General features: G+C 39.8%; 1 protein-coding gene across 1 annotated transcript; it reads right to left on the minus strand.

The window, feature by feature from the left end:
* Positions 1 to 315: 315 nt before the first annotated feature.
* Hadh (hydroxyacyl-CoA dehydrogenase) lies at positions 316 to 48319 on the minus strand. The gene is made up of 8 exons (XM_076865155.2): positions 48079 to 48319; positions 24707 to 24835; positions 21113 to 21270; positions 16902 to 17028; positions 13706 to 13795; positions 8465 to 8537; positions 2597 to 2713; positions 316 to 1175 (listed from the first exon to the last, which is right to left on the minus strand). The coding sequence occupies exons 1-8, from the start codon at positions 48208 to 48210 to the stop codon at positions 1057 to 1059; spliced, it is 945 nt and encodes a 314-aa protein (XP_076721270.1). The 5' UTR covers positions 48211 to 48319; the 3' UTR covers positions 316 to 1056.
* Between the last annotated feature and the right edge of the window lie 23770 nt (positions 48320 to 72089).

Below are 72089 nucleotides of genomic sequence, written 5' to 3' on the forward strand. Positions count from 1 at the left end.
GATGTCTTTCCAAGTCCTAAATTCTATCATGGAAGATACTTTCTCAAGCCAATGATTAAAAGAAGCTTAAGTTACATTACTTCACTTTGTTGGCAAAGAAGAAACAGATGTTCCTTAAAAAATCATTCTCTGTGCCCTTATTACTACTTTATTGGTAAGAAATGTGAAAGGGACAGCCTCGGGCAGGCTTTACACAAATGCCTTCTGCCATTCCCTCACCATTGCTGCCACTTTATAAAATAACAATTGGCCAGAGAAGATAAGACACAGCTTTTGACTGGATCGTCAACCTTTACTTTTATAATAACTTAAGCATTTATAATTTTAAATTACATGTTTATTTCCAAATTTTCACAGATTAATAGATTGCATTTTATTAGAAGACAATTTACAGGAGTTTGCAGGACTGATTTCTTATTTTAAAAAAAAAGAGAGAGTAATGATTAGGATTTGATGATTAGGATTTGTAGATATGAATGACCATGAAAAGACGTCTTCCTGGAAACCAAACATACACAGATATTCCCACCAATCCAGCAACAGTGTGAATAAAGAGCTGAATAAAGACATAACATCTTAGGTCACACCCAGATGCAGGATAAGGCTCAAAGCTGCAGGCAGCAAAATATTCTCAGAAAGGGAAGATGCAGGCACCACGGACTGCTGTCCCTCACAGATGCACAGTGTGTGTTGCTGGCTCCTCATAGGAGTGCACAGCAACATGAAGCCAGCAGCTCACTCTGGGAGGAAGGGCCTCTCCTTTCTGAGTGACTCAATCAATGTATTACATAAGAAACATTTGCTCCAAGGCACTGAGGGTGTAAAGTTTTTTAGAAAATACATAGAAATGAACAGACTAAAAAAAGAAGTTAATTATCAATGGAAGAATCTACCATTACTGTGACTAATGAAATAATTACCTCAGATTATAATCGAAATGCACATCGAACAGACTGCACAGTGAGGGACTGCCTGACCAAAGCGCATCCCCATGGCTCTTGGGGCTGGTTAGAGCACACTCACGAAACTTCTTCCTGAAGCCAGAGAAGCTGTGCATCATTTGTATTTGTAATATCCTTCTCCGGTCTTCTTGCCCAGCTTCTTCTCTGCTACCAGCTTATTTAGTGATGTGCTGGGCTGAAATAGTGGGTTCTTCGCATCCATTTCATGCCACCCTATTAAAAAGAGAGACAAAGTGCTCCATATTCCCAAGGCACTTCTGGAAGTACAACTTGGGGAAAAGGGCCTTACTCTGATGTGGGAAAGCTCCTGGGGCATGTTGCCCACTCAGACCACCATGGCAGAGGCATGAGGCACTGAGGCATATGCTGGTGGTGTAGCCACATCAGCCCCAAAACAGGCATGCTGCCACCCACCTGTGCCACTCGAAGCCCAGCCCTGTTATGGCCCTTCTGGGTATCCAATCAATTCCTGGAAATCACTAAGTTCAAAGGTCCAAGAAAACTAATAAAACCTGTTAATTTGCTGGTTGGACTCCTAAGTAGCACAGTTGACTTTTAGAAAACATGTTAAAAATCTGAATTCCTATTACTTGCTACTACTGAATTTTGCTCCTCATAAAATTCAAGTTTCTTGCTTAAATTATAACCCCCCTCCTCCCCAATGCATATAACTTTTGTGAAATATGGAGTAGAGAATTACTTTCAACTTCCATAGTTCATTTTTTAAAAAAAATCTCATTGTTAGACCAATGCTTTATTTATTTATCTATTATTAGTTGTGGATGGACACAATACCTTCTTTTTTAAAAAATTTATTTTTATGTGGTGCTGAGGGTGGAATCCAGTGGCTCACATGTGCTAGGCAAGTGCTCCACAACTGAGCCACAACCCCAGCCTCAACAGTTCAGTTTCAGTAATTATTTTTATCTTCTCTTCAGAGTCACCACATTAAAGTGGATACATTTAAAAAACAGTTGTGTATCTTGGTTGTAATGGAGGTCCCACAAATCAAATTGTGTGATAAAAAGGGACAATGACAGTCACATTTTCTTTCTCCTGCCATCAAATATTGAATCTGATACTAAGGTTTATTCCCCAAAGGTTCACGTGCTATAAGTTTCGTCCTCAGTGCTGGTGCCAAAGTGGTGAAACCTTTAAAAATTGGGCTTAGTGGAAAGTAAGTAGGTCAATGGATGAATTCTGTCTCTTGGGAGCAAGTCTCCTATGAATAGATTACATTTTGAGAGACTGGCCTACTGCAATGCAAAGCCATCCCACCCCATGGTCCCTTCTCACACCACTGATTGCCTTTTCTACTTCTTTCTGAGTTGTGACCCAGCCAGAAGAGCTTTGCCAAACTCAAGCATCTTACTGTTGGGATTTTCCAGAATTATGAGTCAGAATTATGAATCAAATAAACCGCTTTCTTTTTTTTTTTTTTTTTTTTTTTTGTGGTGTTAGTGATCGAACCCAAGGCCTCCTGCATGCTAGATAAACACTGTATCACTGAGCTACATGCCCAGCCTTACCTCTTTTCCTTATGAAGTACCCAGTGTTGTTAGAGCAACACAAAATGGTGATACCCGGTGAAGCAATTCAATTTAACAAAAACAACAAAGGATTCCAATTCCTACCATCCAGAATGAACTTTGTAGTATCCAGTCCAACATAATCAAGAAGCTCAAATGGACCCATAGGGTATCCGGCTCCCAACTTCATTGCAGTGTCAATGTCTTCCTTGGATGCATCTCCTAAGGAAAAAAGGGCAGCAGTGAGTCACCACCACTTTTCCCAAATTCTTCCTATCATGGGGTTTAGTCCCAGAATCAGAATTTCATATTTTACATTTAAAGCATGTCTTGAGTCCATGTGTCTTCTGAACTGGGTAAGATTTCATCTGAGATATTTGCCCAATATGTCATAAGATGTTCAAAGCAACTGTATCATGTGAGGCAAATTCTGGAGCACTGCTGTTTGTTCATGGAGAGGGAAAGCCCTGGGTCTGGAAATGCTGGCTACTTCCTAACTGGGGTTTTCCAACTCTGGAATCATTTCCTGAAATATCAGTTAATGCTAGAGAAGATTTCTTTATTCATGAATGGGTTGCAAACACACATACACAGAGGTTTCTGTTTTCGTATGTATCACATGTATATTTTCTTTTCTAGCTTTCTTTGTTTCACAAGTAACAAGTATTCCCCTGGAACCACATTCCCATGAATACATCAGTTAAGATAACTGTTTTTAAAAGTCCAAATTATCATGATTTAGATCTGGAATATCCCCCATAGGTATGTGTTGAGGATGTGGTACCCAATGCAGCAATGTCCAGAGGTGGGGCTTTGGGGAAGTGACTAGATCACGAGGGTTCTGACCTTATCAATGGATTAATCCATCTGATATATTAATAGTGACCTACGGTGAGGAGTGAAACTGTAGGTAGGTGGGACATGGTTGGAGGAAGTAGGTTACCAGGGGCGTGCTTATTCCTGTATCTTATTCCTGGCTGTCCCATCCTATCCCCCCAACCCTGGCTCTTTCTCTCCCTCTTAGCTGCCATGAGTTGACAGCTTTCCTCTACCACACCCTTGTGCCATTATATCCTGCCTCATCTTAGACCCAGAACAATAGAACTGACCAACTATGGACTTCTAAACCCATGAGCCAAACTAAACCTCTCCTCCTTTAAGTTGTTAAGTATGTTTGGTCACAGCTGCAAAAAGCTTTCACAAACTGCTATGCACATATGAAAATGGGTTGAACAGACCTAGACAATTTTTTTCCTTGAAAACTTCCCTGTAACATGCTGTCCTTTGGACCACAAGAGGACTTTATAGAGAACCAACCACCTGTGTATCCTTTCTCTGAAATCAGAAATTGGAATGAGCTATAATAAGTGGCTATCTAGAATTTTATTTCAAAGCACAAAGAAGTAGTTTAATGATATTCAGAGTTAAATAAAATGTTAAAACAGGATTTCATAATTCAGATTTTTAAGCACAAGGAGCAAGAACTACTAAAAAAGCTATAAAGACATATGTAATTTGGGGAAGGCAGGTACCAGGAATCTAACCTAGGACACTTAACAACTGAGCCACATCCCCAGTCCTTTTTATTCTTTTAAATTTTGAGACAGGGTCTCTCTAAGTTGCTTAGGGCCTCACTATGATGTTGTGGCTGGCCTCAAACTTGCGATCCTTCTGCCTCAGCCTCCCAGGTTGCTTGGATTACAGGCATGCACCACAATGCCCTAAGACTATATTTTTTAAAAGTACAGAAAGTACTAACGTAATGCTGCAGAATTTCAGAGCAATTTAAGGTGAACAAAACACCACTCAAATTATTTTCTATGCATGACATTAGTACTATATTAATTAGGATTCGAGACTTCTGAGAAATCATTGCCACAAAAAAGCAGAAAAGATCAGGTATATTAGCCTTATCAGGCGGCCTTATTGTTCACTCATGTTTGACTTATACCCATTGTGTAGCAGGCACCAAAGACGTACAGTGAGACAATGAAAAACAAGTACTCAAGGTACTTATGACAAAATGGGAAGACTAAAATGTGCAAACCAAAAAGACAACATAACAATTGCTGAAGCTTCATGAAGATTTACATGGCTCTGTGTGGGTAATGATGGGCAGATTTTCTCAGAGGAGGGAAGACAGGAAGATAGAAGAACATGTGAAGTGGCAAAATGAGACGGAATATGGCAGGTTTGAGCCGTGGCTCTATGGCTCAAAAGTGGATCTGACTCAGGATTTCAAGACCCTGCAACTTCTATGGTAGTACTGTTGCCTCTAGATGATGGGTGGTAGCAGGCTTACAGACCCTTATCTCGCCCTTATCTCGGGGTTTAGCAACAGCTGCTCCCTGTGCCCGGGGCATGAAGCTCTTATTCTTTAGGTCTCAGCTCAGGTGTCACCTCGTCAGAGCCTCCCCTACTCCCTGCATCTAAAAGAGAAGCTCCCAGGACTCTGGGCTAGGACTCCCACCATCCTAGACCCTCTGTCTCTACAATTCCTAGTCACAGTCTAACACTTCTCTACTGACTCATTTATATGGGGAGTGCCCACAAACAGCCCAATTGTTCCCACTTAACCTAAAGCCACTGAATCAAATTCATACTCAAAGAAGGAATATGAGCCCTCTAGGCAAGACAGTAATTCCTGATTCAGAGACTCACTTGAGGACTATATTACTTCCAAAAACAAAAAGACAATACCGTGTATTATGAAAAAAAAATTTTTAAATCTAGTTTTACAAAGTCAGCACAACTCTTAAAAGTTCTGTCTTGAGTAATAAAGAGCAAAAAAGGCAAAAAGAAGAGAGAGAAATAAAAGACACACACAGGGACTGGTGGACCAAGTGGGAGTTAAATGTATCATATTGATCAATAATCCATAAAATTCCTTTTTTTAAAAAAAAAATTTTTAATTGTAGATGGACACAATACCTTTATTTTATTTGTTTATTTTTATGTGGTGCTAGGGATCGAAACCAATGCTTCATGCATGCTAGGCAAGTGCTCCACCACTGAGGCACAACCCCGGCCCCAATACTTAAACTTCTTTAGGTTTAAGTACTTCTCTAAGAATCTGGCATTCCTCCCATAGAAAATTTTGCATCAACCTTAGGAGGTTCATGAGACCCCTCCACCTCCCCTCAGGCAAGAGCCCTTAACTCTAGACAACAAAGAAAAGCTTCCCCAGTGTACTCAGAAATCTGCCTGGATGGGGACTGGGACCTGGGCCTGGTCTCAACATTGTTTCCTCTACCAGCAGCTCATCAGCACCACCTGCCAACTATTGTCAGCGTTACCAACAGAGACTCCCAATGTCCACATCAGTAGTTACCTCAATTCCAAATGCCTGACCTGTGCATGTGCTTTGGGGTCATGAAGAAGAGGAGGACCCAGATACTTCCCCAGAAGGGTATGGCAAGAGAAGACAGATATCTGCCATTCCACAGGGAAGGGACTGGCAAGTCACCCATAGGAGGGCCAAAGCAAAAAGAGCTATGAAAGATTATGTTCAGCATGGAGACAGAGGACACTCAGGTGGGGATGGGAGTAAAGTATGTGGCAACCACAGCAGGGGCAGAGAGTGAGAACAGTTTGTACACAGTGGATTACCAGAGAACCAATGTGCATGTCTGGAGCAAGGGGTGACTACAAATAGAACATCCTATAGTGACTGGGGGCCAGGATTATCACATTCCCAGGACCTGTTCCCAGCACAGTCCTCTTGTAAAGAGTTCACTGTGTTGTCCACAGCCAAGCTATAACTAGCAAACCACTATGGGCACCTGAAGGGGACAGCAGTCTGGGCATCAGCCCATCCAATCTATATCCCTCCAACACACAAGAATAGTGCTTGACTGCCCCCACCAGGTCTTCCCTATAGTGGAATGAGCAATAGTGAGTACTGAGCTGGACAATGAGAAGGCCCAACACAGGAGCCATGAGGCACAGTCAGCAAAGGCAAGAGAGGGCAATTGGCTTCCACTAGTCCCATAGGGAGTGGGTGATAAATAACAGGAATTAGTTGTGTCCTGAAAGCTGTCCAAACATCTGGGGGCCTGACTAGACAGTAGCCCACACATCCTTCCAATGATCCTCTACCATTCAAAGGAGCCTTTGCCAATCCCATGGCCCAGGCATATCAATAGTGTGGTACAGAAAAGCTTCCCTCAAATGAGGTGGGAAATGAAGTCACAGAGCATCTACAGAGGCTTTGTTGTGCTACTGAAGTCTGAGACACCCCCGCAGGGTCTGTGAGTAAGATACAGCACACAGCATCTCCACAACTTCCTCAACAGCACAGCACTTTCTTCGCAAGCACTGTGGAGGGGACAGGTCTGAGGAAGACATGAGGAAACAGGAACTTGTTTGGTGCCTGATGAAGCCTCACTGAGGAGGAGGGAGAGCTGGGATGGAAAGGGAGCAGGTACAACAGGAAGAATCAAGCAGATGAGGAAGACAGAAGAGGGGGACACCAGAGACTTTGGGTGTCAACAAGTAACTGTGACAACCCAACTGCAGAGCTGAGAATGGAGGCAGAGTGGTGGGCATGTACCTAAGCCCTATTCTGTGCTGGCTGGAAGGGGAGGGGCAGTAAGGTCACCGAAGGGATGTAGTAAGAGGTCTGGGTATGACATAAGGAGTGCAGATCACAGTGTGGATTACTGGAAAACTGCACCCACCCAGACCTCAGCTCCTTTAGGAGATGCACCAGCTCAAAGGCCTCAAAATACCACGAGATCAGCAATGACAGACTGTCCTGGAGAGCACCAAGAACAAACTAAATCACATCCACCAGGCATCAAACCCTGTCCTCTGTCACACCCCACAGGTAGCCTGTGATGGTAAAGGGCAAAGGCAGTCTGTTCTGAAAGGGACCACTGCTGCTGGGGAAGCAGAACAGAACAGCTTTCATCTTCCCATAAGATACTTGATACAGGAGAATGTATCAAAGGGACAGTGTAGTTCAGTGAGGAAAACACCATGAAGAGGTGGCTCACCCACATGCTACATTCTCAAACATTATATTTTATTAAAAAAAAAAAAACAAAACACAACTGCCTTTCAAGGTAGGCAAAATGCTGCACTTTCTTTGAGGTGTAATTAGGCATATTTGTTGATAGATAAACACAGAAGTGTTGGTTTGATCTTGGAGCAAAAGTGAGGCAATTGCTTCTATAAACCATAGAGAAAAGTTAATATTTAAAGCAGATCTTGAGGAAGCAAATGTGCTTTCATCTCTCGGGAAGAGCTGGTGTAAATGTTTTGTTTCAAAAATGACACTCTTCTGGGAGTGAGCATTTGTGAATGATGTCACTGAAAACAGTTACACTTGCTTTTTATCAAGTTCCATTACAGATTGCTTGCCTTCAAAGCAGATATGATAGTTACCTTTCCAAAAATGGGAGAGAAGGTGGGCAGGAGAATGAACATCAACTATAACCCTGGACCACGTCCCAAGTTTTATGTTTCTTCAACAGGAAAAGTCTTTGTCAAACAAGTATTGAGGGAAAATTTTTAGATCATTCTTGAGGTTGAAAAAAAAAGGATCATGCCATCTTTCAATAAGTATGAACACAGGGCCATTAGAAATCATCTTTATCACATATCAGCTCTGTCACTTATTTCCGATACAAGTTTTTAGATCCTAAAGGAACTTTCAGTATCCCCTAGTCTATTGATTTTCACATTATTATTATTCTTTGTTTGAAGCAGTATACTTTTAACCAAAGGCAAAGATCAAGGATATAAATCTGGGTCAGCCACGCAATTGCTCAGACTGATACTGCAGTGGAGGCCCACAGCCACCTGTTAGAGGCCTCACAGAGAAGCTGGATATAATGACAAACATTCTGAGGCCATGGAGAGGCTAAGATGACACAGCTAGAGAACTGCAGCTCCTTCCTCTACTATGTGGCCCTGCTTTCTATACACTTCATAAGAAATCTAGATCTCAGTCCAGTTCAGAAAGAGTACCTCGTTCATGCATCCTGATCGCTTCTATAAGGTATGGCACCAGGAGACGGTTCACAATAAACCCAGGAGTGTCCTATTTCAGAAAAGAGAAAAAGAAAAATGACTTTTCATTAAACTTCATCTTTTTTGAAGTCACCACTTTTGTGAAGATCATTACTTCTTGCCTTGGATTAAGTTGCCCACGTTTATCAAGCTATATACATTTTCAAATTTGTTTTAAAGTACCTATTTTTATCTCACATGACAATGTAATTTTTTCTTCTTTCCTATCCCATTTCCCTTTCAGCAACCTAGGAAAAATTATCACTCCATCTAGAACAATCCTTCAAGGAGTACTATTTTCCAGGCTCTGGCACATTCTTGGGCTACTCAGTGTCCTTGCACAGTGCAGCACAGTAGAGTCCGGGACAGGTGCAGGGACAAAGGAGTAGGTCCCCTGGTAGGTAGCTGGCCCTTCATGGCACAGCATGCCACCTCTCCAGGGGATGACTCCGGGCACTGAATTTCTTTGCATGAGTACAACACTTAATCATCTCTCCAAAAGGATCAGTATGAGATTTAGATTTTTATTTACTGATCTCTTTGGTGGGCTTATGGAGAAGGTCAGATTGGTAATGTTTTGATGGTGTTTATGTGAAGCTAATTTCCACTAAGTAAACAGTGCTCCCTCTTCTGTCAAAAAGCTCTAATCTGGGCTGGGGTTGTGGCTCAGTGGTAGAGCACTTGCCTAGCACATATGAGGCACTAGGTTTGATTCTCAGCACCATATTAAAAATAAATAAATAAAATAAAGGCATTGTGTCCATCTACAACTAAAAATATTAGGGAGGGAAAAAAAAGTCTGATCTTCCTAAGGCAGACATCCTCCCCCAGACCTACGCCCTGTATTCTGTCTCTAGCATATAATAGGTATTCCGCCATCATATGAACTGAAGATGACCAGAACCTGGCACACTTGCTGAGCTAACCTGGGTGCATGCTGTGTAAACTGCACAGTAAAGTGACAGCGTTTGTACCTCCTAACTTCGACCAAGCAGAAACCAACCCCACCCCCATTACAAGAATGCAGAGAAGACCAAACAAGGTTTATATTATAACCAAGATTATAATAATAACACAAAGGTGATTTTAAAACTGAGGCAAAACATGCTTTTCAACTTAAGATGAGAGCATGAAACACACCAATACAAAGTTACAATCAGAAAGCAGCCTTCAAAAATATTTGCTCCAGGCCAGGCCTGGTGGTACACACCTGTAATCCCAGCAACTTGGGAGGCCAAGGCAGGAGGATCACAAGTTTAAAGCCAGCCTCAACAACAACGAGGTGCTAAAACAACTCAGTGAGACCCTGTCTCTAAATAAAATACAAAATACAGCTGGGGATGTGGCTCAGTGGTCGAATGCCCCTGAGTTCCCTGGTAACCCTCCAAAAAATTGGCTCCAATTATAATAACTAATAACCTTAATAGAAAGAGCTCACAGGACCTGCTTGAGGCTTTTTTAGTCACCTCTTTTTTATACACGTAAGAAGCAGAAAGGATAAAAAATAAACACATAAGCCAGTAATATAGCTGTTTATCATCAAGGGCTATGTATTGTATGTAACTGTATGCGCTGCACTTTCACACAACTGGCAGTAGAAGTTCGTTTGTACCAGCATCACCACAAACATGTGAGTAGTGCTGGCACCAAAACTTCAGGACGGCTACCACACCAGCACACAATAGGAATTTTTCAGGTCCAGCCCAATCTTATGGGACCATAAGATTGTATGATGTCCATCACTGACTGATAGTGTTATGCAGCATATGACAGTATGTACTATGTGCTAAGCTTCATTCTATGTGCTGCCAGGACATGTCTCATCAAGAGCTTGAATGCATGACCCATTGACTCACAGAGAGCCTCAAGATATCACACAGATGTGTTTCCAATTATCTAACAAGCTCAATTTTCAGAAACCAAAGGCTTCCTGTCCCTGAAGCTGCCATGGCTACTCTGAGGGGAGAAAGAAACACCACTCTCCATGAATTAATGATTATATGCTGAGGATAATTACCGGCCTTTTCCTGCATTTTTATCACTATCTTCTGATTTGCCTAAAGTTTAGTTCTTTCTAACACAATTACTACTTTCTTCCACTAACAAAGCAAAAATGGGTAAGAAAGTACAAATATAACATCCAGTTATCAATGTGCTTTTTTTCAAATCCAAGTGATGTAAAACCACAGAACCAATCAAATGAAAAATGGGTGTTCAAAAATGAGACTCCTGGGCTAGGCTGTGGCTCAGTGGAGCACTTGCCCAGCACATGTGCAGCACTAAGTTTGATCCTCAGCCACATAAAAACATAAAAATAAAATAAAGGTATTGGGTCCATCTACAACTAAAAAAAAAGAGAGAGAGAGAGAGAGAGAGAGAGACTCCCAGCCAGGTGTGGTGGCACACACCTGTGGTTCCATCTACACCAAGTTCAAGGCCAGCCCAGGCAACTTAAACTTAGTAAGATTCTGTCTCAAAATAAAATTTAAAAAGGACTTGGGGATCAAATCTTTATCACGTCAGATTAGGCCCCAACTTCCTTAATAAGACTCCTAAAGTGCAAGAAATAAAATAAAAAATCAATAAATGGGATGGATTCAAACCAAAAAGCTTCGCTCAGCAAAAGAAACAATCAATGAGGTGAAGAGAGAGCCTACATTTTGAAAACAAATTTTTGCCACACGCGCATCAGATAGAGCACTAATCTCCAGGATATATAAAGAACTCAAAAAACTTAACACCAAAAACACAAACAACCCAATCAATAAATGGGCTAATGAGGTGAACAGACACTTCTCAGAAAAAGATATACAATCGATCAATAAATATATGAAAAAAATGTTCAACATCTCTAATAATTAGAGAAATGCAAATCAAAACTACTCTTAAGATTTCATCTTTGCCAGTCAGAATGGCAGTTATCAAGAATATAAACAACCATAAGTGTTGGTGAGGATATGGGGGAAAGGCACACACATACCTTGCTGGTGGGACTGTAAATTGGTACAACCAATCTGCAAAGCAGTATGGAGATTCCTTAGAAAACTTGGAATGGAACCACCATTTGACCCAGCTATCCCACTCCTCGGTCTAACTGAGAGAACTTAAAAGCATCATGTTATAGTAATGCAGCCACATCAATGTTTATAGCAGCTAGATTCACAATAGCTAAACTATGGAAGCAACCTAGATGCCCTTCAATAGATGAATGGATAAAGAACTGTGGTACATATACACAGTGGAATATTATTCACATTAAAAGAGAACAAAATTATGGCATTTGCAGGTAAATGGATGGAGCTAAAGAATATCATGCTAAGCGAAGTAAACCAATCCCCCAAAACCGAAGGCTGAATGCTCTCTGATAAGTGGATGCTGATCCATAGGGGAGGCATGGGGAAAATGGGGCAACTTTGTACAAAGGAGAGTGGAAAAGGGGCCCGGGGACAGGAAAGATGGAATGAGATGGACATTATTACCCTAGATACATGCATGACTGCACATATGGTGCAACTTAACATGGTGTACAAACAGAAAAATGAAAAGTTGTGCTACAATTGTTTACGATGAATCAAAATGCATTCTGCGGTTGTGTATACCTAATTAGAATACATTAATTTTTAAAATTAAAAAAAAAAAGTAGCTGAATACAAGAAAAAAAAGTGGGGGCTGGGGATATAACTCAGTGATACAGCACTTGCCTAGTATATGTAAAACCCTGGTTTTAATTCCAATACTGCAAAACAACAATAAAAACTACTGAGACTTCCTAATAACAGACTGGTGGACTAGGGGGACCAGCATATACAAGTCTTTGGCTTAATGAGGCCTACAGCAACATATGTCTTGTTCAGATGATTCATGGATGATATGACTTTTTGTGGGTTAATACAATACTATAAGTTCAAAATGTAAGACTATTTTAGAAAAGTATGCCAAGAAAGAACCATAAAGATACAAAAAATCATGACAAAGGTCACAACTTATTTATAAAACTTTGAATGGTGTGGCATTTTGTATCTTTTTTAAAAAATCTGCAAAGTCATGCAAAAGTATAGTCCCTAAGTTTGGGGAGAATGAAGGTAATCGGAAAACTAAATGGGGAACTAAAGTCAAATGCGCAACCTGAAGGTAATCAAAATGACAGACACCAATAACTGGGATCATTTTACAAATAATAACTGGGTATCTTAGGAAAAGGGGTTTAAACTGAAGGTCAAGCCTGCTTTCCCTTCAACATGCTTCTCACTGGAAAACATAATGCTACATTCTATAGAGAAGCACTTCCTTAATGCTACAGGTTAATCAGGTTGGTCTCTTCCTGTGTCATTGTTTCCCTAACTATCTGTAGTGTTCTTTTCAAAAGTTCTTTTCATAGGTTTCTGTTACAGATGTATGTGTCCAGCAAGCTGTAACTGACATAAAATGTTCCTGAGTCTCAAGGGCCAACAGCAAGTAAAGCTAGTGGGCCACAAAAACCATGTATGAAAATATAACTGCTTATCTATAGACAAAAACCAAGGCCCAGAGAGAACTCCCAAGTCTTCTATTCAGCTGGAGCCCTAAGATCTATTTGAATCTCAAGACTATCCACCTGATGGCCCTGGGCACAGGTCAGGAGTCTGGTTTCCTTGCCCAAAAACCAGAATGAAGGTACAACCTGATCTTATGGCTCATGGACAATTCTGCAGTAAACAAGTGCCCCATCTCTCATATATCATTCTATTAGAAGTATTCTACCTGAACTACGTCAGGTTCCAAGGGAAACCATCTCCTTCCCAAGCTACCTACAGTTTGGATGCTGTTTGTCTCCCTAGAGGTTGGTGTTTTGGGAGCCTGGTCCCCTGAGAGATGGTGTGGAACCTTTAAGAGGTGAAGCCTAGCAGGAGGTTCTTAGATTATTGCAGGAACTCACTTGGAAGGAATTACTGGTATTCTGGAATGAATTCTTCAAAGAATGAGCTGTTATAAAAAGCCTCGGCATGATCCGAGTCTCTCCTTGGCTTCCTATATAGACATATGATTCCTCCTGTATATGCTCTGGTCAATGTGACACCATCAGCCATGAGCTGATGCTGATGTTAGGTAACACCATGCCTTTGAATCTCCAGAACTGTATGCTAAATTCTCTTCTTTATGAAGTCAGTCTGCCTTAGGTATTTTGTCATAGTAACTGAAAACAGACTACCCATACTCTACCTTGCAAGAAACAGGATGTTTTCCCAAGGCTTTGCTAAAGTCCACCAGAGATTCAAATGTCTTCTGGCTTGTCATTGGTGTTTTAATGACCTGGAAATGCAAAGCAAAGAATTATGTCTGAAAAGCAGCAAACAAGTGCAATGAATCATAGAATGATTCAAGGAAACACTGATTTAACAGGGTCCATATAGATGGCAAAAACAATTTTAGTTTCAGCATAAAAATAGAGATCTTAAGCCAAAAACAAAATGTTTACCAAAATGTCTATTTTAAGATAGTGAAATACTATAAAATGCAAAAAAATCAAGGCTTTCAATGTAAGTGGAGAAAGTACTGGGTAGAGGGAGGGTACAGGACAGTTCTACAGGTTTGTCACTGAGACAGTCCTGAATTCAAATACCAGTTGCTCTAGGTGCAGTGGTACACGCCTGTAATCCCAGTAGCTCAGGAGGCAGAAGCAGGAGATTCACAAGTTTAAAGCCAATCTCAGTAAGTTTAATGAGGCCCTAAGGACTTAGTAAGACCATGTCTCAAAACAAACAAAAATCCCCTGTTTTACTACTTACTGGCTGTTTCTTCAAGATGAATTGACACTAAAATCAATCTATCCATCTCAATGAGGTGAGAAAAAAATTAAAATGGGGTAAAGCACTAAGCACAGCTCTGATCAGGTATGAAGGGCTCAGGAAATGCTGGCTTTTCTTATTGTTTTAGTAGTCATTCAGGGTGGTGGAGGGTAGGAGAATGTGGAGACTGCCCTTAGAGCTGTCTGCACAGAACCTCACTTTCTCCTACTATAGAGAAAGAGCTCCAGCAAAAGGAGTGATTTGCTCAAGGAGTGATTTCCTCCTGGCCTCCTAGATGTGAAACCCTCCCACTGTTCCTCCTTCTCCCACACAGATGCCCTAGGGCCCACACCCCCCTTTGCTTTTGAACAGAATCCTCCCAAGAGGAAGCCAACAGGACCAGGTCCTGCCACCTGCTCCAGCAGCCCTCCTTCCCTGGCCTGTGGTGCACACAAGGGTACAGCTGCTACCCCACTCAGGTGGAAAGGAGGTGATACCAAGAACACTGCCAGTAAGCACTTATAGGATTCACCTGTAAGGAATTAGATTTGGGTAAATGTAGAGACTCAGGTGAATTTAAACACACACACAATTTAAATGCCAGTAAAGAACTTCCAGTAGAGTTAAAGTGAGGAGGTATGGCTTTTATATCAGATCCTTTATGTTACCTTGGGCAAGTGCCTTACCTCTCTCCTATGAAATGGGCATCTTCATACATAACAGGTCCTCCTGCCTAGGAGGGCCAGAGAAGTGCCTGGCTTAATGAGCTAATGTCAATGCAGGGTTAAAGAACAAAGGATCACGACTGCTCATGTTCTAGGTGATCACAGCCTGGGTGTGGTGGCATGTTCTGACACTGAGTAAAGTTAATGAGTAGAAACAGAAACAAGCATCAGAAAGACAAAGACAAGGAGCAGGACGAAAGCAACAAGAAACTGACCTGTAGGTTCATAGATCCTGTGAACAGCAATCCTGAAGCTGTTCCTGAAAAGTCTCTATCAGACCTACACAAAATGAGCTAGGCTTATTCTAGTTAAATGGAACTATGTTAACTATAGAATCTTAAAAATAAGTTATTGGGTTAAAGGAGTCAACAATAAAGTTCTGTTCTTGTAAAGGGGAGGGATGTGTTCAACATATAGCAATGTGCTATAGATAGTCTCAGTGATACAGCACTTGCTATATCACTGAGACTATCTATAGTTCCAACAAGTTCAGTCCCAAGGTGGTGAGCCACTCAGCTTACCACACAATTCATTCTGGTGCTCACCACCAGCAACATATATATAAGAGCTGAAGCTAAAAAATAAAAATTAAATAGAGCACTTTTACAAAATGTTTCCTAGAAAATAACATTTGCTAAGCATTATCTGTTAACAACCAACATTCTACATCTCTAAAGCCATAGTCAGTATTAGATAAATGCAGTTGAAATATATTAGCATTTAAAGTAACTCTACAGAAAGTGTCTTTATCTCCAAACAAGTATACATATGATACAGTAAATAATTAGTTCCTACATACTAAAATATTGAAAATTTATTCCATTTCTTTGCTTTTACTGCGTAAGAGTAAATGCTATTTTTCTTTGCTAAACTTTTTTAAAATCAGCCTAATGAGTAAATTGGAAGAAGCTGAAGAAGCATCAGAGCTGTCACTTGAAACAAAGGTCTAAGAGTCATCATTATGATTGATGATTACAAAATGGCTATACTGGGGGAGGTAGGCAGTGAGGGAATAAAAGAAGGAAAGGGGGCTGGAGGAGAAAGAAGGCAGTAGTGAGCAGACAGACCAAATCCACACTTTGACAGTAAGGCCACAGTCAGTCTCTGGAAGCTTGCCTGATTCCACACAGGCAGCGTCCCCCACACTTCACACGGCAATAACTCCTCAACCTCAGAACAAATGCTGCTTTAATAGCAGCTGCTCCTCTGACCCTATAATTAGCCCCTGTAAAGAGCAAGTTACCACATTTAAGGTGCAAATTGTCTATTGTGACTCCATCTCCCTTACACCCAAGTCTCTAAGCAAGCAAGCAGAAGCAGCCCAAAAAGGAACACTATAGGTAATCCTGCCTGGCCTTTACTTCCACCTCTCAACTTTGTGGACAGGAGGCTCCCAGGCTATCGGAAGCTGCTCTGAACAGTTTTGATCACAACATAGAGATATGCCTCCTCTGGGGACAATTTAAGACATATGGGGCCAGAATTCACCCCAGGAATGGTGGACAAGGTAGCACATGAGATTTAATAAAAATTCTATCTATAGCATGGCGCAAGCTGACCTCAACAAGACAGTATGAATGTGTGTGGGTCTCCCCTCCACGGTCTCATCAAGCCAGTGGTCTTTAGTGCTGCCTCCCAAACTGATTGATATTTTTCTCAGCAATGCCACAACCATAACAATAACATTCCATAGCCCTCCAAACACAGGATTGTAAAGACATAAATTACAGGCACCTTTCTAGGTGCTTTTTCTTCCTTTGGCCCTGAAAAGGACAAGAAAAGCACAAGCACAGGACAATCTTCCACCCTCCCATTAAAACCCATCCAACATAATCCCCAGTGGCAGGGCCAGGAGACTCAGAAGCCAAGTAGTGGAGAGCAAGATACAAGCAGATACCCACTGACCTCTACGAGTTTCATGAGGGGCACTGGGTTGAAGAAATGAAGGCCGGCAAATCGGTCTTGTCTGGTGGTGGCATTGGCTATGCTTGTGATCTGCAAAGAGGAAGTGTTGCTGGCAAAAATTGTATGTCTGTGGAGAGAAAAATGATGAATCAGAATGAGTCCCAACTTTGAAGACATGCAGCAACATGCTTAGGTGCCATGCCCAAGGTACCTGCTTACTGCCAGATCTGTTGTCCCCACCTGCCGAGGATGTCAAGGAAAAGACACATCTTCACACAAGAGGCTGAAATTAAGTAGCCTCAGTTTTGTTTAAATCTTAAAATTTTAAATTAAGTAGGTTACCTTTTCTAAAGGCACATGTAATCTTTACCAATCTTCCCTTAATTTCCAGGAACTTTATTTCTCCAATCTACTTGTATTAGCTACTTTTCATGTTATATGAGGAACAAAAAAAGAAGGTAACTAACTGACCAAGCAACAAAACCAACCTCAGTCACAAAATGAAACTCAAAGTGATCCAATTAATGAAAAAAGAAAGATGGATATCTAAAATCAACAACAAAAAAACTAAATATCCCAAATCTCCAACAAGAAACATCTGATGGGAAACACAAGCTTAGAACTTTCCTCTCAAGTGAAAAACCCTTACTTTTACATTAGATGAGAATTTAAAATGAAAACAGAAGAAAACAAACATGGTCTAAAGAAGTATTAAGGTTACACAGGTACTCTTGGGGAAGGGAGGACACATGAATATACATGATATATGTTGTAATGTCTCCTGAAAAGTTCTATCTTCTTTTGTGTGTATAAATCAACTGGTTAATTTTACAAAAGTTCATGCTGACTTAAACCAAATTTAATTTTCAAATGAGGTTCCAAAAGCAGGAAAGGCAAATCCTTGGAGACAGGACTTCTCAGTTTTCCTATAGCACCACCTTGTGGATAATACTACATAAACCAGCCTAATGCCAATCATCACCACTCTAAAGGCCTGGTCACAGAACAGGATGGGCAGTGATTCTGTTACTAACCAGATTCTTGAGGGTTCCTGATTTCCTACAAGACAATACTACAATGTGCTTGAAATCAAGAGTGGTGGGAGGTGGTAAGGGGAAGGAAGAAGAAACCCATAATTTGGAGAGAAGAGTGAGGTGAAATAAGAGGCCAATGTGGGTTAGGTGGCTGACAGATGAGGCTCCAGCATCCTTGTCTCAGGTCAGTTCTTCCTTTCAAGACATAAGCACACCTACTTTTCTCAAACTACTTTCAAGTTAAGCAATTTAAAGGCCAGGCAGAGAGGCTTTTCTTTAAAATAAATAGGAAATTTCTAAGGTTTTAAAAATTTAGTTATTGGGCTGGAGTTGTGGCCCAGTGGTGGAGCTCTCACCTACCACATTCAAGGCCCTGGGTTCGATCCTCAGAACCACATAAAAATAAATAAAATAAAGATATTGTGTCTAGTTACAACAAATAAATAAATAAATAAGCACACAGACAAACAAAATAAAGGTGTTGTGTCCCAACTAAAAAATTAGTATTAAAAAAATTTTTAGTTCTCAAAGTTTCTTGCTTTTTAATAAGTGGGGAAAATAATGTAAACTATCCCCCACTGGAGAAGGTAACGAAAGAAGATCCACTGTATGGCTGACACAGCACTCAGGGCAGCCAGGCACTTGGAACCGCAAGGGCGGCAGGGAGGGCACGTGCCCAGCACTGTGAGAGCAATGCCTCCCAGGATCCCTTAAGAAAAGAAAGCTTTAGCCAGGCTCAGTGGCCACATGCCTATCATCTCAGTGACTCAGAAGCCTGAGGCAGGAGAATCACAAGTTTAAAGCCAACCAGGGCAACTTAACAAGACCCGAAGCAACTTAGTGAAACCCTGTCTCAAAAAAAAAAAAAAAAAGAGGATGGAGATATACCTCAGTGGCAAAGCATTCCTGGGTCCAATCCACAGTACCAAAAATAAGAAATAAAAAGGGTTATTTCAAAGACTAGTGTTACACTTAAAATGTGATAGGTACCACATTTACAAGACATTTATAGGACAAAAAGGCAGCATGCAGGCAAACTTGGTAAAATAATGAAGGGACCCTGAGCTTGGTCCCGGTGTGTCCAGGGCATGTTTTACCAGTAAGAGGCAGACATCCTGCCAGCAGACCTCTGTCCCTACCCCATCAGCACAGGCTGGCTTAGCTTCTAACAGCCTCACACTGCTGTTCTTCAGGACAAACTAAATGATTTTTACATATTAAAGCACAGGATTGTCTTATGTTCCCAAAAAATACTCATATTTTCCTGGAAACACATGACTCTTTCATATCATATTTTGTTTTTCTCTTTCTGATACTCAGATACCCCAAACTACTTTCCTTTTAAAAGCACTAAAAGAAAATAACAACATAAGCATGATGATCACTAACATCACACTCAAGTCTTTGTGTCAAGACAAGAGAGGGTGATGGTGATTGCAGAAGATCGGAGTCCAGGCTTTGTGAATGGGGAGAGCCAGGACATGGCTCCAGATGCCTGTAGTTGCCACCGACTTTTCCTTTAGAGTTTCCTCTACTACTGGGGAAGTCATGTTCTTTTCCAGATGTAGCTATTTCATCAGGGCTTCCATTGGGAACTTTATCACTTGAACCTATTTTCTTCTCCCACTAAGAGATCTAACTGCAAAAACTCAGCAACAAAGTATTTCTCAATAAATGTGCTTAAGAAAGAAAACAATTTAGGAAGCATTCAACAGTGGTGGTAAACTAAAATGAAAACAAGAGTGCAGAAAAGGATGGCTGAAGGCCAGCAAAGGAGTCACATCTTCAGCAGGCCTACTACGAGTTATCCCTTTACTTTCATGTGTCACATCCGCTTTACATGAGCTCAAGTGACAGAGCCTGACTCACAGCAGGCACTCAGGAAACAAGAATGAAACAACTGTGCAATACATGCCACTATTCCTATCATCAGATAGGGTGACACTTTTAGAGAGTTGTAACTGTGAGTTGTGACACTTTTAGAGAGTCTTGGAAATTATTTGCCCTAAACCTAAAATTGAGGATCTTCCAAGGTCAGAGAATAAAGTGGTTGGTGCTGACACAAGTCCAGCCTCCTGACTTTCCTCTCATGTACTCGTTACCTACCACTGACAGCCAGAGAGCAGTCACGCCTGCCGCTGTTGCTAGGAATGATCAGTCTTGTAACAAAGGTCAAATTCTTTGACAAAATGCCTATCTGGGGCAGGTGTTTTAATATCCAGGAGGGCTCCATGCTGACTTGGGAGTCAACCCCAGTACCAAGGGTGTCTTCTGTCTTTGTCAGATATTTCTGTAGCCTGAAGGCACAGATAGCAGAGTGATATACAGATGACAGGAAGACAGGCTTTTTTCTGTCAGGTGCCACAGCTCTGAGGGTTGACATTCTAGCAGGATATTATATGAATATCTCAACTGTTCACTAGTGGATCCCTGAGAATTATTTTTGCCTTTCAGGTCTAACCTATAAAGGCAATTAGTATGTCAAAACAGACTACAAGAAGAGCACAGATCAATCATTCGGGATCACAATCACCAAATGCCAAGGGTTGAACGTAATAAAAGGCTCTGGATTCTCAGGGAAATCCAGAGATGCCACTGCCTGAACAATCCCGGGTCCTGTGCAAGCCTACACCTAACTCAGGTGGCTCTTTTTTGCCATGAAAGCCGATAAGGAGTCAGTGTTCCTTTAAATGTTCCCAAGAGTGTTTTCACTGAGCCCAGAAAAAAACTCAAAATAGAGGTGTCTTGAGGAACTATACAGACAGAAGGACATTTCCTTTAATGACAACATTTTGTCTGCTCACCCCAAATACAGAGAAACACGAAACTGATAGACTCTTAAGGACGTGCTGAAGTCTCCTCCATTCTCACTACGGAGGGGCCATGATCTGGATGCTGCAAAAAACATACAGGCCTGTCCCTAAATGGACCTGTCCACTTAACAACAGGCAATTTCACCCTCATTTGTAAACAAGCATCAGGTCAGGGTAGCCCAAGCCTCAGGAAGCAAATTGGGAGTGGGTGAATAGAAGACAAAGGAAACAGTATTGGCTCTTCTGGAACAGCTGCAAGGTAGTAAAGAAGTGGTCCTGGTATCAGAATAACAAACAAGGAGGAATGCTCAAGGCCAGGGAAGGAGCCCTCAGAACCTGACAAGAGCATTCAGGGGTCACATACTCAGCAGCAAACTTGTCCAGCCTTTGGAAGAGCTCGTTCTTCACCTTCAGGTTCTCCACGATGGCCTCCACCACCAGGTCTGTACTGTGGACAACAGATGCTGCATCTGTGCAGGTTGATATGCTGCTCAGGGTCTTCTCCACAAACTCATCACCAGCCTAATGCAGTGGGAGGAAACAGAAGAGAGCATTCACTGGGTTCACAGGAAAATGGTGGGACTTGCTCCTAAAACAGAAGGAAGGAGGGCTGGAGAAACCAACATGCCCAGACACAACTTGAACACACCCTGAGAAATCAAACTGTGTTTCTGCCTAGAGATAATGGCATCTCGATGCAATTCTAGACAGGTCAACAGTCTGCCTGTGAACAGCTGGGCACAGCTATGAGGTCCCAGGCAAATAGAGTTATAAAAGGCCTGGGCTGAGTATTGGTATCCAGGATAGAGAGGTACTAAACCCAGACTCTTTGCATTTGCCATATGCCTGGCACAACTATCACTGTCCTCTGTTGGTAATGATCTATCCAGTTCTTAGTTTTGCTCCAGTTACTAAACGGAGTGCTATTCACAGCTACTGTACTAGCCTTCTGTATTTGTTCTCAGAATACTTATGAAACTTGCAATTTGTCTTTCCAGAAAAGGACAAAAACTTAGCTCAGCACTACTCATCCATCTAAAAGTGGTGCAGACTACTCCCCTCTAATAGAAGGCAGAGGAAAGCCACACTAAGCAGTCAAATAATAATCACTCATTATGGGGCTGAGGTTATAGCTCAGAGGGAGAATGCTTGCCTCACACGTGTGAGCACTGAGTTTGATCCTTAGCACCTCATAAAAATAAACAAACATATTAAAAAATAATCACTCATCATGTGCCAGCAACTGATGCGTCAAAAACAAGCTAGAAACCATCTCTGCTCTCAAAGATCTTGTAGTCTCATTTTATCCTGTGACTTCAGGTTCCACAAACAGACCTCAGCTGGGGCAGAAACATAAGCAATGCCTCTATAAGCAGCCATTTTATTTCAAGATGTAATTTGTCCATAGGGCATTGCAACAGTTGTAATGAGAAAATCATCCAAAGTCATCATGGAATAAACAGCCAGATCAGTTGTTCAGCAGAAACACAATTGTGAGATAAGAGATAATTCTAAATTTTCTATTAGCCAGATAAAAATGAAAAGAAATTAAGGGATGAAATCAACTTTATTTAAGTTTAAGATACTATCACTTCAACATGTAATCAACTCTTTACATTTTTTTTTCTATTGAGTCTTTAAAATATGTGTCTAGTTTACACTTAGAGCATGACTATATTTGGATTAGCTACATTTCAAGTGCTCAATGGTCACCCATAACTAGTAGCTATTATACTGGTCAGCACTGGTTAAAAACAGTATGTCAACCAGACAAGTTAAACTGACATCTCTTTCACCTGATGGTGACCCCAACAGAGGAGAGAAAACATCAGACTAGACTTCTGAAGAGTTAACAATCAGGAGCTGAGCAAATTGAGCATACGGGACATCTTTTTACCCCTATGGCATGGCCACAGCCTCAGCCCAAGGCTGACCTCTGCAGAGTGAAAGAAAAAGGGCAAATGTAGCCTATCTGGGTTCAGACATACTCTGTCCTTGCTAACTCTTAACCCAAGCAGGATTCTCATAACCTGTCTGCTTGAACCCTCAACATAACACCCACTATGTTTGAGAACATGAAGGACAAGTAAAGGAGATCTTAACTTGCTTATGATATTTAGTCTTTGGATTTCATCAAGAAGAGAATAAAATTATCTCCACGCCTACCATTCCGGTATTTAAAAGATGATTAGACATTAGGAAAAATGCAAATCATACCACAATGAGATATTACTGCACACCTTAGATATCTATGATGGAAAAAAAAAAAAAGGAGGAAAAAACAAGAGCTGCCTGGGATAGAGAGAAAATGGAACCTTCACACATTGCTGGTGGGGATATAAACCAAGGCAGTCACTATGGATCACAGTTTGGTAGTTTCTCACAAAGCTAAATATGGTACCATCATATAACCCAACAGTTACAATTACACATACACATTCATCCCAATACTGGTGACAAGGGCTGGAGGAGAGTCAGTGCCAGGACCCCTGAGGAGACTGCAATCCTTACATAGAATAACACAGTATTTTCATATAACCTACATAACTATTTCCATATACTGTATATCATTTCTAGATTATTTTATACTGAATTGTTCAGAGAATAACTCTCAGTAAAAACACATTTTTTGAGTATTTTTTTTTTATCTGTAATTGGCTAAATCCAAAGATGTGGGACCCATAGATACAGAAATTGACTATATATCCAAAAGAAATGAAAACAATGTTCATTATAGCATTATTCACAATAGCCAAAAAAATGAAAGCCTCTTAATCTCATCAATAAATAAAGGGATGAGCAAACTCTGGTATATACACACGATGGAATATTATTTAGCCATAAAAAGGGATGAAATTGTGACACTTGCTACAACACGGATGCATCACGAAAATTTTAGGTGAAATAAGCTAGACTCAAAAGACAAATATTAAATGGTTCCACTTATATGAAGCATCTGGAACAAGCAAGAAGCAAATTTATAGGCAGAAAGTAGATAAGAAGTTACCAGTGCTGGGGGACAGAGAGAATGGTAAGTTACTGCTTCATGGACAGAGTTTCTGGTTAAAAACAAAAGACAGTTTTCAAAACAGATGGAGGTGATGAGTGTATAATAATGTGAATGTAATTAATGACATTGAGCTGTGTACTTGAAACTGATTAAAATGACAAGTTTCATATCATATGTATTTTACAAGAATAAAGAAATTTAAAAAGGCAACAAGCAATAAATAACAAATTCCCTATTTATAATCTTCTCTACGGGCATATGGAGAAAAAAATCCAACCAAGCCTCCAGGTAATCAATCTAAGTAACTTTAACAAAGTGACAAAGGAAATACACATTCATTTGGGTGACTTATACAATATTTCTAATTAAATGTGAACTCCCAAGTCAAAATGTGGTGGAAAAGCAACAAGGTCCAATAAGAACAAGTCAATAAGCTAGAGTTCCCAGCCTCCTAACAGTTCCTCCTGGTTCTGTGAGAATGACTCATCCTAGATTTGCCCTCTCTAGTTTATCATAAGAAGGCATATAAGATATCAAAAGTTTCCATCTAAACATAATGTTTATTTGATCATTCTGTTTTACCTTTCAAGTACAGAAAATATTACTATTTCTCCCTTTTCTATTCTTTTGAAAAAATGGCTGTTCCTCAGTCCCAAATTCTCGATCTTCCTTAGAATAAGTTTACCACCTCAGAAACATTTTCTTCAACCTCAAATCCTATCCAACAACAATATAGTTACTTACTTCTCCTGTTTTCGAATCAGCACATCCTGAATGCTTACTGATGATGTTATTATACTGGTCTAAAAATGTGAAGAAATGAGTTTTCCAAAAACAAACTTAAAACAAAACAACAAACCCACAGTAAACTATGAGCAGAAACCCCTCACAAATGTGATGAGTGAGAAGAGAAGACTAGTCTTAAGGACAATGATAACAAGAAATTACCTTAGGATTTTCTGCAAACTTCTTCTTTGACATTTTCCTAAGGTTTTCCTCAATACTTTTTTTGGATTTTGCCAGGATGTCCTCTGTTTGGTCCACCAACACTACTGTGTGGCCACTTGCTGCAGCAACCTAAAGCAAAAACAAATAAACAACAACAACAAAAAGGAATTTCTTGTTAAAAGAAAGAAAACATAAAAGTTTAAGAAAGAAGAAAACAGTTCCATATGCCATAAGAATTCTACCACCATTTCACTCCAAAATAGTGAATAAACATAATAAGCCAACATTAACTAAACTCATACTTCCTGCCAAGCACCCCTCTAAAACCTTTATGAAGAATATAGATAATTCTCAAAACAACCCTGTGAAGTTAAGGAGCACCCCCAGGGTGGCACAACAGGCAGACAGTACAGCAAGGATCTGAACAAGGTTTTGGAGACCACATTGGAACCCTTTCCCTGTACAACTCCAGCACTATGCTGTCCGATACAGAAGCCACTACCACATGTGACCATTTAAGTGAAGTGAAATTAATGAAACTTCAAGCTCAGTTCCTCAGTCACACCAGCCCTTTTCTTCTGAGCTGCAGGACTTGGGGAGCTCAACCCCTGGATTCATCTTTCTGCAGTCCTTAAATCAGAAACAAGTATAAGACTTTAAACTTTAAGCTGGGCTTAATTGCATACACTTGTAAACCCAGCAACTTGGGAGGCTGAAACAGGAGGATCACAAGTTTGAGGCCAGTCTCAGCAACTTAGTGGAGACCCTGTCTTAAAAACGTAAAAAGGGCTGGGGATGTAGCTCAGTGATAGTGTCCCTGGGTTAAATTCCCAGTACTAAAACACACACACACAAACAAACAAACAAACAAAAACAACCTTTAGAGAATCATTGCAACAAAAAGGCTCTGTGCTATTCAGCAATAAGATATACACAAAATTGAAGTCTTTGGTAATCGACCAGTTTAAGACAGGTGAGTTCCTGCTTTTACCACATCACCTTGGTTGGGGGAGGATCCTAAAGAATAGGTTTACTTACTGAAACTGCCAAGTTGACAAACAACCAGCTTGGTTTAGCCATAATCAGTGACAAAGTCAATCCGTATTTCATCAATTTGCCAATAGCTTCAGCAAGGACCATGGAATAGGAATAGGCCATCAGGTCACCTTACAGACAAGTGTAAATGAATCAGTTTAAGACAGAAGCTAGAGGACTCATATGACCTATAACAAACATGATTTAAGAGGCCAGAACAAATGAGATGGCCCCGAGGATCTGGAAAACCCCTGGGAAGCACTGCTTTGGAACCTCTGGGCACCAACAGCATGTAGAGAGGAACAGGTTAGCTGTAGTGGATCCGCCCAGAGAAGAACAAGGAGATGAAAGTGTTAAAAATTAGTCCCAAACCATTGTCATCATGTAAAATTTTTGAGGCCAGGTAACTAAAAGTAGAAAGCCAAAGAAGAAAAAAAACAGAAACAAAAGGCAAAACCTAATGGCAAAGAGGTTCAAAACCCAAAGCAAGACTCCCAGGAACAGTTTCAAAATGGTAAGACAGGTTTAAATGCAAGTCAATTTCAATCATATCTACAGCTTCAACTACGAGGCAGGTATGTGTCTGAGCCTGTGGGGCCAGAGGGTGGCATCAGCACCCCAAGGCCTGACAGCCTGCCTGGGAACCACAGAGGAAAAAAGCTGCCAGGACAGAGGTCTGATAATTAGAGCAGGGCAATGGGGCAAAGGGATGAGTCATTATGATAAAAGGATAAAGCAAGCGGCAAGTCCACTGTCAGCAGAAGCACTTCACATGCTGCAGGCAGGTAGCCTAAAGTAGAACAATGTCCCCAAAGCAGAAGACCAATTAAAGTTTCTCCCTAAGTGGCAACAGACCAAAGCCCAACAAGACAACAACTCAAATTATCTGACAGGAATCTGCACTTCCACATCAATAAATGCTAAGTAGAAAGGCCAGAGCAAATTAGAGGCTATGCAGAAATGACTTAAGACAGCACACCTGAGACAGCTACCCTTAGGAAGTCTGCCTGCAAGGTGACCCTTCGCTGGCATCCAAAACTTGGATTTTGTGAGGCTCCCTACCATTCTCTGACAAGTGTACCCCTGTGCCTAAACTGTGAAAATGATGTTGCTTATGCTGAATGCCTGTGTTCCACCTGAATGTGAAATTTTGTAATGTGCAAAGCAGAGGGTGCCTACCTGACACACCCAACAAAAATCTTGGACACTTGAGTCTCTAGTTAGCTCTACTGATGAGTGTTTCATAAGTGCTGTTATAACTTGTTGCTGGGGCAAATGAGCATGTCCTGTGTGACTACACTGGGAAAAGGCCCTTGGAAGTCTCCCCTGGACTTTACCCAATTCACTTTTCTCTCTGGCTGTCTGTGTTTTTTGTTATCCTTCAGCAGAAGGAGTAAATTATCATCATGAGTAAGACTATTTGCTGAGCCCTGTGAGCCCTTCTAGTGAGTCACCAAAACTTGGTGGGGCTGGAGATTAGTGGGGAACTCTAACACAGAAACTAAGAAATCAATCCCAAATTCTGGTTGGAGCTGGTAAGGAAACTGAATTGGTTTAAGATGGGTGGCCATCGGCAGCCACAGCTGACAGGCAGGAGTGATGGTCACTGATCCAGGTACATCATCCGCAAGGCATGGGCAAGCAGAGGTGCTGCTGCCTTGGAGTCTTTTTATTTTGTCTTGGCTCCTCTGTCTAACAGCACCTCTGGAGTGACACAAGTGATTTTCACTTTATTCCTCTTGACCTCTCCTCTAGGTCATTCTTGGTCAAACAGGATTCCTGATTGCTAGCCACCAAGTACAGATCTACTTGCTCTCACTCCAATTCTAACAGACACCACCCAGGCTTTCTCAGGTCTTCAAGGAGATGGAAGAAGATTTGAGAATATCTGACACAAGATGGTGCCAAAGCCGAAGGGAACAGAAACACAAAAAGACAATGGGAGCTGTGCTCTCTTACTGAGAATTTATAATCTCACTGAGAAAAACAAACACAATTTTTTGATACAAAACTTTGTACATGGGATGTCACACAAAATAAAAGCCTCATGGTGAGCAATCCAGGCAGGCATCAGATCTCATTAGGCTAGAGGAGAGGAACACATCTACAAGGGGCCCAGGGTCCTAAGGAGTAACCTTGAAGAAGTGGCCTCAGCAGATGGGGCAGATGGTATCACAGGTAGTGGCTCTAGAAAGCTACTTTCTGAGTTACTATAATCACATCTGACTGTGATCATCACTAGATAATTTGGACTGTTACAGATAAGCTATAATGCTAGCCTCATAATTACTGCTTTTAAGCCTATAACAGAATCAAATCTAGAGAAGAAACACCCTCAAATAATAAAAAGAAAAGAAGCAAGCACATTTACTTTTAAAAAAAAAAAAAAAAAACTAAAATTCAATCAGAAAAAAAAATGTCCAGAAAGTATTTTAGGCTTAAATGCTGACCTTCCACTCCTACCTAAAGTCCTCTGATAAACACCCTACACCTCCACACACACAAGACATGGGGCCAACTCAGCCTCTGCCTTTCCTCATCCTGGTGTCTGCAGCACATACCAGAGACAACACATATGTGCAGACAGTGGCCAAAAAAGAGCTATTAAATCAAAGCTCTCCAAGCAACGTTCCAGGAGAGCAAAGTGCATGTGTCACATGATCCTGTCAGTGATTGTGTAAAAGGTCTGTTTATTTTCCCAACTCATTTCTAACAGATATGCTCAGAAACACAGTCAGCAACTTCCTGAGGATAATTTCATGTTTTATTCATCTCTGAAAATCCCAATGCCTAGCCCATAGTGAACACACAATGCACAAACAACTCAAGGTATGTATTAGATGCTTAATATTCACAGGATTATAAACCCAATATTCTTTGCTTCTAGAACTCTACTTCACATGGGTTCAGTACTCCTCTCCGACTGGTGAATTAGTCTATCGGGCTACCACAGAGATGGCCTCAGGATACAGACAGTCTGGCCCTTGCCCCCATGTAATCCACAAAAGCTGCAAGATTCTCATTCCAGACTTGGCAAATTGAGGCAATTTTAAGCACAGGTAGGCTGCCACAGGCCACCTGAAGGCCATCTTGTTTCTTTCTGAATTATTAATGCACTTGCCCTATTTTTCCTATGAGAACCAACAGAAGTCTCTCTACCTTCTTTCGATTATCGGAAAAAAAAAAAAATCCTTTAAAAAGAAAAGTCAAATGTAGCAAAAATACCAGGGACCATGTACTGAACATCTACTAAGTGCCAGGCTCAACTCTGCATTTTTCCAAGACTACTTCTGAGTGGTCCAAAAACCTTGTTGAAGCAGACAACATACGTTTTGCAAAAGAAGAAATGGGACTGGACAGGTTGAGTCACTTGCCTAAGATCACTAAGTTGTTAAGACACAAAGCCTCTCATATCTATCAAATATGATTCAAATTGAGACTACCTAACTCCAGAATTGTGTTCTTGTAATCCAATTAAGAGTTTAAGGAAAGTTGTCCTGTTTTTTGAAGTTACCAACTTTCAAGATACAATAATAAAATATCATTTTGCAGAAATTTCACGCTCCTAATTTTTTTCTATCCTCTTTCCCCCTTGCCTTTCTTGGTAACTATTATAGACTTGGTAATAGTATCATTAACAAGTCCCTCCTAGTTAACTAAATAATTACATGTCAGTTCTCTCCCCCAAAGTGATGTTCTAATACTCCTTAAAACACATTATGAAGGGCTGGGGTTGGGACTCAGCAGTAGAGTGCTCACCTAGCACGTGAGAGCACTCTGCTCAATCCTCAGCACCACATAAAAATAAATAAAAGCATTGTGTTCAACAACAAATTTTTAAAAAGGCATTATGAAACTGGCATCACTGTTCCATTTTATATAGACGAGGAAACCTGAGGTGTACAGAAGTTAAAACAACATGTCTCAAGTCTAATGGCCGTTAAATATAGTAACACACACCATCAACAAGCATCTTTTGGCCTCAGTTAAATTAGTCATAGTAATAAAAATTACTAGACAAACCAGAGCACCTACTTACAAATGAGTGTTTAAGGCTTAAAAGCAATAAGAGGCACACTAAATACACAGGGTTCTCAAAGTCTGGGTCCTGGACCAGCAGCAGCAACATCAGCTGCAGACTTGTAAGAAATATAAATTCTCAGAATCTAGACTCAATCACACTGTGGCAAGACTTGCAGATGATTCTGATGTTCACTTAGATTTCAGAGCTTCTGCTCTGAAGATCTGTAACCCAATCAGGCTATAGATTAGAATCAGCTGAGGGACACTTAAAATGAACACAGTCCAGGCCCCACCTGCATATATTCTGATTCAATTTAGTCTGAGATGGCACCTAGGCACTGGCATTTTTAAACATATCCTGTTATGGTTTAGATATGATGTGTCCCCCAAAAGTTCATGAGTGAAGGAGTGTGGCTCAGTGACAAAGTGCTTGCTTGACATGCATGAGGCCCTGGGTTCAAAACCCAAGCACCAAAAAGAAAAAAAAAGTTCATGTGTGAGACAATGCAAGAAAGTTTAGAGGTGAAATGATTATGAGAGCCTTAACCTTATCAGTGCATTAATCCACTTGAATGAATTAACAAGGTGGTAACTGTAGGCAGGGACAGTGTGGCTACAGGATGTGGGTCACTAGGGGTATGCCACTGGGGTTTATATTTTGTCCCTGGTGAGCACAGCTCTCTCTGCTTCCTTATTGCCATGTCTTGAGTTGCCTTTCTCTACTTATTTCTTGTGTCACAATGCTCTGCCTCACCTTGCTCCCAGAGCAATGGAGTTGGCTGTCTATGGACTGAGACCTCTGAAACTGTGAGCCCCAAATAAACTTTTCCTCTTCTACATTGCTCCTCACATATTTTAGTCACAGCATCAAAAAAACTAAAAAACAGGGGCTGGGGATGTGGCTCAAGTGGTAGCGCGCTCGCCTGCCATGCGTGCGGCCGGGGTTCGATCCTCAGCACCATATACAAACAAAGATGTTGTATCCGCCGAAAAAACTAAAAAAAAAATAAATATTAAAAAAAAAAAAATTCTCTCTCTCTCTCTCTCTCTCTCTCTCTCCCCCCCTCTCTCTCAAAAAAAAAAAAAAAAAAAAACAAATCCCCAGATGATTTTAATGCCCAGTCATCGTATCCAGAAAGCACTGCTCTAAAACAATTTTGTTGGGAGGTAAAAATCCTGTTAGTCCTGATTCCTATCCCCCCACCACCTACACACACACACCAGCTTTGCCAACTATATCCTCAAACCACAGAGAGGCCAGCAAATCTCTGTCCCTAAACCAGTATTTCAAGTCTTCCTGCCACTGTGTCCACAAAAAAGTTCCAGACATCATCATGAAGACACTATCCAGAAGGCTTTCTTCCCCAAACTCCCCAAAGAAAGATCAGGCCCTACCAGTGTTCTTTTCCCTGGGACTCTTGAATATAAGGTGCCTTGCTTCCCTAAATAGAACATGTTTCTTAATTCCTGAAGGTCAGGCTCTGCACTTGTTGCCCCACATTTGTTTTAGTCCCTTCTCCTGAAATGGCTCTCTTCTAACTTTGTCCTCTGGCCACATTTACATCTACCATGTCCTGCAACCCTTGCTTGCTTGTCCACTACTAGCTACCCTCCACCACCACTGAGCTAACAACCTCCCTTTTCTTCTCCATAGCCACAATACTGGCGAGGGGCGGAGGGAATGTGGAACCTCCCAGAGAAGATATTCTTTGAAAGATTCCCTGACCAACTGAAATGTTAGTCCATGAATGTTTATCACCCCTAATAACAGCTCCCACTAGGAGTACCTTCCTGTACCAAATATCAAGACTATCAATCTCAATTTTATTTAACCAATTATTCAACTTCAAATGCCAATTTTAATTAAGTATCATTTTACAGTTATATAGTTTATTTTCTTAAAAATGGAATAATTATGACATTAAAATCTCAATTAAATGAGCTTATGATTGTTTTTGATATTTGGAAGAGGAAAATTCATCAGTTACCATTGTGCTGATAACTATTCATCCAAAGAGAGGAGCTAGGTAATATCTACAGCACAGATATTATGAACATCATGAGGCTCAATTCTCTGGCACATTATCAAGTGCCTGTGACTGCTTCATTCTCCCGTAACTTTCCTTCTTCAAGCCATTGCAAAACGTTCTTGGAGGAGGTACTGTGGCTCTACCTAGAACAAATAATATTATGAACATAAATTTGCAAAGTGCACTGATATCTCAGATCTCATTAGTGACAAAAATAAACAGTCATATCATCCATAATATCTTCTATTAATGTTATCAATGAAGACACAAATTTTAAAAGTTCCTATAGAACTTTTGCATCCCCCAAAATAAGCCTAAAGACCCTAGTTTAAAAAACAATGTGATCTCCTCTAACCTTTCTGATAACCATAAGAGCAAATGTTAAGAAAGGTGTGACAAGTTAAAATATCAAATAAATATTTAAACTGAACACCATATTAACATTTGGTTCAACATTCCTCTTTCTGTACTATGGTAACACCCTAAACTTCAATTTAGAGACATATTATTTCTTCAGCAACATTCTCCCCAACTGGGTTTCCAGCCTCCAAAGCTCAACGTTCCCAACCCTCAATAGAGGTTTGTTTCATCTTCTGAAAGTCCAACTTAAACATTGTCTCCACAGGCTCATATTCCTTCCTTCACAAGATAACCAAGTCTTGAAGTATAAAACTCATAACTCCTATAGCTTACTCAAGTTCTTTAGCTTTTGGCTTTGATCTTAAAAATCTCTCTTTCACCATGACAGTGGCACACACTTTAATTCCCAACTATTTGGGAGGCTGAGGTAGGAAAATAGAAAGTTCAAGGCCAGCCTCTGCAAATTAGAAAAGACCCCATCTCAAAACAAAAAATAAAAAGGGTCGAGTGATATGACTTGGTGGAAAGCACCCCGGGGCTCAATCTCCAGTACCAAAAAATGAAAAGAAAATCTCTCCTTCCATCTAACTTCACTCTTTCTTCATTCTTCCTTGTAAAAATTATCCTTAATTGCTGTTGACGCCAACCTCTTTCCTAGGATATATATGATGGTTCCTGGTCATGGGTTCTAGTCTCTCCTCTTCAATAAAATTCCAAGTTCTGGCCAGGATCTTTGTTGCCCACCTATAACCCTGGTGACTCAGAAGTTGAGACAAGAGGATACCAAGTTTGAGGCCTGTTAGAAAGATCCTACCTCAAAATAAAAGATAAAAAGGTCTGGGGGTGTAGTTTAGTGGTAAAGTACCCCTAGGTTCCATTCCCAGTACCAAAAAAATAACATAAAATCCCAATAGTTTCAACATGATTAAGTCTTCATTCACAGTTTTCAGTTATATATTGATGTGAAGCTAAAAACAGAACAAGGGCTATGCTTTTCTTGGCAGCCACACAACTACACTGGTGCACACAAACGCTCCAGACAGTGGGGAAACCTCTGGACAGTTCAGGTAAGAAATGCAGAGGTTATTAGAAAATGCTTTTTATCAAATGATCAAAGACCATAGACAAATCCTGCTTCCTTGAAGGTGAGAGATTTGAACACCTGTCCCCACATCTGTGCATTCCGAGGAATGGAATGGACCATTTAGAGCACCATACAGGACACAGTACTGTGTTCTGTCCTTCATTGACCACTGGGCCACTGATAGCTGGCTCCAGGCCCCTGGAAAAAATAATAAACAAATTCTCTGCTCTCAAAAAGCTTAATTTCTCATGAAGTATTCCATTCCATCCTCATAACATCCATTGGGGGGAGGCATGCTGCTCTCATTGTAACAATAAGCAAACTGGAAGTTGACATGTGACTGGGATTTGAAACTGGAACTGCCTGCTCGCTTACTTTTCTTGACCCTGCAAGGCATGGCTGGGTCTAAGGGCAATATTCCCAAACAACAAGCTGAGCCAGGGCCAGATTCTGGCACCCATGTGCCAACTTGGAAATGGAAAATATACCTTAACCTTTGTCAATTGTCCAATACCATAAAACTGGGGCAAAAGTATTTTGGGGAGGATTCAGTGAGTTCATATAATTTAAACACCTATAACAGTTCTTAGCATACTACAATAGATTATTATTTGTATTCTAGGCTGCCCCTTCCCCTCTCTAGGCTACAAGGGTCTAAAACTTATAATTGGACCCAGGTATAGCCTTCTAAGGCTATAGTTAACCCTTACACAGCACAGCTGGGAATGGAATGGATCTACTTATAAGATTTCTTTGGAGATTTGTAACCATTTGAAAAAGGTGGCAGACAAACCTTCCTAGAAGTATTAAAAAAAAAACACACAAAAAGTTAGTTATGCCAATAATGCATAAAATATATAATTGTCTATTTTATCACCTACTACCATAAAATATAAACAAATCTTTTATAAAAAGTTAAAATATATCAAAATCTATACCCACAAACACATAGTATCATTTGCAGTGGAGAGAAATGTAAACAAAGATGCAATATTAAATCATAGCTGCATACAATTAACTGTAGTACTTTCTGCACTGCTGTGATCATTTCACAGTGTCCAGGTGTGACTGCCGTGGGCTCAAGTGCTGCTGTTAAGTCTCTGGGTGAGCAGTGTGTCTCTTCAATAAGCCATATTATCATAGTAAAAAGTGATCTCTGTGGTTCCTGCATAGTTCTCACTGTATATAATACAAACAACAAACAAAATATATCAATAGGCCTTTTATGTTATAGGTAAGGCTTCCAGCCAACAGCAGGCTCATAGTAGTCAAGTTTCTGGGGAGTCAAAAACTATACATGAATTTTCAATTGCACAGTGATCAGGGTCCCTAATCCCTACATTGTTCATGAGTCAACTGTATTTTGTTTTGTTTTTGATCTTACACCTCTATCTCAAGACTTGTTCTCCTTTCAGTTTTCATTTTCAGGTATTCCCACCTGTGTCTTTAATTTTACAAACAGGCTGGGAAATCACTCTGTTTAAAAAGAAAGAAAAAAGTGGATGAGACAACTTCCTCAACTACCTAAAGTTGGCTTTGGCTTCACCACCAAAGTCCTTCCATTACTAAGTAGCACAGTGGTATGCTGAGGGCCAAGTTCTAGACTAGAGCTAGATTCACATTCATATTCCTAAATTCATATTCTCACTACTGGGGCTGGGGGTGTAGCTCAGGGGTAGAGTGCGTGCCTAGCACATGTGAGGCACATGTGCTTGATCCTCAGCACTGCATAAAAATAAATAAAATAAAGGTATTGTGACTATCTACAACTAAAAATATTAAAAAAAAAAAAAAAGCAAAACCCTCAATGACATGCTTTGAATATGTCCCATTCAAAGTCAGGTACTGCCAATGCGGTAGTATTAAAAAGTGAAGCCTTTAAGAGATGAATAGGCCACAAGGGCTCTTCCCTCATGAGTGGGATTAGGTGCCCTTATAAAAGAGCACATCAGAGGGAGTATGTCTGGCTTGCTCTTCTCATATGCCACATGAGACCACGGCATTTCTCCTTTCTGCAGGACACAGCAAGAAGGCCCTCATCAGACACCCAATGCCAAGTCCTTGTTCTTGGACTTCCAGCCTCCAGAACTGTAAGAAAATAAGTTTGTATTCTTTACCAATTACCTACTCTCAGGTGTTCTGTCACAGCAGCACAAAACAGGCTAAGACAATGGCTTAGCCACTTACTATGTGGCTTTGGGCAAGTTAAGCACTCTCTCTGTAATCTTAGGATAGATACCCATTCCACAGGACTAATATGAGGATTAAGAAATTAATGCACTAGGGTTAGGGATACAGAGCTCAGTGGCAGAGCATGTGCTAAGCATGTGAATGGCCCTTGGTTCAATGAAAAAGGAGAAGGGGAGAGGGGAAGGAAGAGGAGAAATAGGAGGGAGAGGGGGAGAAGAAAAAATTAAAACATTTAAAATGCTTCAACTGAAGCTGGGCACATGGAAGGTGCACAAAGTTTGTCAGCTACTATTCTACTCAGCACACTTGGTGCTTCCACTTTCTCTAGAGCTATTCCATTCCTTAACTCTAATTATATGGCTTCTGTCTCAAGTCTTTTTGTGCTGCTATAACAAAATACCATAGACTATGTACTTTATATATAATAGGATTTGATTTTTGATTTTTAACATTTCTGGAGGCTGGAAATCCAAGATCAAAGTGCCAGCAGGTGTGCTATCTAGAGAGAGCTACGCTGCTTCCAAGACAGGGCTTTGTTGATGAATCCTCTGCAGGGAACACCACTGTCTTCACATGGAAAGACAGAAGGAGCAAACTTGTCCCCTAAAGCCATTTTATAAGACACTAATCCATTCATGAAGGCAGATCCAACAGCTGTATCACCTCCTAAAGCCCTCACCTCGGAATACTGTTGCATTGGGGATTCATTTTAACATTCATTTATGGAGGAAATACATTCAAAACAAAGCACCACTGTTTCCTGAAATTACAAATAATGTACCAATGACTGCTAGCTATAGTTTGAATAGGATCTGTCCCCACCAAAACTCATGTTTGAGCCTTGGTCATTGCATACTGATACTGAGAGGTGTGGACTGGTGAGAGATGTCTGGATTACAAGGGCAGAGTGTCATCATGACAACAGATTAAGACTTTTCTCATAAGAATGGGTTAATTCTCACAGGAGAGGGTTAGGCATCATAAGAGCAGGTTGTTATAAAGCAAATTTGGCTTCTTTAGTGTTCTCCTGCTTCTCTTCTTCATGAGCCCACTTACCCTTCTGCTTTCTACCATGAATAGAAACAGCATGGCTCTTACCAAATGTGACTGCCTGATCTTGGACATTCCAACCTTTGTAATTCTAAGCTGAATAAACCTCTTTTCTTTATAAATTATCTAATCTCAGGTATTATTGTAGCAATAGAAAACAAAGATAAGGCCTTTTAACAGGTTAAGTCAATGCCTTATTCTTTGGATTCATCTTTTATTTTTGCATGGTTCTGTACACTGCAAATTTGGATTTCCACTTTGAAAGTCTGTGATTTCTTATAAGTTGCTCCTTTTGAGCATATGAAAACTGACTTTTAAAATTTTTCTTGGCTTCTAAGCAAAGGTATCCTTTAAAGTTCTGCTTTCAATATTCTTTTCTTCTGGCTCTATATCCTTTGTTTTTGAAACTATGCCTGAAACATGTTCTATCCTAAGTGTTCTATCTAAGAGTCATCATCTTGACCCTAAAGCCAATTCTCCCTGACCTTTCTGAATGGTACCGCTATTCTGCAAATCACAATGTGCTGGATAATATCTTAGTTTTTAATTATGATCCAAAAGAGTTCTACTGAATATTCAAAGCCTATTTCAAATGCTATTCTCTTCATGAAGCCTTTGACCAAATGAATGTCCTCTTTTTCTGTTTTGAAACCTTAGAGCAAGATTTTTTTATGGCTTCTATTATGTGACTTTACACCAAAGTGACTATGTCACTTAGATTTTTGTTTAATTTCTCCTGTTAGACCTAAAATCTTTTACTAGCACAAATTGACTTAAGTCTTTGCACCCACCTAGGATTTATCACATGCCTTGCACATGACAAGCACCCAATAACTGTAAAATAAAAAATAACTTGGAGCATGATAAACTGAGCTCCAAATACAAACCAGACACACCACACTTCTTCCTCTTCTGTGCCAATTTATAGATCCATGCCCTCACCAGCGTGGTTTTCTCTGCCAGGCATGTTCTCCCTCACTGCTGCCTCCCGTATATCTTTCATAATCTAATACAGAGGTTATTTGTCCTTTAATGAAATTTCTTCCTACCCCTAGCAGACATTTCTTTGTGCCTCTACTGATTTATAGATATAACAAATCTTTTGTATAGGACTCAAAATAGTGTGTGGGGTGGCAAAAAAAAAGTAACAGAAGTTTAAGCTAATATGACTCACCAGCTACCAATGGCTGCTCAATAATATAATAGTAGCCCAAACCATAGGATCAGAAAATGAAAGATAAAAAGGCCATAGGTTCTTTTATGTAAAAATTTCTCAAGTTTGGTCATTAATCAACCAGAATGTAAGAGAAATTCCAGATGTGATGGAAGAATGATAAATCAGAAATGCAAAAACTGATCAACACCAACTTTTGATTGTGAACTCAAGATAACAATGCAGAACCTTTTCAAAAGGGCTGCTACATCATCTACCAGTTCAGATTCTAAAGTTGCTGTCACTATAAATGCCATTTCAGGGTTGTTCTGTCTTACCCCTATCTGAAACCCAACTTGAATTTCCAGTAAATATAAATTTCATAAACATACATATAAATAATATATATACACACACACACACACACACACACACACACACACACACATATCCATACTTTTTTAATGTCCATTTTTCCTTACCATAAGAATTATATTCTATATGTCACATCACATCTTTTGTATTTAAAGACTTTCCTCAGACTGGGGATATAGTTCAGTGGTAGAACACATGTTCAGCATAAGCAAGACCCTGGGTATGATCCACTGTACTGTGTGTATCTGCACATGCACATGTTTACCTTAAGGTAATGTATCCAAACTATTAAAATTTTCATCTATAGCAAGTCACATCCCAGACATGACAGGCAGGCAGTCTTTATTACAATTAGCTATTTTTATGAAAACAAACTTTACATAAATGTCAAGTTATTTTAAAATTATGCAAAATTAAAATAATGAGAAATCACTTTTGTTTGAAAATAAGAAAAAAAAGGAGCTAATAGCAGACTTCAGCCAATTATAAAGTATTTAAAAAGTTACAAAAGTCTCCGTTATTTTGGTGAGCAGATTAGATTTCTGGAACTGGTATCTGGAATGCTAGGTAAAAGGGGAACTGGAAGACACATGTTGCCTAAAGAGCAATTAACATTCTTTATACACTGTACCTACCCCTGTGATTTAAAAATGAATTTGTGTTTAATTCACTCCAGCATGTTAACACATCTTGTTCCTTTTATCAAAGGGGCTGTGGACAAGGCCCTAGGCTGCAGAGGGGCCCATGTGAGCCAGGTCAGATATGGCCACAGAAACTCAGATTCACTCCCTCCAACACAGCTTCTTACCACATGGGGAATTAAGACCCTTAGCTTTCACTACCTTAAGGTCAGAGATCAGCAAAAGCATTTATTGTTCAGGGTTATTAAAGATAATCAAGACCAGCAATTTGTAGAGCAGATCAGCTGATGTGGTAGCCAAAATCAACTAGTGGTATCTTTTAAATTCTCTTAGCAGTGAAATCCTCCATAGGAAAGAATACAAAAGACCAAAAATGTAAAATAAGTCACAGAAGAGCAGTTTGGGTAACACTAAGAATATTCATGGGACCCCTGAGGTCCATCAGAGAGCATAGTACAAAAATCTATGAATTACTCACATCCATTAGAATGACTATTACAAAAAACAAAAGTTTGGGCAAGGTATGGAGAAATAAAAACCACTGTGCATTGCTGATGAAATGGAAAATGGTGCAACCACTATGAAAAACAGAATGGAAAATCCTCAAAAAATTAAAAACAGAATTACCATATGATCCAGCAATTCCACTTCTGGTTATATACCCCAAAGAACTGAAAGCAGGGACTGAAACAGATATTTGTACACCTATGTTCAAGCAGTACTAGTCACATGGGGGGAAAAAAAAGCTGGAAGCAATTCAAGTGTCCACTGATGAATGAATGAATAAACAAAGTGTGAAACACATCCAGTAGGGTGTTATTCCACTTAAAAAGAACAATCTAGCACATGAACCTTGAAGATATAATGCTATCTGAAATAAGCCAGTTGCAAATAGACAAATACAAAGCAATTCCACTTACTTGAAGTACTTAAAATAGTTGAATTCAGAGACAAAAAGTAGAACAACAGTTGTCAGAGATGGAAGAAAATATGGCAAAAAACTACTTAATGAGTACTAAGTTTCCATTTTGCAAGATTAAGAGTTCTAGAGGCAGATGTTGATGATGGTTCCATGATATTGTGAATGTACTCAAATGCCACTGAATCATACATTTGAAAATGGTTAAAATGATAAATAACCATAATTAAGAAAAAACAGATAATAAAGAAAAATAACAAAAAACCCACTGACCTAATCTAACATAATATCTTCTTTTCAGTGAAGAAAGAAAACAGAAACTATCACAGAACAATTAATCACCCAGATACAGACACCAAAGATCTGATGGCTCTTTCTATTGATGTAACTGAGGACCTTTCTGATAATGTGAGGATACTTGTATTAGTAAGAGCTCTTATTTAGAAAAGCATTTCATGTATCTTGGATGCAAGGAAATCAACAGAACTCATGTTTCTTGAATTATGTAATGATATCACTTAAGTTACTGCTAACTTTTTGGCAAGGAGATATCTGGTAATGGAAAAGGAGAACACAAAAATAACCTTTCTTCTCCTTCTTCAAACATCTATAATTTATTGTTATTTTTACAATAAATGAAGAAGACTCCTCCTGGCACTTGAACTTCAGTGACAATAATTTAAATCAGCCCACTGAGAATTCTTGTCTTGTATTACAGTGACTTACACACTCCAAGACCTTGAAGACAAGTAGTCTGCAATGGAAAAAAATTATTTGAAGCCTATGTCCTCAGCTCCATGACTTTTCTAGGCCCAATGGAAGGCAGGCTCAGCCAGAGAGGAAATATTTTTAGACAAGGGTGCTTCAGAGTTCTAAAAATAAGCCAAGAGAACAGAATGCTTGTCAAAGTCCCCAAAGTACTCTGGCCACAGGATCAGTAAGCATGCCAAGCAAAAGCATGCTAGATTTACATATTTTTTGCAAATGTATCACCAGATTTGAAGCAGTTTCTCTGAAGCATAGCTTAACTGATGAATATGTAAAAACCAGTCACCAACTGGTCCAGTGACTGACTGGTTTCCCTCCCCTCTCCCACCAACAACACAGCTCCACACCAGAAAGGAGGGCTATGGCATGGTCTTCAAAATATCCCCAAGTGGTACAAATTATCCACCACACCTGATCTCTGAATAAGGACACAGAGTCAATGCTCCAAAGCTGACTGTGCCAGAGCTGCTTTGCCTTCACAGGAAGGTCTGCCTTTCTCAGTCTTCTTGATTTGCTCCAGAGAAGAAAATGGGTCATAAATCAGGTGCAACTCGGTGAACTGGCGATTCTGGGTTTATGATTATCTCTGCTTGAGTAAGACCTTGGACTCTGCTATCAGCACAAAGTAGTCTTCACTAAGCTCAACAAATCAGGCAAGGGTTCTCTGTTGAGGCTTTCAACCACACTGCCACCACAGCCAGCTGGTTTGTTATTAAAACAGTTAAATGCCTTGGCTGTCCTCCCAAAGCGTATTTCTAAAAAGCTAAGAAAATGTGCCCCCCGATTTGGACTATAAGTCTGCTAAATATAAAAAAATTTACTAAGGGGCTGGGATTGTGGCTCAGCAGTAGAGTGCTTCCCTAGCACGGGCGGGACCCGGGTTTGATCCTCAGCACCACATAAAAATAAAGGCACTGTGTTGTGTCCATCTATACTTTAAAAAAAAATTTACTATGTATCTAGGTTTGGTTAATACAGAGAAAGTATTAGGTAATAGGGGTAATACAGAGACCTCCCACAAATTCTGAAAAAGAGGAGGGTTAACTGAACATGTTAATCATAACAATTAAGTCTTAATCACATTTATGAATCCCTCAAAGATGCTGCATGATAGACACTTTGGGCAGAAAAGAGTTATAATCTAAACTGTTCTCCACCAAGATTAATATGATAATGTGTTATAATAAGGTTTTTTCCTTTAGTGTTTGCTGAAAAGACTAACGCAGACACTCCTACAACAATTCAAGTAATATGCCTAGTCTAGGAATCACAGAGGAGATAGCAAAGTTACAGAGCCTTTTCCAGGATAAAGAAAACACTTCATGACCTCAGTTGCAGAGTACATGAGGCTAGAACAGTAATAGCAATAACCAAAGGATACCCTGTGGGAAAAACTTTAGGGGGAAGAAAAGGGAACATGATGATTTAATTTTGGGTAGGTGACGAGTCCATAATGGCAAAAAGACAATGGCAGTACAGCATCCAGAGGGAGATGACCTGCAGGTGACTCTAATTTTTAGTCTAGAGTTGAGAAGAAGACAAGCTGATAACTGTGGATTCAGGATACCAAGAGGATCCTTTGGCCATTCTTCTCCCCATAAGACAGCATGGGCCAGAGATCAGACACAGCTATGGTTTCCTCAGTCTCACGGATTTCCAATCCACAGAATAGGAGTGTAAGGAACCCAGTTCTGGCCCCAGCTCTGCCTCTCACCCTTGACCTCAAGTATTATCTCTGTGGGGGTAATTATTAGAATGGTCACATGAAATAATAGATATCAAAAGGCTATGCAAAGAATAAAACATTATAGTTCTTGGATATTTTAAGTGTCAGGCTCTGTTCTAAATGCTTTGTGAGTATGAATGCATGGCAATATCCCCAAAGCAAGTCAATGGCGCATTAAGATTATCTTTCTCAAGAAAACATTTAGGTAAAATTTAAAATTTCCAGAATTGTTTGAACTCCCCATATTTCTGTATCAAATAGCTTCAAAGACAGATAAGAGACTTTAAATAGGCCACCAGTTTAGATATGCCAAATCATAAAGTAGTGAACATGTACTGACCAATTATTGCTGAATACACTAATAAGAACTATGCCTGTATAAATTCTTATTAGTGTATTTTAACATTTAATTCTCACAACATGAGGCAAGTACTGTTATTTCTAGCTAGGGAAAGAAGGAGTAAGTGAGTTGCCCAATGTTCTTACAGCCAGGAAAGGAGGGCAGGGATCTAAACTCTGGCACGGATTTCAAGGCCTGTACTTTCAAGCTTAGAACACCACTTACCAGAAACAATTATTGCATCTCTAGCATAACTGGAGAGACAGTATAGACAGCAGCAGCATAATCTTCCTGTGTTCTCAGTAGAGCTAGGCAATGAAGTGTGTATATTTAAGGCAGATAAGGGGAGAAGAGGAAGAGAAGGGGAGGAAACCCGAAACTCAAAGAAGCAGATCTAGGAGATAGCAGAGAAAAATCAAAATGTGACTGAAATGCCATTTCTTATTCTACAAAATGTCCAAATACATTCAATAACAGCATTTTATTTTTATTTATTTATTTGGTTTTTGCTTGTTTATTTATTTTTGCCTGTCGGTCCTACCTCTTCTCACCCTCTGGGAACAACAGTATCTCCACACCCATCCTGAGTTCAGTGACTGATGTGCAATACATAGGTAGAGCAGTACATCAGTGATGATCAGAGAACAGCCCTATAAAGAATTAAGTAACAACTCAAGAAATGAGGGAAGATTTTATGACAAACAGATATATGCCATACTCTTGAGCAGTAAGTTAACACCTGAGAATAAAAATATTCCTTTCATAATGAACAGTCCAAATGAGATCAAGTAACTACCAATATCTATGATCCTGAAACTTCTAGGTCTCTGCACTGTTTTTCAAGCAAACTTCAACAGAGCCCTATACTCACTGTCCCAATAGAAATGAATAAAGCTAAAAAGTACAAAATAACTATGATTACTCCTCCATTCAGAATCAGAAAGTTCGGAGCTGGGAGCAGGGGGAACAGGGTGAATAATTTCAGTAGCTGGGGAGAAGTTTTTGAGTCTGAGCTGAGTCCTTTTGGAGCACCACAAAGGAACACAAAGGTTAGGGGAATATTCACCTGTAGCTTAGAATGCTCCCCCTGCCCCCACTTTGTTTCAATAGCTTAAGGAGTTCTCCCCAAAAGAAATGTGCAACTTTGGCTTCTTAAAGGGGAAAATAAACACACACACACATACACATAAACACACTTTTTGGGTGAGACAACTCATCCTTAATCTCCTTTAAGGTGCAAACTTTCTCACTTCCCCAAAGAAGTGTAATATCCTAAAAAGAATGGGCTGGAGATATAGCTCAGTAGCTCAGTTGTTCTTGCCTAGGATAGACTAGGCCCTGGGTTCAATCTCTAGCATAAAACACTCATAACACTCATATTCTCTCTCTCTCTCTCTCTCTCTCTCTCTCTCACACACACACACACACACACACACACACACAAACACACACACGGTTTACAGAAAGTCTCTGAAATGTCCCAGGGAGCCCACTGGCTTCTCACCAATAATTTAACAGAAACACATGAGCTATCTGGACTCCTTGTATGAAAAAAGGCAATGGACTAAGTAAAATTTAGAAAGGATTCATTCCATGAACTGGAGAAAAGCACAACTAGTAGCTTCTTTCCTTTCTTTCTTCTGGGCTCCTTCCCCCCTTATAAAGCAAAAAACAAAGCTGGGCATGATGATGCACGCCTATAATCCCAGCATGCCTGTAATGCAGTCACTCAAAAGGCTGAGGCAGGAAGATCACAGGTTCAGGGCCTGCCTTAGCAATTTAATGAAGCCCTAAGCAATTATCAAGACCCTGCCTCAAAATAAAAAGAGCTGGGGAACCCTGCTTCAATCCCTAATAACTCCCCCAGCCCCACCAAAAAAAAAAAGGAAAGAGGGAAACCAGCAAAAGACAACCTGTCCTCACTCAAGGTTTATTTAATGCACAAATTTCTTTGTTGGCCTAAATATCCAGCTAAAGATAAATTGGCAATCAAGACCAAGTCAGAAGCCTATAACAAGCAACACACATAAAACAAGTTAACTTATTTAAACATTAACCTGCAGTCTAAGGGATTTTTTTTTCTTTTAATTTAAAGCAAACAAACAAACAAACAAAAAAAAATGACAGGCCAAGTAGATACTCTAAAAATACATCTGTACTAATGGCCTATGTTCTGGTCAAATGCAATTAAGCACAGACCTCACTTGTCTAAAAATTGTTTAATTGCTTGTGAAATACATCAGGTGCCTACAAAATCTGTTCAGAATTTTTTCATCTTGCTCAGCAAAAACTAGAACACATTAAAATGATAAATTAAAAAATTAAAATTGTAAACAGACCTGCCACTTGATTAAAATTAAAACTACTTCAGCAAGAATTCAAGAGAATGAACCGAAATGTGATTAGCACTATAATCAAGACAATAATTTTTGGGTTTGCACTTTTCTCACTTTACTAAGGTGGTAGATGAAAGGTGCTTTATCTCGTTTCAGAGATTCCCTAAACAAACTGCAGTATCAGGTGAGATTTACAATATGTAACAGAATTATGACCAATATTTTCTATCTTAATATATTAGGTGTCTACCTCAGTAGCAAAGATCAGGAATGAAAGGGACACAAGGCAAAACATGCAACAGGATAGATAACTGCACTGAACATAAAAATCACAGAGGCAGTTAACAATGAGCTCTTATCATCTGCCAGACACTGTCCTAATTGTTTGACGTGCTAATTCATTTAATCCTCTCCATATTCCTCCAAGCCAGTACTACTTTAGAGACAAGGAAACTGAGGTACAGAGGTAAATTAGCTTTCCAATGTTACCACAACCAGTGTGGGATACAGCCGGCCTGCAGACCATCCAACTGCCTATACTGACATCCATCTGTATACAAAACATATCAAGTAATGTCAGTGGAACTCAATAGGCAAAACAGATTTTTACTCTGCCAAAGCTGTTGATCCAGAAGCAAAAAGAATGAGGTACTATTGCCTAGACTGCTTGCTACAGGGAAGAATGCAAAACGAGATCATCTAACCCACTGAAAATATTGCATAGATTTATTTCACAGGAAAGCACCTTTTCCCTCTGAAGTAGATTAAATTAAAATGGGTAGAAAGAAGACATAAAGGAAAGACAAGAAAATATAATTTTGAGTTTCCACATAGCAAGCCAGTCTCTTTGCCAGGGCTGTCACTCCAAAATTTTAGGGGAAATCTGTAAATCTTAAAAGTTGACCATAAATTCATTCCCTCATAATCACTTTAAGCACTGTTAAATAATGGATTAAAACTTTAATAGATTAAGCAAAGAGAAATACAAATATTTTGAGGAACCTATAATTTAGGGAACCTCCTAGTATTACCTATTGCTCAAATAACAGAGACCAAGTCAGCTAAGGATCCTGAGAATGATCAGACCACCATAAATTGTCTTACAATAATGAGAATGATGGCAACCTTACATACCTTTTCTTATCATACCTTACATCCTTTATTTAAAACAAGAGCCAGAAACCCCTAAACCACTGTCTCTCACTCTCAAGATGGTCTGCATTCTCCCTTGAACAGTGTACTGTTTGCTTTCTTAAATAGATCTCTGTGCCTCTACTGACTCCTACTGGAATTTTTTTCTTTCATGTATGCCAAGGGCTCTATTTGTCCCGAGTTGAGCTCCCCTGCCCCTTCTCCCTCTGAACTCCAGGAGACTCTCTTCTGGTGATTTCTTCTCCTGACACCTCATAGGACTAGAGTCGTCACCTAAAATAACTAGGGTATCTTAAACTGTTATATTAAGGATGGAACTACTATTTTCTTATGATGGTCCACTATTTAGGCTTTTGGTTTTTATTACCGTTTGGAATAACAGTTTTATTATTTTTCCAACCTAGTAGGTAAATAGCGTTCTTTTTTTTCTTTAAGTTTCAAAAGGCACTTCCTGGTCCAGGTAATGAAGGATTAAATTATCAAATCTATGTATCTCCTTAATGTCAGTCACTTCTCCTTTCTCTTTTTTTAGATGAAAGTTCCAACATTATGCCTATAATTTGAGGTGCTGCTTCTGTCTCTTCATGAAATACAACATGCCCCCCACCTAAACTGGGGATTAAACCCTGGGGCACTCTACCAATGAGTTACATCCCCAACATATATATATATATATATATATATATATATATTCATTTGTTTATTTTGAAACAGGTTCCCAGAGAGTTGCTGAGGTTGGCCTCAAACTTATGATCCTCCTACCTCGTTTTCCCTAGTCACTGGGATTACAGGCATCTGCCTCACTGAACTTTTTCTGTAATATGTGAAAAACTCTTAGGTTGAAGGGACTTATTCCTCTCATGCCACACATAATGGAGTTTATGAGGACACCAAAACCTAGCAGCCAGGGTATCTGTACAAGGAAAAGAACAACATATGTCCAAAACCATGATCTCATAAGAAATGGGAGACAGTAAAAATCAGAAAGATAAAACACTACAGAAATACAGATTTTAGGGGGAAATGCAATCAAATTAACATACTGCAAAAAAATTGCAGGAAAGGGAAATAAAGACACATAATAATAGTAAAAAAAAATGTTAAGTAACATGGAAATATGAATTGGAAAAAAGACAAATAAATAAATAAAAATTAAACTCTTTCGTGACTATAGTTAATGCAGTTTAGGAACACTCCAAAGGAAAAATTAGGTGACAATAACCGCTCCTCCATTCCCCAACAATTTAAGGGCAAAGGACTTAAATTAATGATAAGCAGCTAGGATGTGCAAATCAGAAATTCTCTGACATGAGTGGGAACATAACTGGTTGTGGAAAACAAAAAACAAACCAAACAAACAAAAAACCCTAAAAACTAAAAGCATTGTATCCATATAATCAACTGCACCTCTAAACCTGAATCATAGAGTTGGAACAGAGCAGAGTCCTGCAAAAAAAAAAAAAAAAAAAAAAAAAACCAAGACAAACAAACAACAACAACAACAAAAAAAAAAACCAGAAGTCTCCTCTCTACTTCTTCAGTCCCCTCCAGTGTTTTATCTCCAGCTCCCACTGTCCTTAGCGTCGGAAGAGAGCCCAGATTTCTCTGCACTGAGGGCACTAGGTCAAAGTTGCCTCCAGAAGCCTTAGGCGGAATTCCAGGCCTCCACGAATTCGGATCAGGAGACTGTAATTTACAAAGTGTTAGAAAAGTGGTGGCTATTGTTATTCTTTGTAACCTAGTAGACGAAGGAAACACGGGGAAGAGTGGGGAGTCCGTGTAGACTGCATTATTATTAAAAGCTGGTAAGTAAACTTAAAGCTGATTGCAGTGCATGTCTCTGAAAGTAAATTTCTGTTTGCGCGAGGCAGCGAGCAAACAAGTTATGCTGAACCTGGTGCCTCTGTAACTTTGACGCACGGCCCCGTTCCAAACTGCCTTCACAACACTCTCCATCGAACCTTCATGGGGCCTTGCGGAAGGCTGGAATTTCAGATAGGAAGGAACTGGGGACCGGGCCAAGAACACTGAATTCGGGGAGACACAGATTGGCTGTTCCTTCACCGGCCCACCCGGAGGGGCGGGTGAAAACTCCCCGCGACTCCGGCGGAAGGGCCACCACCTGCCGGCGCTTTCGTCTCGGGGTGGGTGGCGGAGCGAGCGTGGTTCGCTGCCCGCGGGGCCGCTCACCTGGGCTATGCCGGCGCCCATCAGCCCGCCGCCGATGACCGTCACGTGCTTGACGATAATTTTCTTCGCCGAGGCCGAAGCGCTGGACGAAGAAGACAGGGAGCGCACGAACTGCCTGGTGACGAAAGCCATGGTGCAGGGACGACTACAGCGACGGTGAAACAGGACGAAGGGTAAAGCAAGAACAGCTCGGCCTAGGCGGCGAGCGGACCTCTGGGGGCGGGCACCCCGCGGCCCCGCCGCCTGCGCGCCGCGGGCGCCGCCGTGACGTCAACGGAGGCGTGGACTCGCGCCTGCTCTGCCCATTGGCCCAGACGTCAGGCGCCCGCATTTGAACGTCTGGACTCTACTGGGGTTCGCTTTCAGGGACGCTCCGCCCCACCTCGCTCCCAAACACACTTGGCCAACCCTCGAATCAAATGTCTGGTGACCCCTGGGTTCCAAAGCAAAGATCAGGCCCGGGGAAGGAAAAGAGAGCTGACCTTTAGTTATCTATTTCAAAGTTAGTTAATCAATGCAGTGAGCTTGTGGTCAAAGAGCAACCTCTGGAGAGGAACTGATAAGATTAGAAAGCAAAGGAAAAGTATCTTTCTCAGCAATGGAAGACTTGATACACTCTAGGCAAATCTTCTCTTGAGAATACTTTGTAATTATTGTGCTTTAGTCATACAGAATTTCTATAAGTTTACTTACTTTTTAATGTATAAAAGGACCCACAGATTCACCATCCAAACAAAAGTCATCTGCTCCCAACTGAAAGTAAATATAGTGAATCCTTTGTACCATTGCTTTGATCTGATCTTTATATTTAATTCTGCAAAAACATGGGGGAAGCATGTTTTGAGCACCTTGTTAGGCTTGGGAGGTCACTACTGGCTGAAGAGACAGTGTTACATTCAAGTAGAATCCTTTAAGTGTTACACCGTAGCAAAATGCAAAAACCTCTGGAACTAGAAATGGGAAAGGAATATCACACAAAGAAACCTAGTAACAGGAATAATTTGGAAATTTTATAAAGAAAAGATAATTCTAGGCAGGAGAAGCAGTAAATGCAAAGGTAGGCTCATACTGCAACAACAAAAGTGGATGAGGAATTAAGTGTAGTTAGAGGGGAAGCTATGATGGTAGATTGGGAGGATGAGTGTTTAAGTGGATTTTAACTATTAATCCTCATTTACAAGTTTATCTAATGAAAAGCAAAATACAATCTAAGTACAGTGTTGTCATAATGTTTTTTAGGATGAAATTTGGGTGTAATGTACAACATGATGCCCAAATATGGTACGTTTTCAGATGTATAATTTCTTTTCCTCAGGAAAGAAAGAATAACACTTGTCTTAATCCATTCAGGCTGCTATAACAAAATACCATAAGTCAAAGGTCTTATAAATTGAGTCTCTTTTATTGCTAAACAATAAAAACTTCTTTCTCACAGTTCTAGAAGCTGGGAAGTCCAAAGTCAAGGCACCTATTGATCCTGTGTCTGGTGAGGGCCTGCTTCCTAACTAATAGGTGGTTCCTCCTTGGTATAACCTCACAAGGTAGAAGCTGCAAGTTAGCTTCATGGGGAATTCATTCCATTCATGAGGGCCTGCCATCATGACCTCGTTATCTCTGAAAGGCCCACCTCCAAATACTCTCTTATTAGTCTTCAAAGTATAAATTTGGTGGGACCACTAATATTCAGCCTGTATCACTACTGCGGTATTTTTAGTGTTTCACAAATATGAGGTCCTCTATGGTATGTGAAGGTGTGAAGTAAAGAAAGGAGAGCTGTAGTGAAAATTCAGAAGTCTTGGAGCAGTCATCAGTGAGCTGTATAACCTTCTTCAACCACTTGCCCTTTCTTGGCTTTAATGTCCTTGCCTGTCAAAGAAAATGGCTGAGAAAATAACCTTTCAGATAATTTATACTGAGAGTTTTAGCCAATTTCAGTCTTCTGAAGCAAAAGGGCCACCCCTGCTCCTCTTCCTGCCCAGTCCTGGTCAGATGACAGTTACAATAGAATCATTCTTCCTTTGCTAGGACAGCAAGTTGTTTTTCAAGTGTGGCCTTGGACATTTGGAAGCTGGTAAGAATTTCTGTAGTTCCTGACTTGCACCTTCAGCTTGTTTTTGGAATTGTATTTCATCTCTCTGCAGAAAAAGTGAAGTACTGGGAACTGTAACCCTGGTCACTGATTCAACTCAGAGAAAACAAGCAATAAAGAACACAGTAAGAGGACTGGGGTTGTGGCTCAGAGGTAGAGCACTCATCTAGCATGCGTGAGGCACTGGGTTTGAACCTCAAGCACCACATAAACATGAAATAAAGGTATTGTGTCCACCTACAGGTAAAAAAAATAAATCTTTAAAAAGCAGAGTAAGAAATGACATTTTTATTTTCATTCCATAATTCAAAAATTATAATACTTAAAAATAGACAACAAAGAAGCATTATTTAACAACACACATGGTAGTGGGCTCTGAGTAGATTCTTTATCTCCAACAAAGCATTGTGGAGAGCTAAGCTAACACTCCATCACTGTCAGTTGACAGGCACATAAACTGAGGGACAGGATTTGTTAACAGCCAGGAACATTAATGGAGGTGAGAATCATTAAGCAAGTTGTAATTGTCTTATTTATGGAAAACTATTGATTGATTTCTGACTTTTTGAGAAATAGCGAAAAATTAATGTTGACTCTCCGGTTGAACAATTTCTAGATTTTTTATGGCAGAAAACTGTGACTGCTCAGAGTGGTTCAACAGAAAAGTCCAGAACACCCAAGTAAAAGCTTACCTACTTCAAAATCATTGGTGATTAACATTGTTCCTGAGGTTCTAAGGAGGCAATTGTTTGATTAAGGCACATCACTAGTTTGAAAAGGGCACAGTTGTGGATTCATAAACCCTACTGAAACATACTCTCATAATGATTTACAAAATACACAAGGCAGACTCTCTTCATAATTATTAAAATTATTTTATGAATAATTGTATCATCTTGAGCTTTTAGGAAAAATATTGTCACAGCAACGGCAGACTTTAAACATGTACCTTAGATATTCTTATCATGCCAGCAGTTGTCCCAATGCCAGCTGCTCTCCACCTCCATTTTCTACTTGAAAAATCTTTCTCAGGGGCTGGGGATGTGGCTCAAGAGGTAGCGCTCTTGCCTGGCATGCGTGCAGCCCGGGGTTCGATCCTCAGCACCACATACAAACAAAGATGTTGTGTCTGCCAAAACTAAAAAATAAATATTTTGAAAAAAATTCTCTCTCTCTCTCAAAAAAAAAATCTTTCTTAGTTTCAAAGAATGATGGCATTCCCAATTCACAAGTTAAAATTAAAGTCTAGAAAGTCTGACACATAGGTGTCTTGGGATCTAGGTGGTAAAACACTTAAACACTCATTTGTGTTAAATACCACCTTTAGAACAAATGAAAGTAGTGTGTAGTACAGTGGGTGCAAGTCTGAGTCTGAATTTTAATCATACAGCATTTTCCAATATGGGCATGAAGTTGCTTGGGCTTTCTTGCTGAGGAGATGAAATGATTGTTCACATTTTCAAGCACACAGAGGGAAGCAGGTACAATTTCACCATAAGCATTAATCGCTGTGGGATTTATTGAGTGTAGAGTCACAAGATTCTCCTATTTTATAGGAAGGGAAAGTCTTATGAATTATTGAGAATGGACAATTATTCTAACCTCATCCAGCAATTTTCCAAATGTTTGCTTGAGATTATAAGACTCCCACTGAAGAGGGCACAATGTAAATTCATTATCACCCAAAGGGAAAATGGCGAATCAGCAGGATACACCATTTTACATAAATCATACCTTTCAAACAAATCACACCTTTTGGTTTATTTTCTTAGGATTTCCACATATAAAATTTCATAATTTTAAAGCTAACCGTGTATTAGCCTTACCAACAACTATAACTAATAATAGTGGTCATCCTTTTGAGAAATTTTTATATACTACTTGCTAATTACGTTAAATGGTTTTGCATGAAGTAGCAGCCAACATATATTGAGCCCTTTCCCATGATCCCCCTTGTTCTAGTTGCTTCTTGTGAATCAATTTATTAAATCCTCACAATAATCCTACATGATTTGTACCAAGGGCCCACATTTCTTTAACACATGAGGAAACAGGCCAAGAGAGATTCAGACACTTAGCCAAGGTTACACAGCTAATTAATGGCACTGACAGAATTCAAACCCAGGATGGTCTGTTTTCAGGGCTCATGTTCTTGACCACTATGCTGTTTGCCTCTTCATAGCAACCCTAAGGCTCTCCTTGTCATGTTATCCTTGCCTAAAGCTTAAAAATGAAGGCCAGGTTTTGAGTAGTAAAGTCTCTTATGAATTGTTACTCACCTAATCACTGACCAGGCTTGGGTTTGAACCTCCTCTGACCTCAAAGCAACTCAGGAGGCTGAGATAGGAGAATCACAATTCCAGGAGAGCCTGAGCTACTTAATGAGGCCCAAAGCAACTGAGCAAGACCCTGTTTAAAAATAAAGATATAAAAAGGGCTGGGGATGAGGCTCAGTGGTAAAGTATCCCTGGGTTAAATCATCAGTGCCAAAAATAAATAAATAAATAAGCAGATGGATTTAGTTGGACATCTTTACTAATAAACCCCAGAGCTGCAAGTTTCTGGCAGTCCTTGCTGATGTTTCTGCCTGATGACTCTGTAGGAATCGTGTTCTATAACATCCTGTTTTCCAGCTTATAGACTCAGATTTCTCAAACACAAACATTCACTTATAATTTTCTACTGGTTACCTCTCCTTGGAAACCCCTTCCATCCTTCAAATGTAACCCTATCAAAATTTATGGCTATTATTTCCCGCTCCCCAAAATGCCTTCCCATGATGATCCCAACCAAGAGTGTTCTTTCCCCTTACCATTACATTCCCATCCAATTGGCCATAAAATGCCATCAATTCCACCTTAGAAATGGCTTACTGCTGGGTGCAGTGGTACACACCTGTAATCCCAGGGGCTCGGGAAGCTGAGGCAGAAACATCACAAGTTCAAAGCCAGCCTCAGCAATTTGGCAAGGTCCTAAGTAACTCAGGAAGACCCTGTCTCTAAATAAAAAAAAAAAAAAAATGAAAAAGGGGTTACTGCAGCTAGATTGTATTTAATAAAACTTCCCAAAACAATACAGTTTTATTAACTTTAGATCTGTTATCCATTAGATCTGTTATCTATTAGATCTGTTATCCATTAGATCTCTAAACTTGTTCATACTACATATTTGCTATTTTGTATCCTTTGACTTATACTTCCAATTTCTTCTCCTCTTTTCCTATCATGTTAACCACTGTTTCATTCTCTCTGTGTGCATTCAAGCTCTTTAAAAATACTGATTTTACTTACTTATAAGTGAGATGATGAAATATTTTTCTGAGTCTGGCTTATTTCACTTTCACTTACATAATGTCATCTAAGTCCATTTATGTTTGAAAAATGGCAAGATCTTCTTTTTTAAGACTGAATAATATTCCATTGTATATGCCTACCACATTTAAAAAAATCTTGTTTCTGAAATGTCCTATCTCTTGTATGAGAACCAGCCACCAAAGGCAGAAGAGGCTGAGACACCAAAGAAAGAGACAGATCCAAAATCACACAAAGTGTAATTTACCAGGGACGTGTAGACTGCAGCACGTCTTGAATGGAAGACTCCCCATATCCCAAGGCAGGAGGAAGTAGTTTACGTGCTAATCTAGACAAAGATGGGCCACAGCCCCCAGAATGTGCCTGGACTCTCTCAAAAACTAGTGACATGTCCAACGTCAGTTAAGAAATAGTCCAATGGACCTGGGGTTGTAGCTCAGTGGTAGAGCACTTTGCCTCGCATGTGTGAGGCACTGGGTTTGATTCTCAGCACTGCATATAAATAAATTAATTAATTAAAGGTCCATTGACAACTGAAAAAAAAAAATAAACAGGGTATCAATGGCCAACATCATACACTCTGTCAATTCTCAACAATTTTGTTTGGATTGGGATGGAAGCCAGGGTCATCTGGTGAACCAAATGGCAATTAGGATCAACATGCGTGTAGTCATGTCAAACCTGATTTCTACAATCAGTTCATCCATCAGTGGACATTTAGTTTGTTTCCATATCTTGGCTATTCTGAATAATGCTGCCGTGAACATGTGCCTGCTAGTATCTTCACAAGGTGGTGATTTCATCTCCTCTGGGTTGGTATCCAGTACAGCAGTCAGCCTGTATCTGCTGTGTAGAGGCTGCTCCCATTTCTAGAGTGCCTTCCCAACATTTCAGCCCTACTCCACCTCCCTCTCATGTCAATAGTCACAAGTTATAAAGAGGACCATTGTGCTCTCCTCCTGTTCACAGAATGAAGACCAAACTTCTAAATCCTGGCCCCAGTACTCTAAACTCATCTAGCTTGTTCTTAAAAATATATATGTGTGTGTATATATACATACATATGTGTGTGTTTGTGTGTTATAGATGGACACAATACCTTCACTTTATTTATTTAGTTTTATGTGGGGTTGAAGATGGAACCCAGTGCCTCCCAAATGCTAGGCAAGCACTCTAACTACTGAGCAACCACCCCAGCCCCTAAACTCATCTAGTTTCTTCTGTTCTTTTCCAAGTACCTTAAATTATAGCCACAAATAACCAAAGTATCCTAACTTTCTAAACTGTCTCTTATAAAGAGCTCAATTGCTAGTTTTCCTATAAATGAATTAAAGGTCAATCCCAAATTAAAATGTTTTGACTATAATTCTAAGACTTTCGTTAGAACCAAGCATTTAGAGTGAAAGAAGGCTGATGGTGGCTCTTTGACTTACTTTTAAAAGTGAAATCATTGATTTTGGAAGTAACATTGCTTTATGGGAGAAAGAAATGTTTTTGCTCATCTCATATCTATTGGACATGACACTAGGTGCTGAAAAATATAGATGCGATCAGAATGTGGTCTTTGCTCTTCAAGGGCCCATGGCATAGTAGGAGAGAGAAAAATGGAACTAAGACATGACAGTGATGTTGGCAGGTGAGAAATAGGGTGAACAGGTGGGTGGGCAAGAATGCCCTATAACATTTAAAGAATGCTCAATTTGACAGACTATGTGATAAGAGTCCCACATGGATTTTCCCATCTATTCCCGTTACACTTCAAAGGTATATCATTATTTTTATCTTTATCTTGGGTCAACTGAGACTTAGAGTAGAAAATAACTTGCCTGAGGCCTCATAGGCCTCAGTAGAGAGCCATATCTTGAACTTGGTTCTATCTGTGTGCAAGCTATGATTCAGCCAGTGTGCTAAGCTAGTGCATGATAGTGGAAACATTACAGCAGAGACTGGAGGATAATTAGAAGGTTTTCAGGCAAAGAAAGAGCTAAAATGGCATTCCACACGGAGGAAAAAAGAATGTATATCAAGATTGTAAAGGAAGAGGGTGGGAGAGTGGTCTGGAAATAGAATAAAGGTAGAATAATTAAAACATGGGGGCTCTTTTGGATCAATGAAGATGAAATTGGAAAAATAAGGAGCCAGGTCAAGGTGAACCTTTTTATGATATTCACTGTCACAACTGCAATCAAGTTTTTTTCTTTTTTTTTTTTTTTTGATTTGGAGATAATTGCAAACTTACAGAAAAGTTTCAAGAATAAACATAGTGCAGCTGGGCACAGTGGCACATACCTGTAATCTCAGTGACTCAGGAGGCTGAGGCAGGAAGATCATAATTTTGAGGCCAGACTCAGCAACTTAGCGAGGCCCTAAACAACTTAGGGAGACCCTGTTTCAAAATAGAAATGTAAAGCATCTCTAGGTTAAATTCCCAGTACCAAAAAAGAAAGAAAGAAAGAAAGAAAATAAACTCATATACTCCTTATACTGACCCACCTATTATTAACATTTTACCACATTTGCTTTATCATCTGTTCTTTTTTATCTATTATGTTTATATAGACAGATATAATTTCTGTACCATTTAAGAGTACCATTAATTACCCACATCATGATCCTTTATAATATTTCAGTATGTATTTCTTAAGAATAGAGTAATTCTCCTATATAAACATAATCAACCTTAATGATTTATACACATTTTAAACTAATCTATCATCTATACTCCAATTTATTTAGTTGACCTAGTAATGTACTTTTGAGACTTTTTTTTTCCTTCTAGTACTGAATTCAGTCTAGGTTCAGGTATTGCATTTAGTTGCCATGCCTCTCTCTTTAAAAACTAATAGCCTTACACAATGGAATATTACTAAGCCGTAAAGAAAAATGAAATTATGGCATTTACGGGAAAATGAATGGAACTGGAGAATATCATGCTAAGTGAAATAAGCCCACCCCAAAACAAAGGCCAAATGTTTTCTCTGATACATGGATGCTAACCCACAACAAAGAAGGTTGGGGAGGGGAAAAATAGAAGTTCATTGGATTAGACAAAGGGAAATGAAGGGAAGGGATGGGGGATGGGAATAGGAAAGACAGTATAATGAATTGGACATAACTATGCTCATATATGAATATATGACTAGTGAAACCACATCATATCCAATTAAAAGAATGGGATCTTAATTAGAATAAGTCATACTTCCCATATATATATGTCAAAATACACTCTACCGTCATGTATATCTAAAGAGAACAAGTGAAAAATAACAGCTTTATTAAGATCTATTTTGAGAAAGGGAAGATGGCCGCGAAGGGAGTGCAGTAACTCCGAGTACTGCGTCACTGTGAGGGAAAATGATGAGTTAGAACGGCTAAAAGCTATCTGGTTAGGAATTTCCAGCAAAATTGGGGTGCTCCAAAACCTAGTGGAAGGATTTTCATCGCACGAGGATCAGCTTCAGGGGCTCAAAAGCGAGCGATTTGTCCGTACGGAGCGCTTATTGTTCGGCAGATCGCCCTGCGGCTGGAGTCTGCGGAGCGCACTGGGAAACGACGGGCTGGTGGCGCAGAGATACAGCGATGCTGATTCTGCGGGCTCCTGCCAGCTAGGCATTTGCTGAGCTCGGAGCTGAATTCTGGGTTGGAGACGGGGAAGGAAACGGTCCAGTTCGGTTCTCCACACCGGTCAGACCACGGAGGAAGCCAGCGGCCACCATCTTGGAGAGCTGACGTCACCATCCTTGTTTTTGACTGATTGCAGCTCTTTCAGCTATAGAACAGGTAATTTCAGGCTGACAATTGTCTGCGTCTCGCAGACAAATTGCTCAGACTTAGTGCTAAATAACACGCGGAAACTGCTTCTTGGAGCCTGCTCCTATCAGAACACGCACCGAGCCCGGAGCGGCGGAGCTCCGGCTACCGGAGCTGCTCTGGCCCAGGGCTATAGAACCCGCGGAAACTGCTTCTTGGAGCCTGCTCCTGTCGGAGCATGCACCAAGTCCGGAGAGGCCGAATTCTGGCTCCCGGAACTGCTCTGGCCCAGGGATAAAGAACCCGCGGAAACTGTCTCTCGGTCCGGGTCCTGCTGAATACTGTGAAGGCCAGAGGGGCGGAGCAGAGCCGCCGCCAGAGCCCGGAACAGGCCTAGCGACCTGCCGGCGTGGTGTCGCGTCGCCCCGGCTAGAGCAGGGGCCGAACAGAGCCGCCGCCAGAGCCCGGAACAGGCACAGCGACCCGCCGGCGTGGTGTCGCGTCGCTCCGGCTAGAGCAGGGGCCGAACAGAGCCGCCGCCAGAGCCCGGAACAGGCACAGCGACCCGCCGGCGTGGTGTCGCGTCACTCTGGCTAGAGCAGGGGCCAAACAGAGCCGCTGCCGGGGCCCGGAGCAGACCCAGCGACCCGCCGGCGTGGTGTCACGTCGCTCCGGCTGGAGCGGGGGCCGATCAGAGCCGCCGCCTGTGCCCGGAACAGGTCCAGCGACCCGCCGGCGTGGTGTCTCGTTGCTCCGGCTAGAGCGGGGGCCGAACAGAGCCGCCGCCAGAGCCCGGAACAGGCCCAGCGACCCGCCGGCGTGGTGTCGCGTCGCTCCGGCTAGAGCGGGGGCGAACAGAGCCGCCGCCTGCGCCCGGAGCAGGTCCAGAGACCTGCCGGCGTGGTGTCGCATCGCTCTGGCTCGAGCAGGGGCCGAACAGAGCCGCTGCCAGAGCCCGGAATAGGCCCAGCGACCCGCCGGCGTGGTTGTCAAGAATCCCCAATTGGAGTAGGGGGAAAGCAGATCCTCCACCCGCGTCCGCAAGGTAGGCAGGCCTGTGACAGTCTGGCAGAACAGCCCCAGCGGCCTGCCGGCGTGGTAGACACGTCACACCACTTGGGGGAGGGGCAGAGCAGAGCCGCTCCCCGAGCCTGGATCAGGCCCAGCGGCCCGCCAGCGTGGCAGTCACATCACTCCATTTGGAGTAGGGGCAGAGCAGAGCCGCAGCCCGCGCCCAGAACAGGCACAGCAACCTGCCGGGGTGGTAGTCACGACAACCCAATTGGAGAAGGGGCAGAGCAGAGCCGCCGCCCACGCCTGCAAGGTAGTCAGATCCGCAACTAACTGGTGGAACAGGCCCAGGGGTTCACAGACGTGGTGACGTAGTAGACACGTCACACCAATAGGAGGAAGGGCAGAGCAGAGCCGCTGCCCGCGCCTCCAAGGTAGGCAGACCTGCGACCGACCGGCAGAACAGTCCCAGCGGCCCACCAGCGTGGTAGACAAATCACCCCAATTGGAGGAGGAGCAGAGCTGCAGCCCGCCCCTGCAAGGGAGACTTTTCAACTATACAAGAGCAATATAAATATATAGGGGGAAAAATTTCAAAAACACAATAGTTTCACTAAGCAGAAAGAAACACGAGCAATATGAAAAGACAAGGAAAGAAAGGACCACAAGCAATGCAGGTCAACTCAACTTTAGAAGAGGTTATAGCTGCAGCAGATGGAATGTCAGATAAAGAATTCAGGATATACATGCTGCAAATGATCTGGAGTCTCAAGGAAGACATTAGACAGCAAAATCAGACAATGAAAGATCATTTCGACCACTTCGACAATGTATTACATAAACAAATCCAAGAAGCAAAAGATCAACTATACAGGGAGATAGAGGTAATAAAAAACAAACAAACAGAAATCCTAGAAATGCAGGAAGCAATAAACCAACTTAAAAACTCAATTGAGAATACTACCAGCAGAGTAGAACACTTAGAAGATAGAACATCAGACAATGAAGACAAAGTATTTCAACTTGAAAAGAACATAGATAGCTCAGCAAAACTGTTAAGAAACCATGAGCAGAACATCCAAGAAATATGGGATAATATAAAGAGACCAAACTTAAGAGTCATTGGGATACAGGAAGGTATAGAGGTCCAAACCAAAGGAATGAACCACCTATTCAATGAAATAATACGAGAAAACTTCCCAGACTTGAAGAATGAGACAGAATCCCAAATCCTAGAAGCATACAGGACGCCGAATGTGCAAAATCATAAGAGATCCACACCTAGACACATTATAATGAAGATGCCCAACATACAGAATAAGGAGAGAATTTTAAAAGCTACAAGAGAAAGGAAGCAGATTACATTTAGGGGTAAACCAATCAGGATAACAGCTGATCTTTCAACACAGACTCTGAAAGCTAGAAGATCCTGGAATCACATATTTCAAAAACTGAAAGAAAATGGGTTCCAACCAAGAATCATGTATCCAGCGAAATTAAGCTTCAGGATGGAAGATGAAATTAAAACCTTCCACGATAAACAAAAGTTAAAAGAATTTGCAGCTAGAAAACCATGTCTTCAAAACATCCTCGGCAAAACATTACAGGAAGAGGAAATGGAAAATAACAATGAATACCAACAGTGGGAGGTAGGACAGTAAAGGGGGGGAAAATAATCAAAAAAGGAAAACAAACCATGTTTAGTAACATAAATAAACAATTATGGCTGGAAGAACAACCCATATCTCAATAATAACCCTAAATGTTAATGGCTTAAACTCACCAATCAAGAGACACAGACTAGTAGAATGGATCACAAAACAAGACCCAACAATATGCTGCCTACAGGAGACGCATTTGATAGGAAAAGACATACATAGACTGAAGGTGAAAGGTTGGGAAAAATCATATCACTCATATGGACTTAGGAAACAAGCAGGAGTGTCCATACTCATATCAAATAAAATAGATTTCAAGCCAAAGTTAATCAAAAGGGATAAAGAGGGACACTACATACTGCTCAAGGGAACCATACACCAACAAGACATAACTATCATAAATATATATGCCCCAAACAATGGTGCAGCTATGTTCATCAAACAAACTCTTCTTAAGTTTAAGAGTCTAATAGACCAACATACAATAATCATGGGAGACTTCAACACACCTCTCTCACCACTAGACAGATCTTCCAAACAAAAGTTGAATAAGGAAACTATAGAACTCAATAACACAATTAATAACCTAGACTTAATTGATATATATAGAATATACCACCCAACATCAAGCAGTTACACTTTTTTCTCAGCAGCACATGGATCCTTCTCAAAAATAGATCATATATTATGTCACAGGGCAACTCTTAGACAATATAAAGGAGTGGAGATAATACCATGCATCTTATCTGATCATAATGGAATGAAACTGAAAATCAACGATAAAAGAAGGAAGGAAAAAACATGCATCACTTGGAGAATGAACAATTGGTTACTAAATGATCAATGGGTTATAGAAGACATCAAGGAGGAAATTAAAAAATTCTTAGAGATAAATGAAAGCACAGACACAACATATCGGAATCTATGGGACACATTAAAAGCAGTTCTAAGAGGAAAATTCATTGCTTGGAGTTCATTCCTTAAAAAAAGAAAAAACCAACAAATAAATGATCTCATACTCCATCTCAAAATCCTAGAAAAAGAAGAGCAAAACAACAGCAAAAGAAGTAGAAGGCAAGAAATTATTAAAATCAGAGCTGAAATTAATGAAATCGAAACAAAAGAAACAATTGAAAAGATTGACAAAACTAAAAGTTGGTTCTTTGAAAAAATAAATAAAATCGACAGACCCTTAGCCATGCTAACGAAGAGAAGAAGAGAGAGAAATCAAATTACTAGCATACGGGATGAAAAAGGCAATATCACAACAGACACTTCAGAAATACAGAAGATAATCAGAAACTATTTTGAATCCTTATACTCCAATAAAATAGAAGATAGTGAAGGCATCGATAAATTTCTTAAGTCATATGATCTGCCCAGATTAAGGCAGGAGGATATAGACAACCTAAACAGACCAATATCAATTGAGGAAATAGAAGAAACCATCAAAAGACTACCAACTAAGAAAAGCCCAGGACCGGATGGGTATACAGCAGAGTTTTACAAAACCTTTAAAGAGGAACTAACACCAATACTTTTCAAGCTATTTCAGGAAATAGAAAAAGAGGGAGAACTTCCAAATTCTTTCTACGAGGCCAACATCACCCTGATTCCTAAACCAGACAAAGACACTTCAAAGAAAGAAAACTACAGACCAATATCTCTAATGAACCTAGATGCAAAAATCCTCAATAAAATTTTGGCAAATCGGATTCAAAAACATATCAAAAAAATTGTGCACCATGATCAAGTAGGATTCATCCCTGGGATGCAAGGCTGGTTCAATATACGGAAATCAATTAATGTTATTCACCACATCAATAGACTTAAAAATAAGAACCATATGATCATCTCGATAGATGCAGAAAAAGCATTCGACAAAGTACAGCATCCCTTTATGTTCAAAACGCTAGAAAAACTAGGGATAACAGGAACTTACCTCAACATTGTAAAAGCAATCTATGCTAAACCTCAGGCTAGCATCATTCTGAATGGAGAAAAATTGAAGGCATTCCCTCTAAAATCTGGAACAAGACAGGGATGCCCTCTCTCACCACTTCTGTTCAACATAGTTATCGAATCACTGGCCAGAGCAATTAGACAGACGAAAGAAATTAAAGGCATAAAAATAGGAAAAGAAGAACTTAAATTATCACTATTTGCAGATGACATGATTCTATACCTAGCAGACCCAAAAGGGTCTACAAAGAAACTATTAGAGCTAATAAATGAATTCAGTAAAGTGGCAGGATATAAAATCAACACACATAAATCAAAGGCATTCCTGTATATCAGCGACAAATCCTCTGAAATGGAAATGAGGACAACCACTCCATTCACAATATCCCCCCAAAAAATAAAATACTTAGGAATCAACCTAACAAAAGAGGTGAAAGACTTATACAATGAAAACTACAGAACCCTAAAGAGAGAAATAGAAGAGGATCTTAGAAGATGGAAAAATATACCCTGTTCATGGATAGGCAGAACTAACATCATCAAAATGACAATATTACCAAAAGTTCTCTATAGGTTTAATGCAATACCAATCAAAATCCCAATGGCATTTCTTATAGAAATAGAGAAAGTAATCATGAAATTCATATGGAAAAATAAAAGACCCAGAATAGCAAAAACAATGCTAAGCAGGAAGGGTGAATCAGGCGGTATAGCGATACCAGACTTCAAACTATACTACAGAGCAATAGTAACAAAAACAGCATGGTACTGGTACCAAAACAGGCGGGTGGACCAATGGTACAGAATAGAGGACACAGAAACCAACCCACAAAACTACAACTATCTTATATTTGATAAAGGGGCTAAAAGCATGCAATGGAGGAAGGATAGCATCTTCAACAAATGGTGCTGGGAAAACTGGAAATCCATATGCAACAAAATGAAACTGAATCCCTTTCTCTCGCCATGCACTAAAGTTAACTCAAAATGGATCAAAGAGCTTGATATCAAATCAGAGACACGGCGTCTGATAGAAGAAAAAGTCGGCTACGATCTACATACTGTGGGGTCGGGCTCCAAATTCCTCAATAGGACACCCATAGCACAACAGTTAATAACTAGAATCAACAAATGGGACTTACTCAAACTAAAAAGTTTTTTCTCAGCAAAAGAAACAACAAGAGAGGTAAATAGGGAGCCTACATCCTGGGAACAAATCTTTACTCCTCACACTTCAGATAGAGCCCTAATATCCAGAGTATACAAAGAACTCAAAAAATTAGACAACAAGATAACAAATAACCCAATCAACAAATGGGCCAAAGACATGAACAGACACTTCTCAGAGGAGGACATACAATCAATCAACAAGTACATGAAAAAATGCTCACCATCCCTAGCAGTCAGAGAAATGCAAATCAAAACCACCCTAAGATACCATCTCACTCCAGTAAGATTGGCAGCCATTAGGAAGTCAAACAACAACAAGTGCTGGCGAGGATGTGGGGAAAAGGGTACACTTGTTCATTGTTGGTGGGACTGCAAATTGGTGCAGCCAATCTGGAAAGCAGTATGGAGATTTCTTGGAAAGTTGGGAATGGAACCACCATTTGACCCAACTATTCCCCTTCTCGGTCTATTCCCTAAAGACCTAAATAGAGCATGCTACAGGGACACTGCTACATCGATGTTCATAGCAGCACAGTTCACAATAGCAAGACTGTGGAACCAACCTAGATGCCCTTCAATAGACGAATGGATAAAAAAAATGTGGCATTTATACACAATGGAATATTACTCTGCATTAAGAAATGACAAAATCATAGAATTTGGAGGGAAATGGATGGCATTAGAGCAGATTATGCTGAGTGAAGCCAGCCAATCCCTAAAAAACAAATGCCAAATGTCTTCTTTGATATAAGGAGAGTAACTAAGAACAGAGTAGGGACGAAGAGCATGAGAAGAAGATTAACATTAAACAGGGACGAGAGGTGGGAGGGAAAGGGAGGGAGAAGGGAAATTGCATGGAAATGGAAGGAGACCCTCAGGGTTATACAAAATTACATACAAGAGGTAACGAGGGGAAAGGGAAAAATAATACAAGGGGGAGATATGAACTGCAGTAGAGTGGGTAGAGAGAGAAGAGGGGAGGGGAGGGGAGGGGAGGGGGGTAGTAACGGATAGGAAAGGCAGCAGAATACAACAGACCCTAGTATGGCAATATATAAATCAATGGAAGTGTAACTGATGTGATTCTGCAATTTGTAAACGGAGTAAAAATGGGAGTTCATAACCCACTTGAATCAAAGTGTGAAATATGATATATCAAGAACTATGTAATGTTTTGAACAACCAACAATAAAAAAAAATATTAAAAAAAAAATAAAAAATAAATAAATAAAAATTAAAAAAAAAAAAGATCTATTTTACATAGCATAAAACTTGGGCATTTCAATTTTACAAAATTCAATGATTTTTCAGTAAATTTACTAAATGGTACAAACATTACTGTAAATTGTAGAGCATTTTCTGCTGAATGTTTTCTCTGACATAAGGGGGGGTGACTCATAGTGGGGTAGGAAGGGGGAGCATGGGAGAAATAGATGAATTCTAGATAGGGAAGAGGGGTGGGAGGGAAAGGGAGGGGGAAGGGGATTAGCAAGGATGGTGGAATGTGGTGGACATCATTATCCAAAGTATAAGTATGAAGACACAAATTGAGTGTCAACATACTTTATATACAGAGATATGAAAATTGTGATATATATGTCTAATAAGAATTGTAATGCAAAAAAAACCCAAAGTACATGTATAAAGACATGAATTGGCATGAACATACTTTATATACAAAGATATGAAAAATTGTGCTCTATATATGTAATAAAAATTGTAATGCATTCTGCTGTCATGTATTTAAAAAATAAAATCAATTAAAAAACAATAAATAAATAAATAAATAGATTGTAGAGCATTTTCATTCCCCCAATTAGATCTTTCATGCCCATTTAAAGTGAATCTCCATTCTTTTTTTTTTTTTTAATTTTTATTGTTGGTTGTTCAAAACATTACATAGTTCTTGACATATTTCACACTTTGATTCAAGTGGGTTATGAACTCCCATTTTTACCCCGTATACAGATTGCAGAATCACATCAGTTACACATCCACTGATTTACATATTGCCATACTAGTGTCTGTTGTATTCTGCTGCCTTTCCTATCCTCTACTATCCCCCCTCTCCTCCCCTCCCCTCCCTTCTTCTCTCTCTACCCCATCTACTGTAATTCATTTATCCCCCTTGTTTTTTTCCCTTTCCCCTCACTTCCTCATGTATGTAATTTTGTATAACCATGAGGGTCTCCTTCCATTTCCATGCAATTTCCCTTCTCTCTCCCTTTCCCTCCCACCTCTCCTCCTTGTTTAATGTTAATCTTCTTTTCATGCTCTTCCTCCCTACTCTATTCTTAGTTACTCTCCTTATATCAAAGAAGACATTTGGCATTTGTTTTTTAGGGATTGACTAGCTTCACTTAGCATAATCTGCTCTAATGCCGTCCATTTCCCTGCAAATTCCATGATTTTGTCATTTTTTTAATGCAGAGTAATACTCCATTGTGTATAAATGCCACATTTTTTTTTATCCATTCATCTATTGAAGGGCATCTAGGTTGGTTCCACAGTCTTGCTATTGTGAATTGTGCTGCTCTGAACATCGATGTAGCAGTGTCCCTGTAGCATGCTCTTTTTAGGTCTTTAGGGAATAGACCTAGAAGGGGAATAGCTGGGTCAAATAGTGGTTCCATTCCCAGCTTTCCAAGAAATCTCCATACTGCTTTCCAAATTGGCCGCACCAATTTGCAGTCCCACCAGCAATGTACAAGTGTACCCTTTTCCCCACATCCTCGCCAGCACTTGTTGTTGTTTGACTTCCTAATGGCTGCCAATCTTACTGGAGTGAGATGGTATCTTAGGGTGGTTTTGATTTGCATTTCTCTGACTGCTAGAGATGGTGAGCATTTTTTCATGTACTTGTTGATTGATTGTATGTCCTCCTCTGAGAAGTGTCTGTTCATGTCCTTGGCCCATTTGTTGATTGGGTTATTTGTTATCTCATTGTCTAATTTTTTGAGTTCTTTGTATACTCTGGATATTAGGGCTCTATCTGAAGTGTGAGGAGTAAAGATTTGTTCCCAGGATGTAGGCTCCCTATTTACCTCTCTTATTGTTTCTCTTGCTGAGAAAAAACTTTTTAGTTTGAGTAAGTCCCATTTGTTGATTCTAGTTATTAACTCTTGTGCTATGGGTGTCCGTGAATCTCCATTTTTATGCCCAAGTTTTATGATATGTAAAATAAATCTCAATAAGGCTATTATTTATTTTTCAGTTTTTCATTTGTTGTTTTAAAATATACATGATAATAGAGTGTATGTGTGTGTGTGTGTGTGTGTGTATATATATATATACATATATATACATACATATATATATATACATATAATAACTTATTCTAATTAGGATCCCATTCTTTTGATTGTATATGGTATGGAGTTTCACTGGTCATGTATTCATATATGACCATAGGAAAGTTAAATCCAATTCATTCTACTGTCTTTTCTATTCCCAAACAATCACTAATCTACTTTCCATCTCTGTAGATTGACCTTTTATAAATACTTCATATAAATGGAATCAAATAATATGTAGTGTTTCTTAGCAGAATGTTTTTTAAGTCTCATTCTTGGGAATAGCATTTTTTTTAATTTTTATTTATTTGTTGATGTTTAGTACTGGAAACTGAATATAAGAGCACTGAGCTACAACCTCAATCATTTTTATTTTGGGACAAGTTTGGGCTAAATTTCCCAGGCTGGCTTTGAACTTGTGATCCTCCCACCTCAGCTTCCCCAGTTGCTAGGATTACAGGTGTGCACCACCACCACACAGCTAATAGTTTTTCCCTTTTATTACTAAATAAAATTCTATTATACCAAACTAGAACATTTTATCTAGTCATTCACCTTAGGGTGTTTCCAGTTTAGAGCTACGTGCATAAAGCTGGTACGAACATTCACATACTGGTCTTTAAATAGACACGTTTTCATTGCTCTTGGCTAGATCAGAGTGGAATGGCTGGGAGGTGTGGCAGTTTTATGTTTAACTTTTTGATAAACCACAGAATTGTTTCCAAAGCAACCACACCATTTCATGTAACTAAAGCAGTGTATAAGGGTTCCCTTCTCTCCACATCTTCACCAACACTTATTTTCTCTTATTTATTATAAACATACTGATATGTGTGAAAGGTACACTTAATGCATTTCCCTATTTACTAATGATGTTGAATAGTTCCCACATGCTTATTAGCTATTCATAGATTGGTTTTTTTTAAAAAAATTTTAAGTTGTAGATGGACACAGTATCTTTATTTTATTTATTTATTTATTTTTTCTGTGGTGCTTAGAATCAAACCCAGTGCCTCACACTTGCTAAGCAAGTGCTCTCCCACTGAACCACAAACCCAGCCCACACTCTTACTGCTTTTATTAGAAGTATGGATTCATGAATTCCTAATCTTTCCAAAGGTGTATAATTCCTTAATGTATCAAATTATTAGTATTTTTAAATACATCGCATGTATTTATCATGTACAACATGATATTTTGAAGTATATACATTATGGAAGTGTTAAACTAAACAATTAACCAATATATCACCTCACAGGGTTATCATTTTTGTGGTAAGAATACAAAATCACTCTTTTTGCAGTTGTCAAAAATATAACATATTGTCATTAACCATAGTTACTTTACTGTACAATATGCATTTAATTATTTTGGTGTTCAAAAGGAGCCAAAATTGACTATTAAGAACTACCCACAATGGTTCCTTGAGATATTTCCCCATCATGTTCTCTAGTGAAACTAGAGAGATGGGAGTTATCATTTCCCCAAGCAGTTCCTAAATTTTTGGCATTACAGACTCATCTGATGCCCACTCTGCCTTAGCTCCAAAACCAGTCATTTTGTTGAGGAGCTCTGGTTCCTTTTAGTGGGAATGGTATCAGAAACAAGATCTGGGTAGACTTCTGCTGAGAGCCATAGCCAAGTAGGAATGATGCATGGCATTTTTGGTTGAAAGGTGACGCCAGCAAGCCATTGAGATGATAATCATTATGTTAAGATGTGCATTCAATTGGAGATTAGACCCCTGCTGTCGGCCTCTGCCTGCTACTTTGGAGCTCTAGCGGGACTCCCGAAGAGTTCCCATTGGTTGGGGAAGTGCGGTAGGAGGGATTTCCAGAGGAGGGATTTGACTGTTAGTGTAGTGTGGCCCAGGAGAACACCACGTGTGTGGTTCAGCATATTTCCCCGGAGAGCGCGTGGCATTAGCGGAGTTTCAGAAATAATGTTTGTTCCTGCTTGAGTGGCTCATGATTTTGTGCCTAGCCAGACTGCGGCAGACTTCTACTTTAAAGAGATTATACTGGCTGCTACTTCAGGAGTGTGTTAGTTCTCTGATGCTGTGTGACATATTACCACAAAGCTTAGGCTGAAAACTTAACTCATTGAGTTCCTAGGTGAATTAATCTGAGGTGGCTTTAACTGGGTGGTCTGGCTAATGGTTCTTCATGAAGTTGTAACCAAGGTGTTATCTAAGGTGATAGTCGAAAGCCTTGACTGTGATGGTGAAATAGTGAAACTAGAGAGATGGGAGTTATCATCTCCCCAAATCTTTGATAGAGAAAGAAGCTTTGCTCCAAAGAGGTCAAAAGGTGAGTTACTAGCAGGGGTCAGGCTTGGGTCTGGGGGTACCGTGCTCCTAGTCCTGTGCTCACCATCCCACTATGTCCCGCTTTCCACTGGTCTCCATAGGCCTGAGGTGGCAACTCTCACCAAAGGCCTGAGTTGTGGGCCCTTGGGAATTCGTCTACAATTTACCTTTGTATACCTGGTCAGATGTTCTTGAAGAGAGCAAGGTTTTATTGTTTTCCTTATACTTACATTTTTTTGAAAAATATATATTTTTTAGTTTCTTTTCAGCAAAAGAAACAATCCATGAGGTGAAACAGAGAGCCTACATCCTGGGAGCAAATTTTACCCCTCACACATCAGAAGAGCACTAATCTCTAGGGTATACAAAGGACTAAAAAAGCTAAACACCAAAAATAATAATAATAATAATAATAATAACCCAATCAACAAATGGGCTAAGGACCTGAATAGACTCTTCTCAGAAGAGGATATACAATCAATCAATAAATATATGAAAAAAATGCTCATCATCTCTAGCAATCAGAGAAATGCAAATCAAAACCACTCTAAGATACCATCTCTGGCTCCAGTCAGAATGGCAGCTATTTGCATACAAACAACAATAAGTGTTGGCGAAGATGTGGGGAAAAAGGTATACTCATACATTGCTGGTGGGACTGCAAATTGGTGCAGCCAATTTGGAAAGCAGTATGAGATTCCTTGGAACCACCATTTGATCCAGCTATTCCTCTCCTCGGACTATACCCAAAGGACTTACAAACAGCATACTGCAGGGACACAGCCACATCAATGTTTATAGCAGCAGAATTCACAATAGCTAAATTGTAGAGCCAACCTAGATGTTCTTCAGTGGATGAATGAATAAAAAAAATGTGGCATATATACACAATGGAATTTTACTCAGCATTAAAAAAGAACAAAACCATGGCATTTGCAGGTAAATGGATGGCCTTGGAGAAGATAATGCTAAGTGAAGCCAGCCAATCCCCCCAAAACAAATACGGAATGTTTTCTCTGATATAAGGAGGTTGACTCACAGTGGGGTAGGGAGGGAGAACATAGGAGAAACAGATGAATTCTAGATAGGGAAGAGAGGTGGGAGGGAAAGGGAGTGGGCAGGGGGTTAGCAAGGATGGTGGAATGTGATGGACATCATTATAAAAAGTACATGTATGAAGACTTGAATTGGTGTCAACATACTTTATATACAGAGATACAAAAATCGCAGTATATATGTGCATTAAAAATTGTAATGCAAAAAAAAAAAAAAGAATTGTGTTACCTTAGATTAGGTAGAGGGAGGTGAAAGGAGGGGAAGACAGGGGATGTGGGGATAAGAAAGATAGTAGAATGAAACAGTCATTATTATTTTATATATGTACGTGACTGTATGACCAATGTGATTCTACAATATGTATACTCGAAAAATGAGAAATTATATCTCACCTATGTATGATATACCATAGTACATAAATGCATTCTACTGTCATGTATATCTAATTAAAATAAATTAAAAAATTTAGTTGTCAATGGCTTTTATTTTATTTATTTATATGCAGTGCTGAGAATCAAACTCAGTGCCTCACATATGCTAGGCAAGTGCTCTGCCACTGAGCCACAGTCCCAGACCCCTTATAATTACATTTTTTTATTAACATAGCAGAAAGAATAGACACTTTACATAACTACACGGTATTAATCCCAGGCTCCTGGAGAAAATTCTTCAACTTCCAGTGTAACTTTTGCATCTGAGTCTTGGTAAACTTTCTTCTTCCACAAGGGGGCAGCAGAAGGCTTTTCAGTAAATTTACAGCGTGCATAAAATCTAATGCTAGTAGCATTTTTTACTACTTTTTTTTTTTTTTTCTTTTTTCAGCTTGGTACAGGTGAATTGAACTCAGGGCCTCATGCAAGCTAGGGAAACATTCTACCACTGAACTACATCCTCAGCCCTGTACTTCTTATTTTTAAAGAAACTTTCTCAGGCTTATTGAAAGAACTACAGGCATAGATTTTCACTTAGAAAAAAATTTTCACCTTAAAAGATTTTAAAGGTGTTTGGTACATACTATCAATTAAACATACTTCTTGAATGACTAGTGATTAGCTTAACATTTATAAATATTTAAAAATAATACATTGTGGGCTGGGTCTGGGGCTCAGTGGTAGCACATTTGCCTGGCATTGCTGAGGCACTAGGTTCCATTCTCAGTACCACATATAGATAAATAAAATAAAGGCCTATCAACAACTTAAAAAAATTAGAAAATAATAATACATTGTAACTTAGATGATTGAAACAATAGGAAGTTGAAACCTTACCTTTAATTACTCTAAGACTTTAAAATTTGGCGTCTTGCTTTTAATTTTCTTTGACCACATAGTGCAATTAGACCAGGGTCAGAATGTGTAGCTTTTAGATGTAGAGGCAAGATCCTGTGAGTTGCTCTTTTAACTTTGGTCTCTCCATTTCTTCAAATATAAAGACCATCCTTAAATTCCCTTTTAGTAATTAAATAATCTAATTAAATAATTAGATTTTAGACTAAATAAGTTTTAAAGTAAAAATCAAAGAATTTAATTTTTGTTTAAAAACTTAAATTAAAAAAGTAACTATTGGTAAGTGAGAATTAAAGAATTAATCAAATTAATTGTAATTAAAGAATCCTAGTCTATCATCGTTTTAGACTAAATAAGTTTTTAAATAAAAATGCTTCATATGCCCTTTTAAGAGCCACTGAGGCTTTCTATTTGCTGATGAATACTAAAGTATCCTGAACCAAATAGGCCCTGTGCTATCAGTACCCCGAACCATATCAGGAAAATAAAGTATTCTGCCACAGCATCTGGCAGAATAATTTTTTAGTTACAGAAAGATTGCAAAAATGGTTCATAGAATTGAGTTAACCCGTTTTTTTTTTTTTTTTTCCAACTGGCTTCTACTAATTTTGACATCTTATAGAATCATGGCTCGTCTGTCAAAACTAAGAAATTAATATTTGTGGGCTGGGGTTGTAGCTCAGTGATAGAGCGCTCGTGTGAGGCCCTGGGTTCAATCCTTTGCACCACATAAAAATAAATAAATAAAGGTATTGTGTCCAACTACAACTAAAAAATAAATATTTTTAAAGAGAAATTAATATTTGTACAATACTATTAAGTAAATTACAGACTTCATTTGGATTCATCAGTTTTTTCATTAATGTCAGTATTCTATTTCAGAATCCAATCTAGGCTATTCCTCTGTATTTAGGAATAAATACTTTGATTCATATTCTTAGATTTTCTCTAGACATGTAGTTCCACTCCATATTGAATTAGCAATATGGTAATGCTTCTCACTTACCAATAGTTACTATTTTCCTTTCCAAAAATATCTTTAGAATTTGATGGTTAAAACTGGTATCTCACTGTAATATTTGAATTTTGATGAGTTTGAAATTGTTTCATATTATTG

The sequence above is a fragment of the Callospermophilus lateralis genome, chromosome 8 (genome assembly GCF_048772815.1).
Source record: "Callospermophilus lateralis isolate mCalLat2 chromosome 8, mCalLat2.hap1, whole genome shotgun sequence".
Taxonomy (NCBI): Eukaryota; Metazoa; Chordata; class Mammalia; order Rodentia; family Sciuridae; genus Callospermophilus; species Callospermophilus lateralis.

Bases quoted from the DNA above. Each gene is read 5' to 3' on its own strand.
- Hadh (XM_076865155.2), bottom strand. From the start codon at position 48,210: ATGGCTTTCGTCACCAGGCAGTTCGTGCGCTCCCTGTCTTCTTCGTCC. The intron at 21,271-24,706 runs GTAATTTCTTGT...CCACTGCATTAG, and splicing joins AGTTTGCAGAAAATCCTAAG to GCTGGTGATGAGTTTGTGGA. The intron at 8,538-13,705 runs GTAGAGTATGGG...TTTCTGAAATAG, and splicing joins AACATCCTGTTTCTTGCAAG to GACACTCCTGGGTTTATTGT.